The 60,948-nt window shown below is 36.2% G+C and overlaps 1 protein-coding gene and 2 long non-coding RNA genes across 4 annotated transcripts in view; 1 reads left to right on the top strand and 2 right to left on the bottom strand.

Moving 5' to 3' along the window:
• Positions 1-488: 488 nt before the first annotated feature.
• Positions 489-14,066, bottom strand: LOC113749075. The gene is made up of 5 exons (XR_003464493.1): positions 13,842-14,066; positions 12,938-13,022; positions 7,991-8,255; positions 4,439-4,749; positions 489-918 (listed from the first exon to the last, which is right to left on the bottom strand). It is a non-coding gene; the product is annotated as an uncharacterized LOC113749075 (long non-coding RNA).
• A 1,813-nt stretch (positions 14,067-15,879) lies between these two features.
• Positions 15,880-17,973, top strand: LOC113750902. The gene is made up of 3 exons (XR_003464682.1): positions 15,880-15,946; positions 16,026-16,054; positions 17,718-17,973. It is a non-coding gene; the product is annotated as an uncharacterized LOC113750902 (long non-coding RNA).
• Positions 17,974-60,936: 42,963 nt separating this feature from the next.
• The window catches only part of LOC113779528 (epithelial splicing regulatory protein 1-like), a 5,484-nt gene continuing 5,472 nt past the window's right edge, over positions 60,937-60,948 (bottom strand). For both annotated transcript variants that reach the window (XM_027325123.1, XM_027325131.1), the window contains exon 3: positions 60,937-60,948. This exon is cut by the window's right edge and continues 547 nt beyond it. The gene's annotated coding sequence lies outside the window, so the exon portion shown is untranslated.

The raw sequence follows: 60,948 nt of genomic DNA, 5'->3' as shown, positions 1-60,948 counted from the left end.
TATAAGTAATGAACATCCGCTCATTTCTAAATACAATTCTAAATACAATTCTTTTATGAGAGAATTATATGGTTTACAAAATACGAAAATATATTATATAGATTTCATAAAAATTTATTCTCGGATGAATTGTGTGCAGGGATATGATAGCAATTTTATTCAAAAGTGGTACAATTTTGGAGTAATCAATGCTATACACACGACTACTTCTAAGTTTTCTGAAATTTTCAAACTCCCTTAGTAGAATCAAGAAGCAATAAAGCATATTTATCAAAATAATCTTACATGTAGTCCCAAAGATATTTTGATGCTCAAGATTATTTCAGTTGGACTAGACTTTGAAGATTCAAATAAATATGATATCTTTCATCATATCACAATTATGAAATATAAAAAGTTGGACATAAAAGTTTACCCTCAACGAAAGGAATATGAATACTTTTCTGAAAACAAGATACATTATCAAAGAGCCCTTTGAATAAAAATTGTTCTGCAAAATTTTGAAAATACACCCAAACAAGATTTTCGTATATATGGAGGAAATGGAGCATTTTTTTTCAATAATGACTACTTATGCAGAAAAGACCCCGCAGGCAACAATGAATTATCTAAATTGAAAAATACGTTTATTTGAAAGCAGTCGAATAAAATCTAGCAATAAAACAATCAAAACTTTATGCAGGATGAGAAAACACAAAAATAACACGTGTTCGACTTGTACCAAGGAGAAAAAAAAAAAAGATAAGAACACCGCATCAAGCAGTCAAAGTATAGAATAAGACGTAAGCACTTACGTCACTCCTGGAATCCAAAATATTTTGTTCAAGTCCACGGAATTGAAGTAAGTTGAAGTCCGTGAAAGGAATCAATTCAAGTCCGGCATTAAAGTCCACCAACCTCTATAAATAGATAGATGGCCTGTACAAAAGGGCATTCATTGAGTCCACGAAGAAGCAACTTTACCTTATAAAATTTTCTCTCATGTTCATGTTTAGTGAATAAAGAGAGAGAGTGGTGTGCTAAATCTATCTTGTACTACAATTTCTTCATTAATAAAAGAAGAAGTTTTCTTCATAACTTTTCATCTTTTGCATCTGAGTACGCTTAGAGGTAAAAAACGAAACTATTGTGCTGCAAAACTCTGAAGCGTCCCTTAAATGAAGTCACCCTTGTGATTGGAGGTTAAAACGCCCAAGTAAGAAGTACTAGGAGAGGTAGCTGGAGTTTTGTCGATAAAAAATCAGAAATAAAGCTATGGAAGCATAATGGACCCTTTTCTTTCGTTAATAAGAAATTGCTAGTCTTGATACGGTATGCACTCTATTCTCTTGAAAAAATTTTATGGAAACTTCCACAAACTCATTTAATACCTTATCAATAATTATAATGCATCCTGAATATACTTTACAAATAAAAATATCCTTTATATCAAGAATCATAAATATAAATATCTTATTAGCCAACCCAAACTTAAATTTTGACTTAAATTTGGGAATCGTAATCTTGTTAGCCAACCAGAATAATCATCGTTATTGTTTAAGGGAATATAGATCATTTCTGGGCTCTGATACCATTTCGGTGCCCAAATTTAAGCTTCCTACCCCTTCAGTAAATTCAAACTAAAGATGCATCAGCATTTTCCATCCACTTCACGGCTTTCTCTATGATACTAAATTGACCAGCATCTTAATAGTTGGCAGATTCATTGCAATTCAAGACACACTTTCTTAACCTTCGTAAAAAATCATAGTAGGACCTAAGAATCAATTAGGAATAAATCGCAAAGTTTAAAGATCAATAGAACTGACTAAGTTTTTTGACCACTGGAATTGACTAAGACCCTATTTTATAACCCAATTCAACACTAAAACTTAATGGATTTAGATCTTAACACATTCAGACCGTTTGATAACGAAAAATTGAATATCCTAATTAATTAAGTGGCACTAAATTTCCTATTCAAAACTTGCTTCCAAAATTAAGTGATAAGCTATTCACTTATCACTGAATGTGATATGTACTCAAATGTATTAGATTTAATACTTAATAATTTAATAACTTAATAGATTCAGACATCAGATTTTAGATTTCAAACTTCGGTTTTCAGATTTCAGTTTTATCAAATGCACCCTAAGTTTTTTCTTTGAATATATAAAATAGAAACCAATATTAATAATAAACTAACTGAAAATTATCTAGCATGATTTACTTAATAAAGAAAGCTACGCTAATGGCATTGGAAGTTCAACAAGATAACAACCAAAATTTCAATGACTATCATGCGTGTGGGTGTGTGTATATACATTTATACACATTTTCCTTCCTTCAGACGGTCCTGCAACAACTTGAATTTCTAATTTGAGCAATCTTGGAAATTTACTCACTTTCTAGCAAAATGGATGTATAATTTAAAATACAGAACTAAATTTTACACTTAATTGGAGTATTATTATTAGCAAAGTCTTGATTAGAGACTGAAAATTTCTCATGGGTTTCCTCTCTACCTATTTGCTCTTCCAAGTTGTATTTTTCTCAAGGTTTTCTAATTTTTTTTTTTTTAGAGTTGTTGGTGGCATATTATTAGCTTTGAGTCACCTTCCGTCCGTCACTCCCGTTGTCGATGAATGCTTGTCTTTGGTTTTTATAATGTCTTTTTTTCATTCAGTTTATCGTAGATTTACTGTGCCATGGAAAATTGATGCCATAATAATTTTGTAAGGCACCAACTGCAATACCCGCAATTAGTATGAAATCTTTAATATCAATATTTTGTACAACTAGTTGTGAAACAACCAACATTCAATTCTGAATCGAGTGTATCCCGGAGAAAAAAAAAGTTTGAGATAAGGGTACCCGTAGACAATGAATAGTGAAATGACATTTTGGGGGTATTCCTACACTCCGTGTCAATATTAAGGCCGAAGTCATATTTAGGCAAGAAAAGTGCGGAGAGACTTAAAATGAAGCACAGATTGGTTAATGGTACTGTTTTTAATGGGAATAGCTGAAGGACTTAGCTGAAGAAAAACATAGCAACGGTATTCTAAGAGAAAAATGGAAGTGAAAATTTTCCATCATTCAGTGCAATTTGAGAGTGGCTGAAGGAGATGCTCAATCTAGAAGCTTGCAAACCAAACCCAAATATGCATTTTTGGCTTGCATGTAAGAACATGAGTACATGTATCCATGCAGTTTGGCATAAGAAAAATATGATCGATGGATTAGCCACTTCAAATTGAAACCAAAAAGGCTTGAATGACATGACACTGACATTCTTAAAATGAAGCTGTTAATCTATGCTTGCTAAGAATATCTTCAAGAACCAGCTTTGTTTTCACGTTCACTGAAAGTCAATGGCAGATGAGACACCCTAGCCCGAGCAAAAGTCATTAACAAAATCCAATATATTACATACGAACTCTAATAAAGCAGTAGTTGGAAATTCACAGGCCAAAAAGGTATACTCATGTTTTTGTCCATTTGAGATCAGAAAGAAACATTTTGGAAGTATCAGAAGTAGAGCATGATTAAACATGTACAGTGTCCTACAGAAAGTAATTTGGGACTTGGGCTAAAATTGATTTTGACTATAGACATCTCCCTAGTGTATGCTTATGTATACCAAAAACTTATTAGCTCTCTGCATATTAAGTTCAAAGCTCACCATACAAATGTGAAGGAATGTAACTTCTGGTTCATTTATTGTATTTATAGGGAATTTTTTTTCAGCAGTTATTTTTCTCAACTAAATCTGCTAGATAGCAAGATTTCCACATTAAACCTTATTGTTGGGTCCCCTAGCCAGTCTCTTTGAGATTCTTTGATATCTATACCTCTTTTTATCTCTCAGTTAACCAAACCACAATCCCAGTATTTGGGAAATTCCTGCAGCTATTCTGCATCATATCCTAGTGAAGTAAGAATAGAAACACCAGTTATAAGATCTATAGTACAGGAAAAATCCTTATGAGCTACCATATCAGCAATACTTCATCTTCCCACAAAAGAGTGCAACCAAAGCTCCATCAAAATCTTGAGAATTCTCAACATCTTTAACGTTGAAAACGTTTTGACTTTATGAGCACTTTTTCTTGAACTACTACTACAGTTCATGAAATATATTGACACACAACTTAACAGGCTAGATTGGCATAATCATGTAACATATCAGCATACAACTTAATGGGTGAGATTGGCATAATCATATAACACATCACAAGTATCACTAACTGTCCCATTCACTACAATCCCTCTCTAGTCATGCATTAGCTGAAGGGGATCCCTCAAAGTATAAATTGCAGGACAAAATCAAAATATGAACCGAACAGGGTGGCTCTTGATCTTATTTAACTGTCACAGGCTAATCACTTATTATATGCTAATAGTTAGAAACTGCTGTGCACCAATAAAAAAATAAAATAAAGTAAATAAAACTGACCGTCAACAAGAAAACAACCAGCAAATAGAGAGCTTCTCCAGTATGAGCAAGTATCATTGTCCTGCATATTCTAGCAATAAACCTAAAATCCCTGAGCCATTTGCTGAATCAAGAAGACCAGCAGTAATTTCTTGAAGGACCTGAAAGGAGAAGAATCTCTTAACAGCTTGAAGATAGGGTAAATACATAAAGCTCCTGATATCGGTATGATGTGAAGACTGGCAGGATAATGAATTTGATTTGCAGTCGTACGTGCCGATTTTAGGTGCAAATCCTGTGCTTTAATATCATAAAGCAATCCAGATGATCACCTGCACAGCAGATATTGGGATTCTAAGCCTAAAATTTGGGACAGTGAAAGCCCATGCTTGAATGGAATTGAAGTTCTCTATGGTTTTAAATACCGCAATTCTCTTTACAGAGAGAGATACCTCAGCAAATCCAAAGAAAAATATTTTAACATTAGCAAAGAATCAATCAAAAACAAACAACCAATCCAACAAAAAGAAAAACAAAGAAAAAGTTACCATCAAGAGGATTCAAAATATAGTTAACAAAAGTAGTTCCTGCCCAAATAGCAATTTACAGATCCAGCAGTTTATGTTACTTAAATATCATATTCATGTTTATCTCTCCTCAGATTCAGAACTACAGAAAGAAAGTCACAGCAGATTAGAACTCAAGGAAAAAATGGTAGAGAAAATGATGACAGAAAAGAAGAATTAAAAGATAGTCAAAAGGAACAGACTTCGAAATGAACAAGCACCTATCAACAACACACATTGGTTCAAGAGGGTCACCTATCATGACCAATTTCAAGAGTTTCCAGCAAAACAGGTAAACTACAAGGAAAATATGGTAGAGAAAATGATGCCAGAAAAGAAGAATTAAAAAATAGTCAAAAGGAACAGACTACGAAATGAACAAGCACCTATCAACAACACACATTGGTTCAAGAGGGTCACCTATCATGACCAATTTCAAGAGTTTCCAGCAAAACAGGTAAACTACAAGGAAAATATGGTAGAGAAAATGATGCCAGAAAAGAAGAATAAAAAATAGTCAAAAAAGAACCGACAACGAAATCAACGAGCACCTATCAACAACACACTTTGGTTCAAGAGGGTCACCTGTCATGACCAATTTCAAGAGTTTCCAGAAAAACATGTAAACTTCAATGATGTCAAAGAAAACTGGTATTTTCATACATGAAACTTCTATAGTTTACTCATCATAAAGAAATCTGCATGCAAAACAAACCAACAAAATCACTTGCTGTATAAAATGATTTTCTTGGATGAATGCTTGACTCAATAATCAAAAGTATTTCATCCTTCTAAGAAATATCAAAATGAGCTATACAGAATATGGCAAACTGTTATATCAAGCTCTGTACACAATTAGGCTTAGGGTTCTGTTTAGATAATGAAGATCTTGTCAAATTAACTGACCATAAAGAAACCAATCACATGGACTTTTGTGCTGGTTGTAACGTGGCTTTGCTACTGGACTGAGAAAAAAGAGAGATTAAGGCTCAAAGTACTCATTTTTCTGGTTAAGTTCATCTCATGATCACCTTACAACAGTTGTGCTACCAGATTCATTTAAACTGCTGAAGTGGTGAAAGAATAGTGTTCCTTCTCATAATTGTCACAAAAATTAGCCAACATTTGGACTTTTATCAGCTTGTAATGAGGCTTGGGACAAGTGTGAGCAAAGAAAAGGATAGTGAAGGCCCAAAAATAAAATATTCTGAATGGTTCCAAACCTGTGAATGCCTACCCCCACCAAAATCTGGGGCTCTTACATTCTGCCAAAATGTTGACTCTCTTTCTTCGAAAGGCTTCCTGATTTTTAGATCTAAGCCTCTTCCCAATCTGCCTTTTTTTTTTTGGGAGAAGTAAACATTGTCAGCCCTTGAGAATTGAGCTCTTCTCAATCTTTTTTTTTATTTTTCTTTTGAGCTCTTTTTTTTTTTTTTTTTGAGCTCTTCTAAGTCTCTTTTTTATTTTGGCTATTGAGATATAACCATTTCAAACTCTTGAAATTTGAAGCTGTAACAAGTTTAAGCCTTCTTGATTTCATCAATAAGCAGCAAGTTCTCTACTCAAGCTTCCATCTGATCTCCCTCAAAAATTAACCCCAGAGTGGGGTGCGATCAACAAGGGGTTGAATAATTCTCAACTCTGAAGGTAGCAAAAAGAATTGACAACGTTTCAATTGTGTATGGTAGCAATAAGAAGGCCAACATCACATTGGTCTTTTTATGTCAGGTCCTAAGAGAAGTAAATAACTGAGGCATGTCATGTTGCTGGTTTCATATTTTGATGGTTTAGATATGTACAACAAAGTCATACACCAAAAAGGTCTGAACATCAGAATGTACGTGGTTTAGAGATGTACAACATGAGCCAAAAAGTCATCAACACCAAAACGGTTTGAACATGAGACATGAGTGTCAAGAACTTGGCTTTCTTTTCTGATTTTGCTAACAATTTCTTGGGTTCAGTTTGCCATGTTCAACAAAAATCATCTTCTCATTTCTTCAAAAAGCTAGTTTAACTTTGACCTCAATCTGAGCCCAAAGATGAACTTATACTTTCAATTTTAGACCAAAGCATTCATCTAGGAATTTCAGATTGCACAATAATTGAAAAGAAACTTCCAAAATTTGTTTTGAAAGCCACTTTCAGAAACAAAACAAGAATTTTCAACAAAACAGAAACTCGTGGAATTGATTCTGTGTTGACCTTTGAATGCAGTAATGAAATTGATAGGCTTTTCATACCTTAAAAGCTAGAAGAAGAAAGAAAGCACATGAAAGCAAGAGAAGAAAGCAAAAGAAGAAGAAGAATAAGAAGACAAGAGAAGGAGATAAGCACTTAACATTTCAAAACAAAATTTCCATTTCAACAGTGACACCTAAATAACTAAAATGTTAAGCACCTTCCTGATAAATATAAGGAACTCAAAAACTCCACAATCACTAGAAAGCATGAAAAATGTCCAAAGTAACTGAAACCATGCAAGTTCAATGTTTATATTATTCCACACCAAGCCACAGGGAACAGATAAGTAAGTAACAATACTGATACCAGTTAGATAGTGTATTCATTTTCCCAATGATTAAGTTAAATGTTTTAATCTTGACAAAATTCTTCATTCAATTACCAGCATTGTTGCTACCAATGACATCATTAATTAATGGACAAGATGCCAACCTTCAAGGAATCTATTTATCATTCTAAGCCAAATTCGATATCTCATCAATGGACCATACATATAAATAAGGCACTAGGCACATTGCCCAACAGATAATAAGGAACTCAAAAAATTTACAATCACTAAAAAACACGAGACTTAACCTTGCAACTTTTCAGGTCAATCCTAAAACACTAAAATAAGACCATAACATTTCCCAAACAAAATAAATACAAGTAAATATAATTGGAGAGGCATTGAGATAGGACAAATGTGAATGGACCATGCAAACTTACTCAAAGAGGCATTGTATGGAGTTGAATAGAAAAGGAGAATGGTATAGTTCATTACCTGAGTAGGCCTACTTCAGAGACACATCAAGCTACAATTCCAATGATTCAAGTTCCTGCTGTTTAAAGGACCAAGGTCCTCACCCAAGAGATTCCAAGCATCAGAACAATGCAAAGGAAATTGATGCTACTGTCCTTCAAAATTTTTAATCCATATCCATAATCTAGCTACGAAGCTCATCCTCCAGCAGTGAAGTATCTTTGTCATCTTTGCCTCACTTCATAAGGTGCTTTAAGTTTCAAATACTCCAGTTGACTATGACCTCCTACAAGCAAAATCAGTATGTAGCTAAAAAAATTTGCATTTCGAGAAAGTAACATGTAAACAAAAGGGTCCTTAGAGAAAGAGAATAAGACATGACCAAAATGAATGAATCATGCAAATTTTCAGGTCTGTCCTAAATATCCTGTAAATAAGCCAAAAACATTGTTCTGGTTAAATAACCAAATACAAGCCAATCTGCAATTGAAAGATAAAAACTTGGATGGAAGTACATATCCATAGCTCCACTTCTAACACATAAAGTGAGAGAATTAGTAGCTGTAAGTTTTCTTGAAAAAAATATCCAAATACCAAGAATAACTCGGTGCATATCCGCATGATAACATACCTCATATTAAATAAAAGCATTGTCTAGCAAAATCAAATTTAATAACACTTAATATCAATATCCAAAATCATAATTCATCATACAAAATTTATCCAAGAAACAAAGTGGGAAAGATAAAATAATTGTGCATGTTCAATTTCCTTAGAAAACCCCAAAAACCCACAATTCTATTTTTCAAGAACAACAAATATACACTCATATTCATCACAAACCAACAAAAAACCAAAAAAAAAGTGGGGAAACCATAACATAAATGTAGAGAAAATCCCAAAAAACCAAGAATTCTTTCTTTCAAGACCCAAAAAGTTTTTATTCAATTTCATGAGCCCCAAAGTCTCAAACAAAGTGGGAAAGCCATAATAAAAATGCAAGTTCAATTTTCTCAGGAACCCCATAACCCACAATTCTTTTTGTCAATAACAACAAATAAACATTAAATTTCATCAGGAACCTACAAAAGCCCCAAAGTTCACATTTCCAAGAACAAGAAAATCTATATTCAATCTGAGCACAAACCCAAGCCAAAGTTCATTCTTACTAAAAAGACTTACTAAAAAGACTGTCTGTAGTAATTATATTAAAAAAAATCTACAGCAATCTCATCAAAAACCGACAAAAAACCATATAATTCCCTCTGTCCAAACAAAACAAAACACCAAATGATTTCATCAAAAATCACCAAAAACCCAAATTTCAGTTTTAGCAAAAAGGAGAGCAAGCTCATCAAACACCCACAAAAAACATTTAATTCCTCCCTTCAACGAAAATCAGAATCCATTTCCTGAGAATCTCAAAAAAAAAAACCCCAAAATTCTTTGTTCAGCAAAATTTTGAAACAGAGTGTGCAAATTTTCAGCACCGAAACAGAGATGTAAAGAGGAGAGTACCAGCGACTGATATTGGTTGTGGCCCAACATATGTCTTGATCCGAGGAGAATTCCAATTTTTAGAGGTTTAGAAGAAAGGAATGCTACCCCCCTCACTTCGCTCTCCATAGACCAAGTATTGTTCATTGATGATGATGATCTTGATTTTGAGTTTTTAGAATGATTCTTGATGATGAGGAGGAGAAAGAACTCCAATTTTTAGAGGCTTAAAGGAGAACTAGATATGGAGCCCCACGCACAGCATGGGGTGCCCAGATTTGTAAAGAAGAACAAATTTAGTAACATTTGTAAGTACCATCAAACCTAAATGCATAATGTATTAGCTACTTAAAACACGATGGAGCCCCACGACGTCCCAAATACAGTTTTAACATTAATAAAAATGTTGAAAAGAAATTTTTTTCAAAAAAATAATAATAATAAATAAATGGTCTTTATATCGAGTACAATCACTGAATAGCATGCACGTTGAATGTACATTCTAGAGGGAAAAAAGAGTTAATATTCATAGGTTCTATGCTCATCAAGTTTCAATACAAAAAATTGATTAACCTAGCAATCTTTGAGTTCCAACTTGGAAGAAGTCCACTATGATATCTGCTATCCAATGATTGTAGTGAAACACAGTGACATGCATTATATGATGCATTCGGAATACTGCCAAGTCTACAAAAAGCAATGTTGCTGCTAGTTTGACACGAACTGCAGCTGTGCCAACAAGTGTCGGCCTACTACTTTTAGAAATACTAGACAACTTATGAGTGTGGCTTAGTCAGTTGGATTATCCCACAAAATAAAATCCACAACAAACATCAAGGATCGCAACACTAGCCTTGTCTTTGAACTGTGACGCCCCGAAAACAAAATTATTTTTAAAATTTTCTACTTTGAATGAATTGTATTTCTTAGTGATTGGAAAATGATTTTTATATAATTTTATACCTTCTTGTTTCCGTTCAATAATTTTAAAAGCATTTGCAAGGGTTAATTGAACTAGTCAAGCTTATTTGGATGTGCAAACTATATTTGAGTGGAAATGAAGGGTTTATTGGCAAGATTTCAAAGATATTTTGAAAGGAAGGAATTACCAATTGACATTTGTCAAAATTCCATTCAAGGTTTGGCCAACCCATTTTCTTTATAAACCAAAGAAGCTACCAACTTGTTCCATCTTCTTCCATTTTTCCTTCTTGGTGGCCGGATGATAGAGAGAGAAGAGAGAGGAAAAGCTTCATTTTCCAGCCATGATTTCTTACTCAAACAAGAGAGGAAACATGTTTGCTCCATAAACTCTTGAATCAAGCTTGAAGAGGAGCCTTGGAGGAAGAATTTTCTTGAGCTTCTTGGTGGCTTTCCTCTTGAGTTTTGATGGAAAAATGAGGTAAAAGTATTACCAACCCACTAATCTTTGAAGATACTTGAGTTTATATGATTGTATGTTGGATTTGAGCCATGGAAGTTAAGTTTTGTTGAAGACATCTCTTGTTTCCCAATTATTTCTTTGCGGCCAGCATTATTCCAGATTTGCACTCACCACTTGAACTGCATATTCGTCCATGATAAACGCCAAATCAGTTCTTGCTCAAAACATGAAAGTTGTAGGAATTTGAGTTAGCTTTCTACCCAAAAAATTTCAGCTCAATCGGAGCACTGTAACTTGTAAAATGACTAAAATACCCCTAATTGCCCAAATGCCCTGTTTAACCGACAGCTTTTACTTTTTCTGAGATTTCAATTTTTTACCATGAAAATACATGATTTGGCTTTGTAGGTCTTCATAATAAATGTAGGCCTATGTCTTAGTTTCGAAACACCATAAGATTCATCTCAATCCGATAAGTGTAGGTTCAGTTGTGATTAAAATGCCAAAAGGTGAAAGGAACTTGATGATTTTAGAATTTCCTTTGATTGACATGATATTTGTGATCTAGGACTTGGACTTGAGCAGGGAAACTATCTATGATAGATGAGGATCATGAGCTGTGGTTGGTGAGTGATTCCAAAACTGTTTCCAAAGTTACTTTTCGAACTATTGCTTGCACTGTTTACTCGATTGCATATCATGTGTGCTTGCGTGTGTGTCATACAATGATTTGGCTCAAATGAGTGCTTGGAAGCCTTGTGCTTAACACTAACGTCTCCACCTTATTGACATTTGACTTGCCTTGAATGTTGGAGCACCGATGGCTCCCTTGTATTGCATAACTGGTACTTGATCTATTTGAGCATTGAATGTTTAAGTACAATGATTTCACTGGCTCACAAAAGCAATAAACTTACATTTGATCACTGATTCATGATATCATCTAAATGCACTATTGTGAAACTTATTTGATTATTGATTTTTACTGGACATTCGCTGAGCTTCTAGCTCACCCCAAAATATTTATTTCATCTCCACAGGACTCGAGGCAAAGGAAGCACTTGTATTAACTTATTAGTGTGACTGGATGGAATATCTCATGTATATTTTGAATTTCGATTCACTTTTGGTATGTAAATTCATGGAGTATTTGATATAGTATTTGAGATTTACATTGTAATTTATTTGAGGGCTGTAGTGAGTTCTGGCGAGAGCGGGGCAGGCGATCCGCTAAACCTTGGGATACGCCTTAGGGGGAAAGCGGGGTCATCACATGAACTAATAGCTTGTAGTCCACTTCCCTGAGTCCCTGTTCTACTCTTGTAACCCCTCCAAAGTTAGAGGAAGCAGTCTAGCAAGGGCCACCCATTGCTCCCCAATATGTGGCATCAAAGTCCCAATCACAAAAACTGAAAATGAAAGAGTTTAGGCCCCTAGTCTGAATCTTGCAGCCAATTTCTACAAAGTACTAACACAAAAAGATAATTAATCATGTGTCAAGGTTTCTTGTAACTCTTCTATACCTTGAAAATGCAAACGAAATGAGCACTAAAAACTCAATATTCACTTTCCAATTTACAAAAAATAATTTACATGAAATTTGAAGCAAAACTTGAACAGAATGCACTTAAATGAAGCAGATATAATTGAATTGATGCCTAAAATATGTGTGAGAGACTTTAATGGCTTCCAATTTGATAACTTCTACTTTTAAACACAATCCTCAAAATAGCCTTAGTGGCATAACTTAATTCGTGCTTGGGTTGCAAATATAATGGCTCGGATGGGGCATGTGCAGGCAAAAGGTATCACGCAATAACACTCCACTGCTCAATCTCTCAATATCTAAAATGTTTGGCGATCTTAGTTTAGAGCTTTAGTTCTTCTAAAGCACATAAGCGTGGCATAAACATTTTCACTTTGGTTGTATATTCAAAATGGATAGCCAAAACATTGCTAAATACAATGTCTTCAAGATAAGAAGGGCAACACTGTGCAAACACACCATTTTAAGACCAATCAACAAACTATTTTTAGCATTCTGAAAAGGAACAAGCTAAAATGCCATTGTGACCTGCAATCGTTACCTGATCAAAGGGTTCAATTCCTTGGTCTAAATGTCATACATCTTCTTCAGTGCATCTTTAATCTCCCCATTAGCACGCATGTCAACTATCAAAACCAATGTAGTGTTATCTTCAATCTTCTTCTTGGCAAATTCTGAAGTCAAAAGATATTAGAGAATCTGATAATGGTCCAATTTATTCCTTTGAGTAGCGCAAATGCATGGATACTCTGGGTTCTCATCCTTTTTCAATGTCTTAGGACCCTGGAAGGTCATTTGTGTATGAACCTTCTTGGCTTTCTTCCTGACAGTCCTCACATATTTGACAAACTTAGCCATCTTTAGTGCCTGAGCCTTTTATTTGGCCTTTTTTAGGGTGTTAAGTTTTAGATTAGAAAAAAACTATTAAACCACCAAGTCATTCAACAAAAAGCAGGAGCAATGAGCAGTCAAGCAATGAAAATTGTTAAGTAATGGAATCCGCTTAAACGAATTCAGTGGGTTGAAGGCTACTTCAGTGGGTGACATCTTATACAAGGCACTCCCCATCACCCAACCCAGTTCAATCTTTCTCTTAAGTGACCAATTCTGAAAAGCCTAATCCAGTGCATCTTAGGCAAGAAAGGGGGCATTCCCCTCCCTGATTTCCAAACTTACAAGAAAATCTCCAACTATTCAACCACATAATACTAACAAACGTTAAGTTCCATGGTAATTATTAAATTTACAGAAGCTAATTAACCACTTAATTTAAGCAAATGAGCACAAACGAAAAAATAGAAAATTGCAGGAAATTATTAGAGAGACAGAGAGAGAGAGAGAGAGAGAGAGAGAGAGCAATTGATTTTCAACATCGAAATTAAACGGCACAAGGGAAAAAAAGGATTCAGAAAGATGGTTAAAACCCAAAAAAGAAAAGAGAAAACCTAGAATATGAAGGTGTTGATGGTGGCGAGGTTTCTTTGTCTGAATCTCCCTTTACTTGCTGCATTTGCCAATTTTTGGCCTTCTTCTTGGTCTGTGGGAGAGGAGAAGGGATTGGCCCTTGTCGGGAAAGAGAGGAGCCGGGCAGGGGCAAGGAGGGCTAGGGGCATGGGTAACAGGGTAAGGAACAAAATGATCGCAGGCTGGGCAATTCAGAGAGAAGATTAGAACTCTGCATCGGTATCCAGCCTGTGGAGTCTAGACTGGGTACCGGCCCCAATCTAGAGGCCATAAACCCCAATTAGTCCTACAGCCAAATGGCCGAAACACCCCAAAACTTGCTAACAATCGCACTATAACCGGCCTAAAAACACTGTTCCTCAATTTTTTTTGGCTAATAAAAAATAGTAATTTTATCTACATTAATTATTATTATTATTATCAACCTATATAGTAAAAGCGCGAATGAATCTTTTAAAAATGGTGGTTGTTGTGCTGACGTGGCCAAGTTTTATTGGCTGGATAGTGGTCGTCCATCATGTGTTTCTCACGTGCCAAAAATTTTGTTTTAGGGCTTCCCTTGTTTTCTTTCCCCTCATTCATTTCCGTCGCTTCGTTGCTCTCCAGAGCTCCTCTCCTCTCCCCTTCCATTTTTCTTTTCTTTTCTTTGTTCCTTTGTTCCTTTTTGTTGTTTTTTATTTGGTCCTTTTTCCTCTGTTTTTCCTTCCCTTTTCCCCCCTCCCTCCTTTTCCCTTTCTTCTCTTTCCTTTTTTTTTTTTCAATTATATGATTCTAACTGATTTTTTTCCCTTGTTAGAGTTGGTTTGGATATGAAGCTCCTAAACGCATGAGACTCTGGCAGCTTCATCCGCGAAGCTACTTGTATAGGTGGAGAATCAGAGTCCGAGAGACGAGCATACCAGTACCGGTTTTTGGTGCCAAGCTCCGACAACAAGACCTGCTGCTGCCCGGAGTAGACCAGAAATTCGTTTTCTTGGATACCTGAACAAGCATGCCAACTTTGGTTATTCATCTTCACTTTCACTTTCCTTTCATCGGAAAACCATTCACCCCATTTCTTCTGTCCCTGCTCTGTCAGAGGTGATCTCCCTTTCGCTTGCTCAACTATTTGTCATCAACTTCCCGTTCTATTTATTGCCATCAACTATTTGTCAGGGTGTTTTGCTAACACCCTCTCCTAACGGATGTACTAATGCTTTTTCTTGATTCCTTATCAAATCCCCATTTAAAGTTTCTTTTAATAAAAAATTAAGGTCAACAACAACCACAAATGACCTTCAATTTTCTGGCTTTTGTTTCTGATCTTTTTAGATGAGATGAGCTACAAATAACCTGTAGATTTACTCAACTTTTCTCTGTTCTTCCAATGGTTTTTATTTGCTTAAAAATTAATAACGCTTGGTTTAATATCTCTGTTACTCAATTATTTTCTTAGCGATAAGAACTTTGATCTTCTAATCTTTATATCTTAAGATTGTTTATTTTATTTTATGTGTCTTATGTTTTATTATCTGATTTCCTAATTTTTATAGTATTATCTTTGCAGGAAAAAGATGACAAGTTTTATGGGATGCAAATGCAAGTACTTGTGGATATATTCCATCCTTTTTTGTCCTCCAAAGGTCTGTTCTACTTTATTTATCTATTGATTTATTTGTTTATTTATTTTTTGCCGATAAAAACTTTGTCCTTTTAATTTCGGTCTCTACTCTCAAATCACTTGAAGTTTTTATTTTGTCTTTTTATTTTATTGGATTATACTATTATTGTTATAGAAAGGAAGATGAATTTATTGGGTTTTAACTAAAAAATAGGCATGAACATTTCCTATTTTCCTCTGTAAACATTTTTTCTAGTGCTGTTTGACAGAAAGTACGAGTTATAGTGTTTTCTTAAAGCATTCTAGAAGCATTTAATCCCTAAAACACCTATGCATTGTAGAGCCCCTGTTATAGAAACACTGATTGCTTCTTTTCTTGGCGCACATTCATCTGTGATTTTTCCCATCTTTTTACTTCGTTTATACTCTCATATTACAATTTGCATTTTTACAGAGTGAGGAAGAAAAGGAAGAACAACCTCTGTGGTAAGAAACTTTTTAGCCCACAAGTTTTTTGCTTTGGTTTGTTTCCCTTTTCAATTTGTGACCTTTCCCTCTATGACAGAGGTTTGTGGAGGATGGCAAAAAATTGTGGTAAAGCTCTTGCTCCTATTTTTTTCACGGTACTTTGGGCCTTTTTTTTTTAGATTTTAATATTCTTCTTTTAAATACTAGCTTTGAGTGAATCCTTTTACCTATCAAAATGAAATCTGCCAAAATTATACCAAGTGCATTTGTTAAATCAGAAGTTAAATGATAAATAACATTAACTAATATGGAACAAAATGGTCGAGGTTAAGACTTTTCACTTTCACTTTTGCAGAGAAGTTTAAAGATTTTCCGAAGAAACCTCTAAGCTGGTTCAGGAATCATTTTTTGCAATGGTTAAAAGTTGAATCCTTTTGTTCTTTTCTTGTTTTTTCATTGATTATGGGACCTGGTCTTCATGCAATTTCTGTCTCTGCATCTTTTAGGACAAGTCAATATTTCTAAAGTAGTATATGTTTGAGAGTAAGACTAGAGAGATGATTGTCTACACAACCGAAGGTACTTTGCCATTGAAATTTCTCAGGGATAAATTTTTCCCCATCAGATTTTTATCTCTGGCCTTTTCTTTCTTCTTTCTTCTTTTTCTAGTATCCACTACAGGAAGAAGCAATCTTTATTTATGGTCCAGGAATAAACAAATGGTGAAGATAGCCTTTAAGTAGGTGTTTGTTCACCTTTTATTGTTGTTTTTCCTTTTTTGGGTTTTAATGATAGTATAAGTTCAAATTAATTGAGTTTCTATTTAATTGATAGGTGAGAATATCTTAAACTAGGTGAGTTGGTTGAGCAGATATTATGCACATCCATATTTGGAACTCCATAGCATGTCAGCTTCCTTATTTGGCAATCTAGATAGACTATTTTGTAGTGTGAAAATGTCATCTTCTTTTGGTGGGCTTTTGAATAACGAATCATTAGTTTCTTTTCATTGATGAATTTTATAGATTGATTACACTTTTGTTGTTAGAGTAAGTTTTACTTGGTAATAAATTTGTATATTTCATCTTTAACTTTTGGGTTCATTTCTTGAACTTCAATATTTATGGGTATAAACTTGTTGAAAAAAGGATGAGAGGCATTGGTAGTATGAGCAGGGACGTAAAAGAAAAGAAGAAAGGTGTGCAAAGAAGTGCAAGTTGAAATATTGATACTGAAATCATTATGGTCATTACTGTAATGATTAAAATGTTAAGAAAAAGCTAGAGATTGAGTTTCAAGAAAAGACCCTTGGGTTACTTGGCCCTAAGATAGGCATTGGTCATTTAAGTTTCCTATTCTTTGGGAAATTCACTATTATTTGACCATTTCAATATTCTTTTACCATACTAGAGCTACTGTGTTTGGTTGACTGTATCATTGATAGCTATTTAATGTAACTTGTCTTTACTCCTCACAGCTAAAATGGATTGATGAGGATTTCCTGAGCTATGACTTTGTGTTCAACATTTTGCTGACTTGCTAAATTTGTTAAGAGAATTTTCTTCACTTTCCTTGGAATATGTTTCTGCTGCTCTATGTGCAGGTTATTAGTCAAGATATGGAGATTAAAGGACCTCATTTAAAACATCTGACACTTCTTTAGGCTTTGTTGTTCTAGGCCCAATCAGATATCTTTATACTTACTGTTATTTGATTGTGTGGCTTGAGTTCAAATTAAGTAAATTATTTGAGAGAATGCTTAATGATTTGTTTGGCTTGTTTTGCTTAGCAATGAGTCAAAGCCCGAAGAGTGGAAGAACTCTTACCGTTTCCCTTGCATTATCATGATTGAAGTGTCATGCACCCCTAGAATCAAGATTGGAATTATTTCTATGTCTGCCCTGCATGGATCTACAGTGATTATTTATTAGCCTCATTTTTGGATACATATTATTGTAGACATTATGTACCTTTTACATTTTAAATAAGAGGTTTTGTTTGTAAAGATAGTGACCAACTTTTGTTTCAATGCATCATATTGTGTATATTGGACCTATTATGTACTTCCTAATTTTGTCCAATTACGGTGTGTTGTATTCTCAATGACACTGAATTGCAATTTTCACTTACCTCTTTAATTCAATAATTCTTTTTACTAATTATATGCCTCCTAATTGTATGGCCTCAAATAATTCAACATCTGTCATCACAACAATTTGCAAGTTAGATGGCTAGGATTGGGCAATTTGCATGCTTTCATCGTTTTCCTGCTACCTTTTTCCGCATAATCAGTAATTAATTTCATATAAATGGCCTGTTATGGCATGAAACTCAAGTGCGCCAAGAATTCCGCCTTTTTATTTGTCAACTGGTTATTTCATTCTCCCAACAATAAACTTCGGTTAGGGAACGTTTCTATTGACTGTGAAGATAGATTGTTGCACGGAGGATCCATTTTCAAAAATATGAACCCCCTTCATTCTCAGTGTACACCTACGTCATACCATGTGTCACACTTCCATTCTCCTGACTAGAGTTGTTGCGTTAGTTGTTCCGATTTTCATGTTACATGCAAAGAATTGGATAAACAATATAGAAACGATTGAACAACATCAATATTAATGCTCGTTGTAAATTTAAAAACACCACGGATAATCAATCCTCCACAGAATAATAGAAAAAATTAATAGTGTTTACTCATTGTTTAATATTTTTGAATCTCCCATTTACTTCTCCCAACACTTCATCCCATCTCTACATGAAGCAAAATCATACTATGAGCTTCAATTTTATTCGCCTCAATTATTTTCTTTTCGCTCTTTTTCTTGACACCATGTTAGATGCAAACCTTTATTTACTCACATTTTCTTACAACATTGCTTATTTAAAAGCTTAATCATTTTATAACCAAATAACTTAAATGCAATGCATACGATTTATGATATCTCCACTTGAAAATCTGGGCATTTTCTGGGCAGCATGAAATTAACACCGCGCATCGCGCAGTGATCCCCTCCTAGTAAGTAATAAAAGAGCCAAGCTCTGGTCGTTCTGCACGTGATTTCGTCGTCCTCACGTGACCTCATATTTCGTTCCTTTTTTTTTTTGGCGCATTGCATGGGTCAGACTCTTTCTTTCTTTCCTCTCTTCTCTTCCATTCCCGTTTTTCCCTCCTCTCCTCCCTATTCCGTGGCAAGCTTTTTCTCCTCTCTCCATTTCTCTGTCCTTTCCTCTAGGGTTACATACATCCTCATACTTTGTCTATTCGCTCCTCCTCCTCCTCCGCCAACAGACTGTCTCCCTCTCCTCTATCGGCTCCTTTTCTACCCAGCATCACAGGTCCGCTTTCTCCCACCAGCCCTGGGATTCCTCTTTCGCCTCCTTCTGCTTCAAGTTCAGCCTCGTTAGATCACCCTCCAACCCTTGCATCCTTCACTTTCCATTGCATTTGTCTTCCTCGCTGTTTCTTTTCTTTTCTCCATTTCTCCTCCACCGCCACACCTTCTTCCTCTCGTTTATCTCTCAGCCATTGGGAGGCCTTTCAATTCCGTAGCAAGATCCTCGCTATCATCAGCATCTCTCACTGCCTTTCCTCCCTAGATCTCCAAACCGTCCGGACCCAGACCCTCGCCCTTCATAGCCTCGACTCCTCTAGATCTCCGGACCATCCTTGCTTGGAGGAAACAGAGAAAGGGAATAATTAAAGCACTCTTCCTTTTCCCTTTTTTCTAACCCTAAGCTGACCCGCCTTTCATCCCCGCCACTCTTCCTCACACTTCCTCTCCCTTCTCTGCCCTTTCATTTCCCTATCCCATCTTCCTAGGTATAGTTCAATTCTTTATTCACCAACACCCAAATTCTAGTAAAATCCTCCTTTGCCGTCCAAGACAACCTACGGGAAGTTGGGTGAAGGTTTGCCCATTTTTTTTTCCTCAATGGGGTTTTCCTACTCTGTTGTCTTATCTTACGAAGTAATGGGTCTGGATTTGAAGCAGGTGCATCAATGATTGTAAGATTTTTCTTGGTGGGGTCTTGTCATCAGATGAGTAAACGGAGGGATGGGGTTTAGTAGCTGTTTCAGTGCATTTGGTTCTTGCAAGGAAACAAATAAAGCACATGTGCCACGAGGTAAGAACCAAGAATATTTCAATTTTTGGTTTAGGCTTGAATGGAGGTTCTTTCCAAATATTGCTGAATTTGAGCATGGTGATAATTTTGTTGATTGGATTTAACATTCTTGTTGAAAGTGAAATACTCTATAGGCCATTTCTGTTTTCTTCAGGGATTTTCGTGTTGTCCGCATGAAAAGGAGAGGTATTAATGAGTGAAAAGGGATTTGCCATGAAAATTTTCATTAGTTATCATCTTCTAAAGCAAATGTCTCCAAACTTGAACTACAAATTAGGCTGTTAATATCATGCTCAAAACTTTAACAATTTACGAATAAGCAATCGAACTTGAATTTATCTTTCCTGATTTCCAATTTTCAACTCTAGATATTCCCCAGGCAATCGTAACCTTCAAGCTTCTCATCATAACTATGCGTCTTTAGGAAACATCTGTTTTTTTTAACTTGATAAGTGGAGCCGATCCATGTATTCTTAAGATAGCTATGTTACCCAGTTTAGAGTTGTTTGGTTCAGAAAAAAGTTAGCATACATGGTAAGAAATAAAGCTCCAAAGTCAGGTTTCAGTTTGAGCTTAATCTAAGCGGGACATAAGTGCCTTTAGCTCCTCACAACTTAGATAACAGTTTCAGTTCAAAGATATAAGAACCTAAATTTGTTTTACGAGATTTATAACCTGCTGCATATTTTAGGATGGGCGTTTTGGTTTTATCTGAATAGTGCGTATACTGATCTACAACTCTTTTCCATGATTTTGTATTTGATCACTTCTGATTCTCTGGTTTTCTATCTGCTTCTGCATGGTTGGAGCTTGCTACCAGCAATGTCAGGCTATTCTCATACAACTCTTTGAGGTCAACAACAAGACACTTTCGCCCCTCAAAACAGAATAGGAGGCGGCGGTTTTGGAGTAGTATACAGGGTATTATCAATATTAGTTTGTGTGTCTGCATAAGTTTTCCTGTTATTGCAGCTTTGCTTAGGAGAGTAATAGAGAGGAGAGAAATGAGGAACTAAGCTATTCTGGTAGCTTACCAATATCGTCCTTATGTTCGGTCCTTCTCAATTTGTTAGCTCTTCATAGAGGTTCTTATCCAGTTTTTTGTACTGTAGACACCAAAATTTCAATTTTATTTAATTTAAATTTTAGCTTTATTTCTTATTATTTATTCTTGTTTTCATTCTATTTTTATTTTATTTTATTTTAATTAATTAAGTTTGCAAAATGATTGTTAGTGAATTTTTGCTTATTTTTATAAATTAGATTCATCATTTTTATTTTTAAGATATTTTTGCATTAAATTTCTGAAAAGGAAAAATTCTCACAAAAATTCAAAAAAATTTGTTTTAGATTCAATTTCTTTAAAATAAATGAAAATTTTGCAATGCATTTGCAATTAAGAATTAACATTTTTGTTTACCTAAATTGATTTTAAAAAAAATATATAATAAATAAATAAAAATAAGAAGATAGGTGGAGGGTATGCATGGTAGACAAGTGTGTTAGAGGAGCATTAGACAAGTGTGTTAGGGGAGCATGAGACAAGTGCCTCTTTCTTTTGACAACACATGCAAGAGGGGGGTAGGTGGCAAGACAAGTGTTGAGCCTAGGAAAATTTGAAGAAAAAAACAAACAAAAGAAAATGGAAAAAGGGGCTGGCGGTGAAAAAAAGAAAATAAGCAAGAAAAAAGCTACGGGCAACAAGGGGAAATCGGGGAAAGAAACAAAGGAGGGGAGGAAGAAAACTAAGGGAAAAGGTCATGGGCAAAAAAAAAAGGGAAAAGCAAGGGAAACAAGGAAGAGATTCTGGTGAGAGAGAAAAGAGAGAGGCTTCGGGCAGAGGAGGAAAAGAGGGTTTCGGGGAAGAAGAAAAGAGAAAAAGAGAGGAAGGAAAAAAGGAGGAAAAAAAGAAAGGAAAGAGAGAGGGGGAAAGTCTGGGGAAGATCAGAGGGAAAAACAAGAAGAAAAACAAAAGAAAAGAGGAAGAAATACAAAAGGAAAATCGCGGGAGAAGAGAGGAAAAGTGTAGAAAAATTTCTGCAAAATTGGTGAGCCAAGGCTGATTATTGAGCCCTATTTCTTGCTCATTTCTGGTCTCAATAGTGTTTTTTTTTGGGAAAATTTCTTTTCCTGGATAATCTACGGTGTCTGGGCTGATTATTGAGCCCTATTTCTTGCTTATTTCTGGTCTCAATAGTGCTTTTATTGGGAAAATTTCTTTTCCTGGATAATCTATGGTGTTTGGGTAGGAAGTTTCATGGTATAAATTTTCAGAGAAAGACATTGTAGCACCCTCAAATTGAGACCTCAACTTGCCTGCTTCACCAGACTAGAGGAACTGCGGACGAAATTTTCCGCTTCATATCCAACACTCCAGGCCCAAGCTCCTCATTTTCCTCACGTTAATTCAGTCTGTAACTGCTTGCAGGTAATGAATACCTTTTAAACTTGCTAATCTAACACTTTTTATGAGATTTTATTGAGCCAACGCATGAATTTTCTTAGGTTGTATATGGGTTTGCTAGTTATTCTTTTGTGAGCTCTGTTGTTAAAAAATTTTGGCCTGTGATGGTTCGAGCTTACCCACAGGGATTGGAAATGGTTTGATGTTTGGTGGTTTAGGTGACGTAGTTGGAAAGTTTTGACTCCTGATGGTTCCATCGTTGGTTCCATCAGAAGCTGATTTGTGTTTTCTTTTTTTTCCTTGCCAGTTTCCGTATGATTTTCTTTGTCCATCAATGGCTACGCGTTCATGGTAGGAATGTGATTGTGGGTTTTGATTGATGAGTTTTGCTGATTTCGTTTTTGGATATCTGAATTGGATAAGCCGCAAAGTTGCGGTAGAAAGTTGCAACAGAAAGAACCTAACAAAGAAGATGAAGCTTCAAAGGCTGCATGAAATATCTTCAAAAAATTACATTTTGACCCTCGAATTATTGCCTAATGCTACTATGGCCCAAAAAATTAGAAAAATCAATCAATATTGCCCTTTTAAAATGTTGTTTTTCCTTGGCAGACTTTAATTTGATCTTTGGACAGAATATTTCTGAATTTTAGAATGAAATTTGAAGGTTTAATAATTTTGATAGATTTATGGTTTTTTTATTTGGATTTTTGTAAAAATAGTTTAGATTTGGGTAATATTTTTTTATTGGGGTTTGGTGAGAGGGTTTTGATTTATTTTTGTGAATTTTAGCATTTAGTTTTGATAGGCTTCATCTTAAACCCTTAATTTTTATTTTAATTTTTGACCTCTAATGTTTGTAATAATAATTTGACCCCTCACACTTCTTTAATTGTTTCAATTAGGTCCTTGCTTGTTTTAATTTTTTGAATATGGGTTGTTTACTTTCATTTAAATGTTTAATTGTTCAATTTCATGTTTATTTTCATCTCTTATGATTATTTGTTATTTAAAGTGGTATCTTAATCATTTTGTTTTGTGTGTTGGAGGGTAGAAAGGAGAAATTTCATTTCATTAGGTCGCCAATTCAAGGGAGGTATGCTTTACTCTTTATTTTGATTTTACTTGAACTTATGTGCTCCTATGTGTGTAATTGCATGCTTTTTGAATGTTTTTATGCTATTTCATTTATTTATTTAGTCACCTTACTTGTTTTAATTTTGTATAATTATTTTAATTTTTAATTATTTGGAAGGTATTTAAATGCCAAATTGTAATAATTAGGGGGGTTCAAGATATGTATTTAAATAGAAAATGTAATAGTTAGGTATTTATTTTATTTATTTATTTTATTCCTTCCCCCTTTAGATTGTAGTTAGGGCCCCCAAATGTAATAGTTAGGGTTTTATTTGCTTTATTTGCTTTGTGTGTTTTGCATGCTTGTGTGTTTACGTGTTACTCGTTTTCTTAGGATTTTGCATCTAGATATCATGCTTATGTGTTATGCGTTTTATGTGATTTATGTATTTATTTTGCTTTATTATGTTTTATAAGTTTTATTTGATTGTAATAAATGTGTGACGCCACCACACTAGTCCAACGCTAATTGTGGGTTTTTTTTCGATTTCTCACTAGTCCAATGCTAGTGAGACCTTATAGACATAGGGTTAGTCCAATGTTAAACCCTTAGGAACCGTTCATACGTTAGATCATATTTGTATGTCAAATCATTACATTTCATGCATATTTTTTCATTTTTTAGGATCCTTATCACTTTTGCATAATATTTCCCTATATATCCCCTATCCTTATGTATAAAATATAACAGTTAGAGTTGCATCTCATTTAGAAAAATTAGAGATATGTTAGATCATTTGCTTGACCACAAATTAGGAGAATTAACCCTTTAAAAATGGGATATGGACGAATATGGTTTCTTAACCTTAGCACGCTCGTATTCCCTTTATAAAAAGGAAAATAGAGTCATGAATCTTAGTCCCCCGCACCCGTTATGATGCATTCCTTTAGATTATGTATATTTGTATAATTATTATCTTCTTCTTTTTTTCGAGTCTCATATTTTTATATATTCGTGACCTCTTCAAAGAGTCACTCTTGGGCATCACAATTAATGTGATTTGCACTAATTAAATTTTGAAAAGATATTTCGACCCTCCGATATCCTCCTAGATTTAGGTTTTGCATCCATATAATGACATCCAAATGTGATAAATTCTTAGGTTAAATTAAGAAAATTTTTTACTAAATCACGCAACTAGCCTTGGTTAGATTGAAAGGGTGCCTTGGATTTTATTCTTATCTTTCCTTTTTTCAAATGTAACTCCCGACCCCTTTTCTTTTGATTTTCGCAGATTTGGAGTCGTTTAAAAAGGGTTTTCTCTATTTTTTCTTTAAAAATTCATTTTAGATGACTTGGTACACCTTAACTCAATACCAAGTGGCGACTCCTATTTTTTCATTAAAATCCTTTCTTAAACTATTATTTTTGGGTTAAAATCGTCGCACTTTAAGTTCCATTTAGGCCCATTTCTTTATTTATTTTCTAAAAAAAATCAAAAACTCATTTTCACTCATTTTTAATCAAAAATTCATTTTGATAAACCTGCAATTTTATTATTTTTCATTAAAAATGGGGCGCGACTGCTTGGCTACTCTACTGGGGACTTAGAGAGTTCGAGTATTTGATTTAATCAAACATTTTTTTTCTTTTAACCTTTTTATATATTACATTTGGAGGATTTAGGTTGCATTTTTCCTATTTTAGGGTTTCTTGCATCTAACACACATAATCGTCTCGATATCCATTTATGTGATAATGTATGTGATTTTCTTTCATTCGTTTATGTTTATCGCGCTTGCATCTTGAGGGGGGGGGATAGCCACCCTAGAACTTCGTCCTCCTTATAATCCAAGATCTGTTCAACCAAACAACCAAGCTTATCCTCTAAATAGTAAAATTCGAAAACCACCATATCGAACCTTCACCAACTTGGGCCAATTCATCAATCAATTGTACGAACAACTCAAAACTGCCGGAAAAATTGGTGTAATCCCTCCCAAGATCTATACGAAGGATGTTCCCTCTAACTATGACTCTCAAGCCGTCTGCGCTTATCATTCTGGAGCTCCTAAGCATCCCATCAATAATTGCCGGGCGTTGAAACATAAAATTCAGGATATGATCGAAGCAGGAGATATAGTGTTAAGGAAAAGGGGAGAACAAGGACCGAGCATAAGTACGAATCTCTTTCCCGAACACAAGGGCACCTTTGAGGCATTTACCCCCAATGAGAAAATTTGAAAATCCCAAACTAGTGAGATCCCTCCCTCTTGAAGGGAGTTTCGATAACCTTGGGGAGTTTTCTTTGGTTAAAATTCATAAAAATCATTCATGCGTGTGTCTTTTGTTTAACTATGTTTTTGTAAATAGTTTTGAATCAAGTGGCTTTTGAAAACACGTCTTGTTTAACAAGTAACATGCTATTAAGTTTGGTCTTTATTTTGAAATTCAATAAACTGTACAGTTTTATATATACTGTGTTACTTACGCATTCTTTTCAGATGGCCAAGAATAAAATCCTCTGACCCCTTGGATATCACTGTTCCGAAATTTGATGGCAACAATCTCGATATCTCACGAATATGAATTTGGATTTTAAAATGAGAGTAACAGCAAAGAGACATCCGAAAATGTTTCAAAGAGACCCGAATGGTATAAAGAGAAACTCAAGTTGAACTGGGATCAAGATTAAGGAAATAAAAATCAGTGGTCACTTGATAAGAAGCAGATGTAGTCTGTCATGGTCAATATTATCAAAGGGATTGGTCAATGCTTACCATCAAAGGGTCAAATCATGACTATTCAGACGAGAAGACAAAGCGTTAAGGTAGTTTCTGTTGGTGCAAGATGAGGTCAAAAAAAAAAGTTTGTCCCAAATTGGCAAGGTTCTTTTGTTGTTAAGAAGGTATTGCCTGGTGGAGCACTTATTCTCGCAAAAATGGATGGACAAGTTTTTCCTCAACCGATCAAATCGGATAAGCGTAAGAAATTCATCATATGATAAATGAAAGTTTTCTTTCAGGGTTAATGCGAGGAATGGAATGAAAGTCAGGCCCTTTTCCTTTCCAATTAAACATTCTATCCCTAGTTATCCCTTTTGAACTTGCAGAATGGATCATTTCGCTTGTCAATCCCTGAGAATCGCAAATCCCACATTAGGGCAAATTTAGTTGTGAAAAAGAAAATAGAAAAACCTCACATTGGGGCAAATTTAATGTTTGAAGGAAGGCCGAAGGAAAAGGAAATGAACAAAAGAAAGTCTCAGTTAAAAATAAACTACGACAAATTTTGGAGAATTTCAAAAAATGAATGGAATGACAAAAGGCGAAAGGAAAAAAGAAAGAAAAGAGAACCTCAATTGAGAATAAACTGTGTGAGAACCCTCACTTTAAAATATAATTTCTCTAAACTACATGACTTGTCTTAAGATTTAAACCAATGATTATATGCCCGAGCATTGTATTTTACATGTGTTACAACAATTTCCTTGTATTGACCCTCACTTAAAAACACAATTTTTCCTTATTTACATGCCTTATTCTAAGACTTAGATCACTTATAATATGCTCTTACATTATATTCCCTATGTGTTATAATAATTTCCATGCATTACATTTCATTTCCTTTGATTTGAAGTAAAACGTTTTTTTCTTGAGTTAGTTTCATTTTTCTACCACTTACATTTTTCCAAGGGGTTTTTATTTATGGTAGGGACTTTATGTGAGAGGTTGGTGGGGTTAAATACGTATTGGTATATTTGGAAGGGTTGAAATATCACTACTCAAAGAATGAAGAGAAATTGTGGACAAGAAGAGGCCGTGTGGCAAAACCCTAGCCAAGTATCTTGTTGACTAAGAGTTGAGAGACAAATTTAAATTAGACTTGGCCTTTTTCTTCCTCCTTATGGCCGAAATTCTTGAGGCTTGGTAAGGGAGAGAGAGAACTCCGTAGTCTTGCCTTCCAACCCTAGTTGAGTAAGAGTAAACACCAAAGGAGAAAGATCTAGGACTGGTGAGAAATTTTACTCCAACATAGGTGCTTGATTCAAGCTTGAAGTCTTCATTTTGGTGGGTTGACTTGGTGGTTCAAGCATCTTACAAGAGAGGTAAGTACACTTTAAAAGATAATTTTATGGTGTTTTAACATGTGCCTTAAGCTTTTGGGCAAACTACAAGTTGATTTGGTTGAATTTGAGGTTGATCTCTTGGATCAGAACAAGTAGTAGATGAGTTGGGTTGGCATGTCTACCAAGTGTTTGATGAAATGTTTGCATGAGTTGGGTTAGCATGCCTACCAAGTGTTTGATGAAATGTTTGCACTTTGTTCATAGTTGTTTATGAGGTATTAACATGTTTTAAACCTCTTTTGAGTACAATTTAACACTTGGTATGTGGGTTAAGTTAAAATCATGCAAGGATGAAGGTTGAACAAACATGGAAAAGTATGGACTGTTTTCGGGTTCCTTTCATTATTGGATTGTTATGGTTCCCTTAATCATGTTTATGTGTTACACCTTGAACTCCTATGGTCCTAGGTGACTTGAATTCTTGAATATAAACATTTGAGGACTGATTTGGGTGAATTTGGATCAAAACCAATGAAGTTAGCACCTAGAACTAGAGTAGTTTGGAATAAGGTCAAGACTGATCCAGGGTTGGAAAAATAGCCAACTTGTCTGAGCTACTGTTTTTGATGGGGGACGAACCATGGTGTGAACTTGGTACCGTTGGAAAGCCCTTTGAGTCTAGTTTCCAATGCCACCGACGGCACCTAATTCTGACTTTTCTACAGTGAGTTATGACTGTTTTACTGAGACTGCTTGGGCAAGACTGTTCAACCCGTGAAGAACTCTTAAGCTCAAATGAAATTTCTCTTTTGGCCAACTTTCTTGTACTTGTTAAACTTGTTTCTCATGAACTTTTACTGTATTTTGGGCCAACTTTACATGATGAATTGTATGACTTTAACCACTCACTTGCTCTCTTAATGAGCCTACATTTGAGTGGAAATGAACCTTGAATGTTAACGATTTCACTCGTTGCCCTAGAATTGGGAAACGAAGGTGGTCGTAACCAGGCCACTTGACGTTTGATTACTACTTTGCTTGTCAGGTGAGTGTTCCACTACCTGCTACCACTTGTTATGTGATATACTTGAATACTTGAAATGCCTGATTTGTTACTGTTTAAACCAAACACTGTTTTGATAAAATGGGGACGTGTGTGTACTTTATCGCACTCGATCTCCCTTGTTTTCACTGGAGCTCTATATAATGTTATTATGAGATGTGATATCTCCATGAATGCCTATGATTGAGTTGTTTGGGCGATATCCCATCAACTACTGCTACTGTTTGGGTACCCAACCTCATAGATGAGTTGGTTGTATCGAGCCAGCAAGCGCTTGGTCGAGAAGGCCGATAAACCTTGAGGACTGTTTACTGTACACTGGAAATCGGTATACTCGAGTATTACCAAACTACTGTTTATGGAGTGTGGGCCCGGTAGGGCCGGTAGGGGGTTGATTGGTGGACGGAAATTGGTGAAAGTGGTGTTCTAAGGACCCTATATACTGTGCATACAAGTGTTGACGGAGTGTCAACAGGAGGCAATTATGATCAAGCTCAAGTGGATCTTTGGCTTTTGAAAGTCACCCGTATCCTTGAATTGAACTATGATTAAACTGTTATTCTACTATCCGGTGTTTATTTGGTTATTTTGTGACCTTATGTGGCTATGTGTTTATTTGCTTTATTTGGAACCTCACTGGGTTTTAGCTCACTCCACTCCCTTTGTTTTCCTTAACAGATCGGGAAGGAACTTGATCAAGAGCTTTCTTAGCTTTATTTTACTTGTACTTGTGTTTTGAGGTTGTAACTTTTGTTTATGCAGATTGGTAAGCTTGTATCCGTAAGTTCGACTTCTACTATGTAATTTTGAGTATGGAGTGGTAGTAGACAATTAGTTAACTAAATACTAAGCCTGAACGTTGGATTAGTGATTATGTTTCAATCAGGGTTTCATTCCCTTGCTTGGAAGATATCTCGTCTGTTTCATTTGTGTTATTAGTACTTTGAACGACTGAGTCCCGGCGAGAGCTGGGCAGACAATCCGCTGATACCCTAGGGTTCGCCCTAGGGAGAGGTGGGGCTGTCACAGTTCGTATCAGAGTTTAGGTTTCAGATCTTTGTAGTGTATCCTAAACTTAAATGTTTAGGATGCCGGACTGCGTGATTGGTTTGAAAGTTGAGTGACCGCTGGTAGGGATAAAAAAATTAGGGCCTAGATTGGAATTGGCCGGAGTGAATTAGAAATTTTTGATTTGAGGATTATATTTGACAATTTCCCCTTAAGAGTATTTAAGTTTCCTTTACACTTTGTGTAGGGTGGACGGATCTAGTGGCCTTAGCAATAGACCGGTTGGCGAGACCTCCTGTGGGGACTTACCGATGATTAAGTATCAAATCAGGCCAGGAGAAGTTAGAGCCTATTAAAGCCCATCTAACCGCTACAGGCGTTGCAAGTGCCGTCATACTTATATCTACCCTGATGAAGTAGTGTTGGCCGTGGTGAAGGGGCGGAAGGTTGCCATAAGGGACAACGCTTGGCTTGAAGCTGAAGTGAATCAACTGAAGGAAACTATTAAAATGCGAGTCGATCGAATTAAGGAGCACGAGTATGATATGGTTGAAGGCCATGAAAGGATTGATGATCTGTGTGCGTAGTTTGGAGAAACTCAGGAGCGTATGGTTAAGGGGGCAATGAAAGTGTGGAATAGAGTTGAATCGATTCTGAACATTTGTGATGACTTACTTGGAGATGTGAGCGATGAGGCTTCCCACATTGGAGGCGAGTTAGGAGCAGAACCTGCCCAGGCTGAGGGGTCAGCTAGTCTCGCGGCGGATTAAGCCTTCACTTCTAGGCTACTATTTTGGGTGATTTTGCCTACTATACATAGAAAGGATAGAGGATGTAGTGACTCGGTAGTTGTATTGCTTTCTTTTGACCACTTACACAAGGTTTTGCTTGATATGACTGTTGGGCTGTATCGGTATTTTTGAGGCTCGTACTTGATACTTTTGGTCTTGTTATTTTGTAAACAACTGCTATGAGCCTTTGAATGTATAATACTTTGACTGTGACAGTGACTATGACTTTGACGGTGACTGTGACTTTGACGGTGACTGTGACTTTGATTTTGACTTTGACTTTGACCTTGGCATGGACTTCGACTTTGGCTTTATTTCGTCATTGGCATTTAACTGCTTTGCATTTTCACTCACTTATCGTGACTCCGATTTCATTTTTATTTGACTTTTGAAAACGAATAAGTATCTGTCATGTACCAACACATACTTACCCGTTACTTATAATACTTGGGCCCTAGACCAGTGAGTAATAATGGAGACTAGACGAAAATGTGGTTGGGGCCATGGGTGTGGATCTAGGTAGGTCCAGGACTAAGAGGAGGAATAAGGGTTGTAGTCAATTAGAACCAAGGACCCGAATGTGGAGAAGGGGACTAGGTAGCTACAGCTATCAATCGTATGACTGATTTACTGGCCCGTTTGGTTGATCAGCAAGGTCAAGTACCAGGTAACCAGCAAAAGGACCCCGAAATAGATGAAGATAGGGCCCTGAAATAGATCCAAAAGTTCGCTCCTCTTAAATTTCTTAGAGGACCAGATCCCAAAGCTGTCGAGAATTGGTTTGAATGAATGGAAGATATTTTTGTTGTTTCGCGTGGTCTCTGCGCGGAGTGAGTTTGGGATCGAGTGATGTTTTTGGGCGTAAGCTATGAATCATGACTATTATAAGCATAAACCCTTTATCACGGTACTTGGGAGAAATAGATATGTACGTCGGGTAGGAATCTCTAATATGGGTGATTTACTCTTGGGACCGGCCGGCTCGAGTTGTGAATTACCTTATTGTGGATTCCTGTACTTGAGTACCAAAAAGTGGAGAGCCCTAGAATAAGGGTCTGTATCTTGATTGCACTTGAGATAAGTTTAAATGGCAAAAGTCAAGGCACGGAAGATTCTAACATTTGACCTAGTTATTGGATTGATTGAAGGAATGGATCTCGGAAGTTATCATGGATTAACCTAGAAATAGTCTGTTAAGGTTTCTATAAACGGTGGCTAGATTGTAGTGTACGTCGAGAAATTTGCACTGAAGACCTATTTCCTTCTGCTATGACTGTGAAGACTTGATAAGTGTTTATTTCGAATGTGAGGCGGTTTGATTGCAACTATATGGATATTTCAACCCCTCTTGTGATATTCTTTCCTATATTTCCTTGACACCTATCCACTAATGTCAAAGTCTGGACTTGGCTTGATTATTACAGTGTTGAGATCGAGATTTTTGAAATTATGTATGGGGATTGGAGAAAAGAATTGGGTTCTATACCTGTATGCAAAAACTTGAGATAGGGTGTGGAACTTTTGATAAATAAAGTATGCTTTAGGGTTTCACTATCTACACAAATGGCAATGGTACTTCTTGTGTTAAGATCCCATAATAGGAATAAGTGACATAGTATCTTGAAGTATTGCCCCACATGTGCTCTACTTTCGCGTCTATCTCATTTGAGAACAGCTAAGTTTAATTCCTCGTAATTGGACTGGAAGAGAATGAACTTAAAAGTTATATGACTAGAGTTTTCAATTGCAATTAGTTACATATTTTGCTCCTTTGATTTGCCTGGCAAACTATCATCGAGTTAAGTGAATCGACGAGACGATAAATGTGACTGATCTGTATAAGAAAATAGAGATTATTCGAAAGGAAGTAGAGTTCCAAAAGGGATTAAAGGAGCACTGGGAAGGACCAAGGGAACAAGAATACTTGGAGAAAATTGAACTACTGCATCAGAACATAGAATTGGAAAAGAAATATGAAGGGATTCCAGAAGGGGTACGCAGTAAGTTTGAATTAGTGCATTTGCCTAGTCGAATAGCATCTCAAGACATCCCTTGTCAAGTTAGCCATTGTGATAGCCCCACCTCCCCTTAAGGCGAACCCGAGGGTTCGGCGGGCCGCCTGCCCAACTCTCGCCGGGATTCAGTCGCTCACTACAGTCCTCAAACAAATATAAGATAAATCTCAATATAACTCAAATGAATTACAAGATAAATCTCAAATATTACATCAAATTCTCCAATAAATAATTACATATCAAAAGCGAAGCGTCCATGCTTCCACTGCGCCACTCTGATCCATGATCCAACTATTATACAAGAGGAAGTCCAAATTCAAAGTACACATGAGATAATTCATCCGATCACAGGAATAAGTACTACAAGCCTTTCTTCGCCTTGAGCCCTGTGGAGGGGAATAAAATATTTTTGGGGTGAGCTAGAAGCTCAGCGAGTAACCAGTAAAATCAGTAATCAAATCGGTTTAACAATAGTTCATTTCAATGATGTCATAAATCAATGATGTCATAATTCAAATGATAAGTCCAGAAACAATTACAACATTTACAAAACATTAAATATGGAGTATCAATAATTCAAGAAACATTTACAATGGAAAGCAATAGTAACATTCATTAAAAGGATACGGGCCCACATGGAGCCAAATATTCGCGCGCTCGCTCGTTCTCCTGTCATTTCCCTTTATTCCTCCAATTATTTGAAAATTTCATTTTGTGAATAAACCCTCGTTTGTTCGTTCATTTGTTCATTTCATTCACCCTTTCCTGGACATTGTCCAGGCTCCACCAACCTCCACCAACCTACAAAGGTAATACTCGAGTATACCAAAACGTTCACCCAGGTCACCATATCGCCCGACCGAGTCCGCTTCTGGCTCGAGTCGATCGGTGACAAGGGGCAGTGGCCAGTTCAGCCAAAAGGCTTACATTCATGCGCAACTAGCATTTAATCATTAATCATTGAAAATTTCACATTTATTTAGGTCGAGTGCGATAAAGTACATACTCGCCTAGAAAACTCGTTTTAACAATCATTGAAAGCACTTAACACATTATCAATCAATAATAACAAGCCAATAAGTCAAGGAAATATAACAAACCAGGAACACTTACATGCAAGCACGCATGATATGCAAGAAAACAGTTCAAAAGTAAATAATGCAGGAAAACAGTTCAAAAGTAACTTTGGAAACAGTTCAAAAGTAAATAATGCAGGAAACGGTTCATAAATAACTTTAGGAATAGTTTGAGGTCACTCACCTCCATGGCTCAGAAATCATCCATCATATAACATTGCCTTGCTCAAATCCAAGTCTTAGATCACAAACTCAATGCAAACAAATCCCTTCAAAGTTCGGACAGCACTTCCCCTGAATTTGCTAACTTTTCCAGCCATCATGGCTTCATTATTTCCTCAGCCAGTCCCAAAGTCACACGAAATATAAATTCTTCACAACGGCCGTTCAATAGGCTCCCAATAGTACAAGTACAATTCAAGCTCTAAAATATCCCATCAAGCACAATAAGACTCGATTACAAGTCATAAACCAATTCCAAATACCACCAAAATAGGGCTCCATAAGAATGTATAAGCACTAGAGTAAACCAGGAAAAATCCGGAAATGATTTAGCTTTAACCCTGAAAAAAATAGTTTTTGACGTCATTTTACGGTAATGGTACCAAAGGCGCTACGATTGTCGGATGAAGGTGCAAGATACACCGTTTCGAAGCTAAGAGATAGGGCTACAATATTGCAGAAGGTCACTCAACCCATTTTCGAGTGTAACCAGGTAAAAATTGCAAGATACTACACCAGAACCGCAAAAATAGATTCACAGAATGCATTCTAGCGGAAACATCATAAATCAGGCTACCTAAGTCCAAATCCAGAAATTCCAAAACCATCTGAAAGCTAATAAACAGGGATACATTTCATCAGAAGACCTCAACAACCAATTCGGAAGCAATTCCAGCCAAAACAACCAATTACAGGCGCAATTCTTACATTCGGGTAAAACCAGGACAGCAAGGGTAATTTCGAATTTTCTCATTTTACGCTACTCCGATTGACCTGAAATTTTGTAGGCACCTCTAAAATGTCATTCCCTACAACTTTCATGTTTTAATCCAAGGCCAATTCGGCTTCTGACTGGGAGCTATAAATTCGGGCAGAATGTATTCATCATAACCCTAACTTTCCAAAATTTCTTCCAAAACAGAAATTGGTTGCAATTAACCACTTTTCCCACCTCCTAGAGTCATTATATACCATTTCCAATCATCATAGATAGCCACACAAACATGTTCATATTAAAACAGAAAAATCCCCAAAAATTATAAAACTTCATCACTTCAACCACAAATCAAGAAATAATCCATAAACTTGCATCTCATACTACCACTAACCATGATTTAAGCATCAATTAAGGGAGGATGGTGATTCTTCACAACTCACCTTAGAAACAAGAGAGAGGGAGCAATAAGTCCTCTTAGCTTTTCAAATAACTCCACAAATCAACTCACAAACATTAAGTGAAGAGGTTTTATGGAGAGATTGCAAGATTAAATGGTTAGATTGTTGAACTTGAGCAACATTGAAGCCAAAAAATTGAAGAGTTTTCTTTCTTTTCTTGCCTTGAAGAAGTCGACCAAGAGGAAGACAAAAATGAGGAATTTTGGTGAATTTTTAGTTATTTAAGTCAATTGGTAAGATATGGAATAGTAGTCAAATGGTCCACCCAATAGCCAAGTGACACTTGTCACTTAATTTAATGCTTGCCTAACTTTTGTCTCTCTCATACCAATCCACTTAGCATCCTCTACCTATCTCTTAACACCCGATAAATTAATTCCAGTATCCAAAACTTAACCTAGTTGGCCGAATTTTTCCGAACTTTTCGCACTAGTGGGTCTCACGTCCGGTATATGCTCTTAATTTCTCAAAAACTATCCGATACTAGAAAAATCATCCAAAAACTATATTTACTCATAAAAATTATTTTCCCAAATTCTCACATCAATAAAATGTGGAAAAACATGCAATTATAAAAAAAAATAAAACCGAGTACTTTAAAACAAAATTACAGGCTCTCACACTTATACTTTTCGGGGCGTCACAATCTCCCCTCCTTAAAAGAATGTCGTCCTCGACATTCCCTCTTGTACCAATCAAGTCAAGACATCCCGCAAAAATCACTCAAGCATTCCAAGTAAACACTAAGAGTCAAATCAAATCCACAGTCCGGCATCCTAAACTTCAAGCCTAGGATACACTACAGAGATCTGAAGGCTAAGCTCTGATACCAACTGTGATAGCCCCACCTCCCCCTAAGGCGAACCCGAGGGTTCGGCGGGCCGCCTGCCCAACTCTAGCCGGGACTCAGTCGCTCACTACAGTCCTCAAACAAATATAAGATAAATCTCAATATAACTCAAATGAATTACAAGATAAATCTCAAATATTACATCAAATTCTCCAATAAATAATTACATATCAAAAGCGAAGCGTCCAAGCTTCCACTGCGCCACTCTGATCCATGATCCAACTATTATACAAGAGGAAATCCAAATTCAAAGTACACATGAGATAATTCATCCGATCACAGGAATAAGTATTACAAGCCTTTCTTCGCCTTGAGCCCTGTGGAGGGGAATAAAATATTTTTGGGGTGAGCTAGAAGCTCAGCGAGTAACCAGTAAAATCAGTAATCAAATCGGTTTAACAATAGTTCATTTCAATGATGTCATAATTCAAATGATAAGTCCAGAAACAATTACAACATTTACAAAACATTAAATATGGAGTATCAATAATTCAAGAAACATTTACAATGGAAAGCAATAGTAACATTCATTAAAAGGATACGGGCCCACATGGAGCCAAATATTCGCGCGCTCGCTCGTTCTCCTGTCATTTCCCCTTATTCCTCCAATTATTTGAAAATTTCATTTTGTGAATAAACCCTCGTTTGTTCGTTCATTTGTTCATTTCATTCACCCTTTCCTGGACATTGTCCAGGCATCACCAACCACCACCAACCTACAAAGGTAATACTCGAGTATACCAAAACGTTCACCCAGGTCACCATATCCCCCAACCGAGTCCGCTTCTGGCTCGAGTCGATCGGTGACAAGGGGCAGTGGCCAGTTCAACCAAAAGGCTTACATTCATGCGCAACTAGCATTTAATCATTAATCATTGAAAATTTCACTTTTATTTAGGTCGAGTGCGATAAAGTACACACTCGCCTAGAAAACTCGTTTTAACAATCATTGAAAGCACTTAACACATTATCAATCAATAATAACAAGCCAATAAGTCAAGGAAATATAACAAACCAGGAACACTCACATGCAAGCACGCATGATATGCAAGAAAACAGTTCAAAAGTAAATAATGCAGGAAAACAGTTCAAAAGTAACTTTGGAAACAGTTCAAAAGTAAATAATGCAGGAAACGGTTCATAAATAACTTTAGGAATAGTTTGAGGTCACTCACCTCCATGGTTCAGAAATCATCCATCATATAACATTGCCTTGCTCAAATCCAAGTCTTAGATCACAAACTCAATGCAAACAAATCCCTTCAAAGTTCGGACAGCACTTCCAAATAACTCCACAAATCAACTCACAAACACTAAGTGAAGAGGTTTTATGGAGAGATTGCAAGATTAAATGGTTAGATTGTTGAACTTGAGCAAGATTGAAGCCAAAAATTGAAGAGTTTTCTTTCTTTTCTTGCCTTGAAGAAGTCGGCCAAGAGGAAGACAAAAATGAGGAATTTTGGTGAATTTTTAGTTATTTAAGTCAATTGGTAAGACATGGAATAGTAGTCAAATGGTCCACCCAATAGCCAAGTGACACTTGTCACTTAATTTAATGCTTGCCTAACTTTTGTCTCTCTCATACCAATCCACTTAGCATCCTCTACCTATCTCTTAACACCCGATAAATTAATTCCAGTATCCAAAACTTAACCTAGTTGGCCGAATTTTTCCGAACTTTTCGCACTAGTGGGTCCCACGTCCGATATATGCTCTTAATTTCTCAAAAACTATCCGATACTAGAAAAATCATCCAAAAACTATATTTACTCATAAAAATTATTTTCCCAAATTCTCACATCAATAAAATGTGGAAAAACATGCAATTATAAAAAAAAATAAAATCGAGTACTTTAAAACAAAATTACAGGCTCTCACACTTATACTTTTCGGGGCGTCACAGCCATTAGTGAGATCTTGCCTAAAATGGTTGTCATTATTGGACTGTGCGTAGTGAAATTTTATGTAGTAAGCTGTATTCCCGTTAGGAACAGTGGACTTGGTACCTGCTGTTTTAATATGTGCTATTAAATATTGGTGGTTGGGCAGTATTGGATCCTTGTCCATGAGCCTATCCCTTTATTTTAGTCTTTAAGTTAAGTGAAAATTTTTCGTTTGTCATTCGAAAAGAAAAAATTATTCAATGTACAGTGTATGGGTTTAATAGCTAGTCATAATAGTAACCAAGTTTTAACTCTCCTTTTCATCGAGATTAAAGTTTGTGTCATTTCTCACCTTTGATATCTTCACTGATTTTATTTAGTATGGCGTTTTAGCCATTGCACTATTATGATTTTCTCTCTAGATAGATTTTGGTAGTGGCATGAGTGGAGAGATTTTGGAGGAAAAGCATTAAGCTTCCATCTTTCTTGAAAGTACAAGGTAACTTTGGCAATAAACTTTCCTCTACCCCAATATATGCAAACTAGTGGTTTAGGGTTTCAATTTCGGTAGTTTCATGAAAAGAATTTCATGGTTTGAAGTTGTGTTGTGAAATTTCAGTTTTATGGTAATTTTCTGCCCACGATGATACTTAAGTATTGGCCATGGTTTGGTAGCTTTGCTATGTGAAATATCTAGCTTTATATGCTAGTTTGACTTGCCTAAAGAAAATTCCAATTTGTGAGTAGGAATTTCAGCTCAGGGTTTCATTTTCTAACTTGAGTAGGTAACGGTCATATGCTTGATTTAGTGAATTATTGGCTTAGTATATATATACTTGAGTTGAAGCTGTTTTGTGGGAAGAATGAAGCCTTGAATTGGCTGAAAAAAAAAATTAGTAAACACAAGGGAAGTGCCGCTGAAAATTTGTCCGCAGGGAATCTTGGGTAGTTTTAGAAAACCTGTTGTATCTTGATGAAGAAAATCAGAATTGAGTTTTGTTTATTGTGTTTAAAACTAGATTCAGAGTACTATCAACTGTGAAAATTTCAACATTGTTCTCAATTCCCTTGAATATCTGTTATTTTCAAAATTGACTGAAATTGCATACCTGTTCTATCTTTTATTGGGTGAAACAACAAATTTAGGTTAGAATTTGACTGACTTGTGGATAGGATCTTACAATGGTACCTTCTAGAAAGTTGTAACAATTTGAATCTATTTTCTGATGGTATAAAATTTATAAATTTTGGACTTAAAAATTTAGAGATATGATTTTCAAATAGGATCACGTAAAACTGGAAAATTTCTATTTTTCTAGGGTCATTCCTACTTACATTCTCAACTTTAGGATTGGAGTTGGTAAACTATTTTAAGGTTGGTTTATGAATAGAATTGAGGCTTAAATGAAAGGAAAATGAGTTCTTCAAATCATTTTAGGTCAGACAATTTACAACTCTGTATTTTGAACGTCTTCTCTACTTTCTCCAAACGTTTGACTATAAGTGATAATCTTCTGCTCTAAATGACTTTTGCAACATTGATTGGTAAGTACATGAGGATTACTCCTCGATTGGAACAAGCAAGTATTATATTTTGATGGGTTATACAAGTATAAAACTTGTAAATTGATGCATGTTCTAAATAAAGTTTTGGAACCTCAATTTCTACATAATATGGCTTTGTATTGCTAGTCTTTTACTAAAGCATGTGATCACAGGACTCGAGAGAGTTAAAAAGGACTTTCACGCAAAATATCCTGAACTATTCAGTAATCAAAGTGAGAATTTCGAGGACAAAATTCTTTAAGGGGGAGAGAATATGAGAACCAACACTTTAAAATATAATTTCTCTAAACTACATGCCTTGCCTTAAGATTTAAACCACTGATTATATGCCCTAGCATTGTATTTTACATGTGTTACAACAATTCCCTTGTGTTGACCCTCACTTAAAAACACAATTTTTCCTTATTTACATGCCTTATTCTAAGACTTAGATCACTTATAATATGCTCTTACATTATATTCCCTATGTGTTATAATAATTTCCATGCATTACATTTCATTTCCTTTGATTTGAAGTAAAACGTTTTTTTCTTGAGTTAGTTTCATTTTTCTACCACTTACATTTTTCCAAGGGGTTTTTATTTATGGTAGGGACTTTATGTGAGAGGTTGGTGGGGTTAAATACGTATTGGTATATTTGGAAGGGTTGAAATATCACTACTCAAAGAATGAAGAGAAATTGTGGACAAGAAGAGGCCGTGTGGCAAAACCCTAGCCAAGTATCTTGTTGACTAAGAGTTGAGAGACAAATTTAAATTAGATTTGGCCTTTTTCTTCCTCCTTATGGCTGAAATTCTTGAGGCTTGGTAAGGGAGAGAGAGAACTCCATAGTCTTGCCTTCCAACCCTAGTTGAGTAAGAGTAAACACCAAAGGAGAAAGATCTAGGACTGGTGAGAAATTTTACTCCAACATAGGTGCTTGATTCAAGCTTGAAGTCTTCATTTTGGTGGGTTGACTTGGTGGTTCAAGCATCTTACAAGAGAGGTAAGTACACTTTAAAAGATAATTTTATGGTGTTTTAACATGTGCCTTAAGCTTTTGGGCAAACTACAAGTTGATTTGGTTGAATTTGAGGTTGATCTCTTGGATCAGAACAAGTAGTAGATGAGTTGGGTTGGCATGTCTACCAAGTGTTTGATGAAATGTTTGCATGAGTTGGGTTAGCATGCCTACCAAGTGTTTGATGAAATGTTTGCACTTTGTTCATAGTTGTTTATGAGGTATTAACATGTTTTAAACCTCTTTTGAGTACAATTTAACACTTGGTATGTGGGTTAAGTTAAAATCATGCAAGGATGAAGGTTGAACAAACATGGAAAAGTATGGACTGTTTTCGGGTTCCTTTCATTATTGGATTGTTATGGTTCCCTTAATCATGTTTATGTGTTACACCTTGAACTCCTATGGTCCTAGGTGACTTGACTTCTTGAATATAAACATTTGAGGACTGATTTGGGTGAATTTTGTAAGGCCCAAAGACAACCTAAGAGGGGAGGGTGAATTAGGTTGATTAAAAACTTAATTGAGTTTATACACTTTTTACTTAATAAAAATTTACCTTCTTTTCTAGTAGAGATCAATCAAGTAATTTTAAAGAATAGAACAATGTTGATCAGAAATAAGGATATATATAAGCAATGAGAATTTTATTAAACAAAAAGAATAAGATAGAGTATCAAACCGATTGTCTACCAAGCTTTCCTCAAACTTGAAGACCAATCACAAAGATGAGCACCTTCTCTTTGATGAACAATAATCAACTCAATGTACAATGGAGGGATCACTTCCTCCTTGCCCCAAGCCTCACTTAGTCAAGTTAGGAAGTTTTACTATCACTCAGATAACCCTCAACAAAGCTACACTATTGAAAATTTCAAACACAAGAGAAGAGCTTACAAGAACTTCACACAACTAGGAGAACAAATCTTGCTTGGGAGACTATTTTCTAGCTAAAATATCTCTTTAGATCTTGTAGTCAAAGTGTGCAAAAGTTGTTTTCTCCTTCAGAATCGTTTGTATTTGAAGGGGACCAAAAATGGGCTTCATTAATGCTTCCAACGGATAGAAGGCAGATGAAGAGTCAGCTAGCCGTTGGGGCTGTCGGACGTCCGACAGATTAATCATCGTCCGATCCCATCGTCCGAAACTCACCAAGTTGTCGTTCGGACGTCCGATGGGATTTTATCGTTCGAAAGCATCTGCGTCCGAATGTCGTCCAGAGAGTCATCAAACTTTGCGAAATTTTTCGGATGTCCAACGCGATCGATATGCGTCCGAAGAGTGCGTCCGATCCTCCCGGACGTCCGATGCTTCCTCACGAGCGTCCGAAGGAGTTTCCTTCTTGATGTTCTTCATCCTTTCGGACGTCCTACAGCTTCCTTTCGGACGTCCGACATGAGTACCCTGTTTTTGCTTCTTCTTTCGGTTGATTTTCTTTCCTTGACACCTTTGTACCTGATTCTCTAAAAAGCAAAACACTTATATTTGAAGAGAATTAGATAAACATTTCAAAGTGTTTTGTGATCATCAAAATCAAGAATAACAAATTTGGATCAAAACCAATGAAGTTAGCACCTAGAACTAGAGTAGTTTGGAATAAGGTCAAGACTGATCCAGGGTTGGAATAATAGCCAACTTGTCTGAGCTACTGTTTTTGATAGGGGACGAATCACAATGTGAGCTTGGTACTGTTGGAAAGCCCTTTGAGTCTAGTTTCCAACGCCACCGACGGCACCTAATTCCGACTTTTCTACAGTGAGTTATGACTGTTTTACTAAGACTGTTCAACTTGTGAAGAACTCTTAAGCTCAAATGAAACTTCTCTTTTGCCCAACTTTCTTGTACTTGTTAAACTTGTTTCGCATGAACTTTTACTGTATTTTGGGCCAACTTTACATGATGAATTGTATGACTTTAACCACTCACTTGGTCTCTTAATGAGCCTACATTTGAATGGAAATGAACCTTGAATGTTAACGATTTCACTCGTTGCCCTAGGATTGGGAAACGAAGGTGGTCGTAACCAGGCCACTTGACGTTTGATTACTACTTTGCTTGTCAGGTGAGTGTTCCACTACCTGCTACCACTTGTTATGTGATATACTTGGATACTTGAAATGCCTGATTTGTTACTGTTTAAACCAAACACTGTTTTGATAAAATGGGGGCGAGTGTGTACTTTATCGCACTCGATCTCCCTTATTTTCACTGGAGCTCTATATAATATTATTATGAGATGTGATATCTCCATGACTGCCTGTGATTGAGTTGTTTGGGCGATATCCCATCAACTACTGCTACTGTTTGGGTACCCAACCTCATAGATGAGTCGGTTGTATCGAGCCAACAAAGGCTTGGTCGAGAAGGCCGATAAACCTTGAGGACTGTTTACTGTACACTGGAAATCGGTATACTCGAGTATTACCAAACTACTGTTTATGGAGTGCGGACCCGGTAGGGGGTTGATTGGTGGACGGAGATTGGTGAAAGTGGTGTTCTACGGACCCTATATACTGTGCATACAAGTGTTGACGGAGTGTCAACAGGAGGCAATTATGATCAAACTCAAGTGGATCTTTGGCTTTTGAAAGCCACCCGTATCCTTGAATTGAACTGTGATTAAACTGTTATTCTACTGTATGGTGTTTATTTGGTTATTTTGTGACCTTATGTGGCTATGTGTTTATTTGCTTTATTTGGAACCTCACTGGGTTTTAACTCACCCCACTCCCTTTGTTTTCCTTAACAGATCGGGAAGGGACTTGATCAAGAGTTTTCTTAGCTTTATTTTGCTTGTACTTGTGTTTTGAGATTGTAACTTTTGTTTAAGCAGACTGGTAAGCTTGTATCCGTAAGTTCGACTTATGCTATGTAATGTTGAGTATGGAGTGGTAGTAGACAATTAGTTATCTAAATACTAAACTCGAACGTTGGATTAGTGATTATGTTTCAATCAGGGTTTCATTCCCTTGCTTGGAAGATATCTCGTCCGTTTCATTTGTGTTATTAGTACTTTGAACGACTGAGCCTCGGCGAGAGTTAGGCAGGTAGTCCGCTGATACCCTAGGGTTCGCCCTAGGGAGATGTGGGGCTGTCACAAAATGGGGCAAGTTTGATTTAACCCTAAAATAGGGTTGGCACAACATTGCGATCTCAGATCATTTAAACCACTTTTAAAATCCGCCTTCAAGCCTTAACTTTTCTAAACACCCTATCATGGAATAACAGTTCCCAATGTTGGAGTCCAAAATTTTGTTCTTGTCAAAATCGCACTCAGCTACAACTCCTTAGTTGGAGTCCAAATCTGCGATAAAATATCATTTAAGAGTTTACAATCCCTTAGGGTTCGAAACATAGGAGTTCCGTTTCAAGAAAATCAAGTAAATGAAACTTGTTTAAGTAATAGTCATATGGCTTATCAAACTCGAGAAAATTCATGCCCGCTCTTTTAGTTCCGATAAAGAAGCGATTTATACTTTGGAAGTCACACTTGGTATGAAAAATCGAGAAAATCGTATTTTTAAGGGTCACTATTTTCACTTTTTAAAGGGTACGAGTTTTGGCAAAATTTCAATTTATGTACCTTTTACTAAAGAAAACTCGAATACCATAAACAAGCGAAGTTCGCTTCAACCTCGAGTCATCGCTCAAGTCTCGAGTTCACTCGCCTAACTCTTGAGCGAAAATTTGGGCAGCATGCCCTTTGTATTTAGCTATTTTCCCATTCAAATACAACTTGGATTCACAAGCCAACGAACCTCCAATCCAATCACAAACGATAACCCACAACATACATCTATTCAAGGCCTCAAAACCTACCAAACAAACCAAATAATAAACGTTCCACCATGGATATCAAAGTTGGAAACCAGTTTAGAGAAGAAATTATAAGTGACAGATTTGTCATGCTTCGATGTTTTGATTATAACTACAGCTAGGTATATCAGATCGAGGTAAATTTTATGGCGTTTCGAAGCTAAGACATAGACCTACATTTCCTATGAAGACATTGACATCCAGTTCTCGCATTTTTAGGGTAAAAAATGGATGGTCAGAAACACATGAAAAACAGGTCAAGAAAATTTGTTTTTGCGTAGTCAGGAGTGTTCTGATCAAAACATAAGCTAAAATAATCCAATTGATCTGAAATTTTGCAGGTAGAAGGTTAACTCAAATCCCTATAACTTTCATGTTTTGTCCAAATCTGATTCAGTCTAAAACATGGAGAAATTCACAGCCCAAGTTGATTCCAAAAATAGGGCAGAACTGACCTTCACCACCAAATGCTGGAAATGCAACTTTCAACTATAAAAAGTAATAAACATGCCACGAATCACTTCACAAGTTCCATTTCCAAACTTAATAACAACATTTGCTAGCTAAACATCAATAATCAAAGCTAGAAAATACAAACCCTAGCTAAAAATTTCACTACCATCATCAAAACTAGAAAATCAACCATAGCAAGCCAAGATTAAAAACTTTTATACCAAACTTAGCAAGATTAAGCAAGAGAAAAGGAAGTTTTAGCCTTATACCTTCCAATACTTGTTGCTAAGTGAAGAACCAAGCACTTTCCCTCAAGATTTCCACCACTCCTAGCTTCTTAAGCACCACGAGGTAAGTTTAATCGGTTTGATTTGTGTGATTTCAACTCAACAAGAAAGAATCAAGTTTGGAGTTGAAGTTGTTTTTTTCTCTTTTTTTCCTCTCTTAGTTTCGGCCACATGAAGAAATGAGGAAGACAAGGAGCCAAAATGGAAGATAAGAAGAAAGAAGTTGTCTTAGTCAACCATCCCTAACTTTCCAACACTTGGCAACATAAGATGTTTTCTTATTTTTTTTCTTTCCTCCCCTTTAATTAGTCAAAAATTTCAGCTGCTTTATAGGATATTTTAGGGGTGATTAGTTGAAATAAAAGCAAGGAGATTAAGGTAATAAAGTAGTGTTCAAATGGTGTATTCAATCGGGGTAGCAAATGGTGCACGGCGGTTCAAGTCGATTTTCCTTAACTCGCGCATACTTGTGCTTTTACTTATGGTTCACTAGCTTATTATTAGCACTTCTAATCATACACTTCCTCTTATCTAAAACTCACTCTTAACCACCAAATTTAGTACACATTCCTCCACAATTGATCACACTACCAAAATTCGCGAAAACTCTAATTTACCCTAACTATAAAACTAAGGGCAAAACTCTTAATTCTATTATTTATTACAACTATTGAGGGAGTAAATGAGTAGTAAAGATCTTATAAAGTAATTTAATCAAAACAAGAGGAAATTTTTAAGAAAATATGAGCGAATTTTTCAGTCATCACACTCTCTCCCCCTTAAAAGAATTTCGACCTCGAAATTCATACATTTATTCATAAATAACTCAGAGTATTTTTCTTGCATGTCTGTTTCTAGCTCCCAAGTCTCACCATAGCCAAAATTTAGCCAAACAATGGAAAACACGAATCGTACCTTCTACCACTGTAGACGGGTTAAGCACTGGCTGACGGTTTAAGGTATATACTCTAGCAGGCACTCTGGGTTATTTCCTTCTACATTTGCTTGTTTAAGATTTAAGTGTGACCTGCGAGGGCAGGTTGCATGCTGGTACTCAACACTACCACACCATAAACATTTTCATGCCTTTCGCCAACAATTATCCTCAGTATGATTGGTCTTCTCACAACATCCACAAGATAAGTGAGGGGTTGGGGTTTGATCTACTTGTGAGGCACTTCTCGGAGTAACTTTCTTAGGTGTCCCCGAAATTCATACACCACCAGCTCCTCGACTCACCTTAGAGGATGGCATATCTAGATCACCATGTAACTGCCCCTGACCTCCAGCAGACGCACCCCTCCTTTTTGTATGAAAAGCCCTTACTTGTGCACTGGCAATTTCTATTCTCTGGACTTTTTCCAAAACCTCCGTAAACGTATTAATTTGTGTCACTGTCAAGGCCTCCTGTATTTCCACATTGAATCCCTATACAAATCTCCTTACCCTCCTTTGCTCCGTAACTATCAATTCAGGAGCAAACTTAGATAGTTTAGTGAACTGAGTCTCATACTCAGAGACATTGAGGGTTTCCTGACGGAGTTTAATAAAATCATCATCCCTCTTCTCCTGGACTATTGGTGGAAAATACTTCTCATTAAACTCCCGTACAAAATTCAATCATGTCCATGCTGTCCCTTCTCTCTCCCACTTAGCCCTAACTACGTCCCACCAGGCTCTAGTTAGTTCCTCAAATTGAAATACAGCAAAATTTACTTGCCTGTCCTCCGTATAGTTTAAGGCAGCGAAAATATTGATCATCGTCTCTAACCACCTCTCAGCTATCTCAGGGTCCGGTCCTCCAAGAAATGTAGGAGGAGTAAACTTTTGGAATCTCTCTAGGGCCCTATCTTGCCTCATTTCAAGGTCCCTAGATTGATTAACAAGGGTTTGACCTTGCTGCTCTACTAGTAGAGCAAGAATATTGGTCATTTGTTGAATTGCCATTGCCACCTGATCCCCCCTTTAGCTCGGGGTCCAGGTTGTGACTTAACCGTTTCACCTCTCTCCTTTCTCGGTTCCCGTAGTGGTTCTTGTGCCAGTCTAATCCCACGACCACGGCTAGTTTCACGCTCTTGACTTCTCCTACCTTCCATGCTTCTTTTGAACAACAAATTATATAGGTATAAGTAAACTATAGTAGCAAACTAAAGTAGCTAGAAAGCGCAATAAAAACATTTCTAAATCATAAGATAAAGGCAATAAAACACCTTTCCAATAAATATTTCCTTTATATACATAGCAAAATAAGTCACATAACAAGTTAGAAAGTACTGTACATGCTAACTTAACAAAGCCAAAAGTTTATAATAGCCAAGGTACATAGAACAAAAAGCAGGCACTATAGATATCAACCTTAACACGTCAATATCAAAAACAAAAGACGACGTGTCATCCCACTATGTCCCTAACTACCTCACAAAATCCCTCGAAATCCTAGGTCCTTAGTCTAGTCAGTCACCGACCCGACCGACTCTTCCTCCTCCGCCGGTGCAGCCGGTTCATCCTCGGGGTTCTCTTCAAGATCCTCCTCAGGATCACCGGGGACCGTGTTCCCTTGACCCTCCTCGGCCAAGTTCTGCACCACCTCCTCTACTAAGGTCCCACACTTCGTCAAAATATTATCGGTCCGGTCTCTCACGTCCCTGACTACCTGAACAAGGCGACCATTAGCCTCCTGAGTTACTCTCGGAAGGAATTGGTTCACTCCTACTCCTCAAGAACCGAAACCTCAAGCTCTTGGATCCTAGCACCCTGTACTCGTAGAACTGCCTGCAGACGCTCTATCTCCATTTGGCACCTACGATTGGCGCTACCCAATCGTCTCCTCTTGTCGGCAATCGCGAGTACTACCCTATCGGGGTAAGAGTAAGTCCTCAAATAGTCATAGTGTCGGATCTTACGTGCTGGAAACCACCGACATACAGGCCCATCTGGATACTCCTAGCAAGTAAATACGCGACATACAGGCCCCTCAATGTGCTCCTGGCAGGTAGGTACTGGCCGAGATGGCTCGACACTCCCACTCGCACCATTACCCTCCATAGCCTATATTACAAGTAACATCGCAAGATAAGCAATTTAGACAAACAAAGCTAGGCTAAGCACCCTATGCGCTAGGGTTTCACACTTAGGCAATTATAACCAAACTATATCAGGTATAAGTCGCTCAATCTACCCAGACCAATTTAAACTTAGGTTCTGATACCACCTGTGACGACCCTACATCCCCCTAGGGCATATCCCGGGGTTTAGCGGACCGCCTGCCCAACTCTCGCCAGGACTAGCTCACTTATTTCAAATAAAATAGTTCACAACTTCAAGCGTAAATGGAATAACAGTTCCCAAGTTTGGAACGTACATGTACATTCATCTCTATTCCAAACATTCGTACAGTCCTGAATATAACAAAAGATATGAAGTACAAATACATTCAACCCTAACCGAACACTAGCGCGAGTACAATCGTAAAAATTCAAAAACTAGACTATACTAGCCTGTACCAGTCTTACGCCCTCGCTCGTACCCCCTGTAAGGAAAACAAATTTAACGGAATAGAGTGAGTTAAAACTCAGTGAGATTCCAAAACTTCATGCAGACCCAAGTAGCAAGTTGGCCATATGTAAAACTTGAATGCTAAAACTTGAACTCTTAAAATGAGCAAGTGTAAAAGTTCATAAAAAGAAACAATAACACAACAAGTAACAATTATTTCAAAGTATAAGGATACGGATGACTCTCAAGAGCCAAATTTCCGTTGCTTCACCATAGCTTGATCAAGTAGTAGTTGACACTCCGTCAACTTTCTAGTACAATAACCAGTCTAGTAGAGCACCACTTAATTACAATCTCCGTCCACCATTCAAACCCCCTAACGGGGCCGAAATCCCAAAATAAACACTGATGGTAATACTCGAGCATACCGATTAGTCGAGAAGATAACACTCCACTCGACAAAATAAGAGACCCAGGGTTCGTTATCTAATCGACCAAACCCTTGCCGGCTCGACTCGAGTAACTAGCCACAGGATTTTTGAAATTCCAGAGAGTGCGCAAATCATACACAAGTATATCAAGTCAATTGTAACAAATAAACAAATATATATCACATTAGGGCAAGTGCCATAAAGTACACATTTGCCCGACCAAACTAAGCAAATCTTATCTGATCACGTTGGTAAAGAATTTAAATCAAGTATCAAGTTCAATTATGTATTTGAAAGCGCTCACCAAAGATTTAGTTCTTGTCAAAATCGCACTCCGGTACAACTCCTTGGTTGGAGTCCAAATCTACGATAAAATATCATTTAAGAGTTTAAAATCCACTAGGGTTCGAAACATAGGAGTTCCACTTCAAGAAAATCAAATGAATGAAACTTGTTTAAGTATTAGTCATATGGCATATCAAACTCGAGAAAATTCATGCTCGCTCTTTTAGTTTTGTTAAAAAAGTGATTTATACTTTGGAAGTCACACTTGGTATGAAAAATCGAGAAAATCGTATTTTTAAGGGTCGCTACTTTCACTTTTTAAAGGGTACGAGTTTCGGCAAAATTTAAACTTATGTACCTCTTACTAAAGAAAACTCGAATACCATAAACAAGCGAAGTTCGCTTCAACCTCGAGTCGTCGCTCAAGTCTCGAGTTCACTCGCCTAACTCTCGAGCGAAAATTTGGGCAGCATACCCTTTGTATTTAGCTATTTTCCCATCCAAATACAATTTGGATTCACAAGCCAACAAACCTCCAATCCAATCACAAGTGATAACCCACAACATACATCTATTCAAGGCCTCAAAACCTACCAAACAAACCAAATAATAAACGTTCCACCATGGATATCATAGCTAGAAACCAGTTTAGAGAAGAAATTATAAGTGATAGATTTGTCATACTTCGGTGTTTTGGTCATAACTATAGCTAGGTATATTGGATCGAGGTAAATTTTATGGCGTTTCGAAGCTAAAACATAGACCTACACTTCCTATGAAGACATCGACATCCAGTTCTCGCATTTTCAGGGTAAAAAATGGACTGTCAGAAACACATGAAAAACAGGTCAGGAAAATTAGTTTTTGCGTAGTCAGGAGTGTTCTAGCCAAAATATAAGCTAAAATGATCCAATTGATCTGAAATTTTACAGGTAGAAGGTTAACTCAAATCCCTATAACTTTCATGTTTTGTCCAAAAGCTGTTTCAATCAAAAACATAGAGAAATTTGCAGCCCAAGTTGATTCCAAAAAAAGGGCAGAACTGACCTTCACCACCAAATGCTGGAAATGCAACTTTCAACTATAAAAAGTAATAAACATGCCACTAATCACTTCACAAGTTCCGTTTCCAAGCTTAATAACAACATTTGCTAGCTAAACATCAATAATCAAAGCTAGAAAATACAAACCCTAGCTGAAAATTCCACTACCATCATCAAAACTAGAAAATCAACCATAGCAAGCCAAGATTAAAAACTTCTATACCAAACTTAGCAAGATTAAGCAAGAGAAAATGAAGTTTTAACCTTATACCTTTCAATACTTGTTGCTAAGTGAAGAACCAAGCACATTCCCTCAAGATTTCCACCACTCCTAGCTTCTTAAGCACCACGAGGTAAGTTTAATCGGTTTGATTTGTGTGATTTCAACTCAACAAGTAAGAATCAAGGTTGGAGTTGAAGTTGTTTTTCTCTCTTTTTTTTCCTCTCTTAGTTTCGGCCACAGGAAGAAATGAGGAAGACAAGGAGCCAAAATGGAAGATATGAAGAAAGAAGTTGTCTTGGTCAACCCTCCCTAACTTTCCAACACTTGGCACCATAAGATGTTTTCTTTTTTTTTTTTTTTCTTTTCTCCCCTTTAATTAGTCAAAAATTTCAGCTGCTTTATAGGATATTTTAGGGGTGATTAGTGGAAATAAAAGCAAGGAGATTAAGGTAATAAAGTAGTGTTCAAATGATGTATTCAATCAGTAGCAAACGGTGCACGGCGGTTCAAGCCGATTTTCTTTAACTCGCGCGTATTTGTGTTTTTACTTATGGTTCACTAGCTTATTATTAACACTTCTAATCACACACTTCTTCTTATCTAAAACTCACTCTTGACCACCAAATTTAGTACATACTCCTCCACAATTAATCACACTACCAAAATACACGAAAACCCTTATTTACCCTAATTATAAAACTAAGGGCAAAACTCTTAATTCTATTATTTATTACAACTATTGAGGGAGTAAATGAGTATAAGAGGAAATTTTTAAGAAAATATGAGCGAATTTTCCAGTCGTCATACTTGGTATTTGGGTTAAGGTGTACCAAGTCACCTAAAATGAATTTTTTAAATAAAAACTAGAGAAAAACCCTTTTTAAACGACTCCAAGTCTTTGAAAATCAAGAGAAAAGGGATTGGGAGTCACGGTTGAAGAAAGGGAAGGCAACGATAAAATCCAAGGCACCCTTTCAACCTAACCAAGGTTAGTTGCGTGATTTAGTCGAAAATTTTCTTAATTTAACCTATAAAACTTATCACATTTGGATGTTACTATATGGATACAAACCTAGACCTAATGACTATCGGAAGGGTCAAGATATCTCTTCAAGGCTCAATTGGTGCAAATCACATTATTTGTGATGCCCAAAAGTGACTCTTAGAAGAGATCATGAATGTGCAAATAGTGAGACTCGAAGAAAAGACAAATTATAATATATAAGTATATGTGACCTAAAAGGAGGAATGCAACATAACGGATACGGAGGTACTAAGATTCGTGACTCAATTTCTCTTTTATAGAGGAGATACGAGCGTGCTAAGGTTAAAAAATCATATTCGTCCATATCCCATATTCGAGGGTATTTTCCTAATTTAATCAAGCAAATGCACTAATCTACTCCTAATTTCCTTAAATGGAATGAAAGTCTAAATGTCATATTTCGCACATAGGTATAGGGGATAGACATATAGAGGAAATATCATGCAAAAATGGTAAGGATCCTAGAAAAGTAGAAAATATGTATGAAATGTAGTGATTGCCACGCAAGCATGATCTAACGCATGAACGGTCCCTAAGGGTCTAGCGTTAGACTAGCCCATTTCTATACATTCTCACTAGTAAGAAGTCGGGGAGAAATGCTACAATTAGTGTTGGACTAGTGTGGTGGTTTCATGCATTTATTATAACTATATAAAACATAATTAAAACAAATAATCATGTAACCACATAAAAGACATAACACATAAACATAATATCTAGATGCAAAATCCTAATGAAAGCAAGTAAACACGTAAGCATATAAGCATGCAAGCATACAAGCAAATAAAAACAAATAGAGACCTAACTATTACATTCGGGGGCCCTAACTACAATCTAAAGGGGTAAAGAATGAAATGAAATAAGATAATACCCTAACTATTATATTTATCTAACTAAATACATTTTTGGCAAAATTAAAATCTATCTATTACATAATCTATCTAAATACATCTCTTGAAACCCCTAACTATTATAATTTGACATTTAAATGCCTTCCAAATAATTATTAAATTAAATATATGAAACTTAAAACAAATAAAACGAATAACTAAAAGAAAAAAATCACTCAAAAACATGCAATTACACACATAAAAACACATAAGGGCACGTAGTGGGATTTAAAATAACACAAGAAGATACCTCCCTTTGAAGTAGTAGCTAATCGGGGTGTGGATTTGCCCTATTTAGTTCCAAATTTAACAAAAATTATCAAGACACCGATTTAATTAAAAAGCAATAACATGTAAAGAAATAGAAATAATCATGAATTTTATCAATTAGAGCATTTAAATGAAGCATAATTACTAATTAGGGAAGATAATCAACATATATTTAAGAAATTAAAACAAGCAAGGACCTAATTTAAAAAAATTATAAAAATTTTGGGGGTCAAATTATTATTACAAAACTTTAGGGGTCGAAATTAAAGGAAAATGAAATTAAGGGTTTTAAATAAAGCCTACCAAACCTAATGTTAAAATTCACAAAGATAAATCAAAATCTACTTGCTAAACCCAAACAAAAATATTACCCAAATCTTTAACTCTTTTTACAAAATCCAATAAACAAAGAAAAATCAACCAACAATATTTAACTCTAATTATCCTAAATTCCAGAATTAATCTACCCAATGAACCACTAAAACATGAAAAATAGAAATGAAATAAAAAAGGGCAAAACTGGTGCAATTGAAAAAGGTTTTGGGCCGTAATATAATTTGATAAAAATTAAGGGGTTAAAGCAAAATTTTTAGAACTTTAGCATGCAAAGCTTCGAGGAAGCTTTCTGCAACTGAAGTTTTCTGCAACCTTTGATGCTTTGAGACTTCAGCAACCGCACGCGGCAAATTTTAACAACAATCTCAAACCAGAATCCCATCTCAAGTTCCATTAGCTCATCATCCCAATGTCTTATTATACATACCAGAGAACGAAAAACTAGAATGGGGAAAGTTTGCAAATTCCAGGTTCGTTCAAAAGGATTTCCACCAGTTTCTGGGTTTTCCATGGAAGTTCACTTAACCGATTGACATTCATACGTATTTTGTATCATGAAAAGGAAGGCAGCAGTTAAAATCTTACTTCATGAAATAAACCAAACCCGAATCCTTTCAAAACAAAACTCTTAGCAACATCAACAAGGCTCCACAGAGAGACAAGAAAACAGTTTCTTGAGCAAACGAATGAGTAGAAAGGAAGGAAATGGAGACAACAAAAGACAACAAACATGCATAACTACGGAAGCTTAAATCTTGTCAAATTTCTCATGCATCATTCTTCCCCTTTTGATAATAGAAGCAAGTAAAGAAAACACAAGATTCACGGCTCATAGCTTTCCACCAGATTCACAAAGAAAGTACAGGGAGGTAGGAAAAACAGAATAACGCGACAACAGGCATGGCAGCAAAGATATTAATACTTCTGATGTAAATCCAATAATCTATGAACAGAAAAGATGGAAAGATTACCTTTAGCCTTTTAAAAGGCAAAACCAAGCATGAGATGATCGGAGAAGCAGATCCTTGCGAAAACCTTTTGCGGGTAAAGTCCAACTCTTGTGCTGCAAAATTCCCCTACAGGCTGATGACTTCATATGCTCGAGCCTGAATTTGAGAGGGTTGGAGCTGTTTTTGCTGGATGATTTCTTAATAAAATTTGTTCATGGGTACTCAGAGATGGTGGAAAAAGAAAGAAATCGATCAAAACCTAGAAAGCAAGGTCTGAAAGTGATTGGGAAGGAGGCTGGTTGCTCAGCCTGATCGGAGCTTTTTCCAGCCAGAAAAATTTCCTTTTGTTCCTGATTTTTCTCCCGTTTCTACCTCTCTTTTCCGGTTCTCCTTTCTTCAGCCGCCACCTTCCTTCCTGTCTTGCTCTCTCAGATTCTCTCCTCTCCTCCTCTCTTTTCCTTCTCCCTTTCTTTCTCCTTTTTTTCCCTGCCCGAAACCCTTATTTTCCTTTCTTTCTTTCTTGTTTTTCCTCTTCTGATCTCCTCCCCAGATTCCCCTTTTTTCTTGCTCTGTGCCGTCTCTCCCTCTGTTTCTTCCTCTCCCCGATCCTCTCTTGGTTTCTTCTTTTTCCCCCTTCTTTTTTTCTCTCTCGAGGCTACCTTCGTTTTTCTTTCTTGTGCCGCCAGCTCTCTCTCTTGTTTCTTCCTAATTTTTCCAGATTTTTCCTCCAAATTCCACCTGTCCTAGCCACCTAGTTTCTTGCATGTTGTGGGGTGCAAAAAGCCAAAACCACATGGCTTATTTGCATGTATTCCACCTATTTTTATTTTTTTTTCAAAACAAATTTAGGGTAAATAAAATGTTAAATTCCTAATTGAAATTGCCTTGCAAATTTTCATTTATTTTGAAGAAATTAAATTTGAAAAGATTAAAAACAATTTTTTGTGAGATTTTTCTTTTTTCGGAAATTTAATGCAAAAAACGTTTATTTTGTTGATTATTTTTAAAAGAAGATGAACCTAATTAAAAAAAAAAAGCTAACTATCATTTTGCGAACTTTGATTAACTAAAAATGAAATAAAATAAAAATAAAATTAAAATTTTGGTGTCTACATCATTATTAACAATTTCTCATCAATATTATAATACAACAAATTATATGTCTCTTAATTACATTTTCAAGCATAATATAATCTAGCATTCAATGATTTAAATACATAGAATATTACAACTTACAATAAAGCAGATATGAATAGTAAAAGTGTTGAATAAGTTGTGACAAAAATAAGTTTCAATCAATTAGTAGTATTAAAAAGTATAAAATAAACAAATTTTTTAGCTAATCTATTTAAATGTACAATTTATTATCTAAAGTTCACAATACAAGTAATATAAAATATTATTCTATTTATGATGTGTTTTCAAGGAATTTAAGAAGTGAGTGTGTGTTTATGTGTGAAAATATATTTATGTATGCGAAAATTTATTTATGTGTGTGTAAAAATCTTTTTATGTGTTAAAATATATGTGAGAAAGTTTACGTATCAAAATATATTAATTAATATGTTGGCTCATATTTGGGTCATGGGTTTGAGATGAGATCCATTTAAATGAAAACCCAATATCAATCCCCCCAAAACCCTCCTAACCTGCCCAATTGCCAAGTATACTAATTTATGTAGCCCACCAAAAAGGATTTGGATCATCCTCATTAGTTTCACTTTTCAGGCGTTCATTGTAACTCTCGTTGAATCTTTTCTACAACAAATCCAGCAAAGATAAATCTATGATATCCATGACATCAATATTTTCTTTTCCCGTTTATAACTTTCCTTTGGTGTGCACACACATTTGTGTTCCTCTCAACAATTCTAAATCTTTCAACAAGTCTAAATAGCAGATTAAATCCAACCCTGGACCCATTTTTCAAGAGGTACCACTCGGATTACCATTTTTAACAGGATACTTTAGACTAGTTTTATAAGGACGGTATCATGCTTAAAACTCAAGAAGTGAAATATTGAAGATTAAGTGTTGATAAAGAATAGAAAAGAGTTGAGGAGGCCTTGGTCTAATAGATAAAATTGAAGCTCCACAATTTAGAGATCCTAGGTTCAAATCCCCTTCTCTTCCAGCTTCTTAGATTCCAACCCTCCACTGTTAGCAAAAAATTTTATGAAAAAAACAAGAAGAAAGAGAAGAAGAATCAAAACACTAAGAAGCTAAAGGAGGCAATTGATAGAGATGAGAGAGAATTTGGAGAAAAAAAGAAAGTAAAACTGGATTGTTACTTAAAAAATGGAGCTAGCAAAGAAATCTAAAATCCAACAACCCACTCAACCCGTTCATTAATTTTAAAAAATGGGTTTAGTCATTTGGGTTATAGGTTTTGTTGGGTTGGATAAGAACAAGCCAATTTATTCATTTGACGGATTGAATTTTTTATTCGGGTATCAAATACCCAACACGTTTTAAAGTAATTCAAAATAATAAATATAAGATTCAATATACACATGCCCAACCACTTGCATTTGGACGTGTTAACAATCAATTTATTGACCAATTTGTATTCACAATTCTCATATATATATATATATATATATATATATATATATATGTTTTCAATCAATTTTTTAAATTATTATTTAAAAGGAAAAAGAAACTTGAAATAAAAATTGATGTTTATTTTACTTTTAAAACATTAGTTAAACTTGTTTAACTTCTATAATAATTTGTTATGCCTTTTTAAGAGTGTGTTGTTTTTCTCCCCTTTTTGTTTTTTGTTGTTGTTCTCAGGTTGCGACTTACTTCTATTTGTTAATATTTCGTGTACGTAGAATAGAGTTTTAAATTTGTTCTAATTGCATTCTTTTACTTTTCTCTAACTTGTTTTTATTTCATTATTAATAATTCTTCATCAATATTATAATACAACAAATTATATGTTTCTTAATTACATTTTCAAGCATAATATAATCTAGCATTCAATAATTTAAATACATAGAATATTACAACTTATACTGAAGCAGATATGAATAGTAAAAGTGTTAAATAAGTTGTGACAAAAATAAGTTTCAATCAATTAACAATATTAACAAGTATAAAGTAAACAAAACTTTTTAGCTAATCTATTTAAATGTACAATTTATTATCTAAAATTCACAATACAAGCAATATAAAATATTATTCTATTTATGATCTATTTCCAAGTAGATTAAGAAGTGAGTGTGTGTGTAAGTGTGTGAAAATATATTTATATATGTGAAAATGTGTTTATGTGTATGACAAAAATCTTTTTATGCATTAAAATGTATGTGAGAAAGCTTATGTATCAAAATGTATTAATTAATATGTTGAGTCATATTTAGGTCATGGATTTGAAATGATCTAATCCAAAATCGAACAAATCTAAAGTTGGACGGATTGAATATAACTCATTTAAGTAAAAATTCAATATCAACCCATCCAACCCGCCCAATTGTCATGTATATTCAAAAAATTGATTAAATCCAGCCGGACCTTATGCTTTTGTACATTGAAATGAAATGAAGAACTAACCAAGTCCCTTCGTGACTGATCAAAATGCACAAAACGGACATAAAAGAGAAACCTCCCACAATTGCAAACACATGCTGCTATTTACATTCATGACAAATGGTTTCAGACTGAGCTGCCTATCAAGCAAAGTTATGCCAGGTACTTGATTGCCTGCAGGATACGAGATTAATCAGGGTACTAGCTATATGAGCAAACTTAAGAACAAACAAATTCATTGACCCTCAAGCGATCCTTGTTGCCGCAACAGTAACCTATTCATTCACAACATAACAGGTTATCCGATACAAGCCCTTTTCCAAGATGGGACATGGACAAAAAATGAACAGGAACTCGGGGCTGAAGTTGAGGAGTATTATAAAAACTTGTTCACTAGTCCGGGAGTGCAGTGTTTGGAGGAAATACTTGATGGAATTCCACACTCTATCACTGACCAAATAAATAACAACCTAACCAAACCTGTAGAGGAAAAAGGAGTTAAGAAAGCATTGTTCTCAATGCACCCCAATAAAGCTCCAGGACGAGATGAAATGTCCCATTTTTTCTTCTAAAAATTCTGGTATCTCATTAAAGATGATATGGTAAAGGTGATTCAAAGCTTTTTCCATTCCAGCCTCATGCTTAAGGCTATAAACAACACTGTCATTTCTCTCATTCCTAAAGTTGATAACCCCACTGATTTGAAGCAATATAGACCCATCAGTCTTTGCAATGTGATCTACAAAATGATTTCTAAAATTCTTGCTAATAGACTGAAAAATGTTTTGGACCTTTGCATAAGTAAAAATCAAGCTGCCTTTGTATCAGGAAGACAAATACTAGACAATGTGATTCTATCACATGAATTTTTGCACCATCTGAAAAACAAAAGGCAAGGAAATGCAGGATACTTGGCTTTAAAGCTGGACATGTCTAAAGCATACGACAGGGTGGAATGGAGGTTCTTGGAGGCGGTAATGGGAAAATTTTTTGCAACAAATGGATCAACTGGATCATGAGCTGCATTACCACAGTTACATATTCCTTTAATATCAATGGGGATCACAAAGGCTTTGTTACCCCACAAAGAGGTATAAGACAAAGTGATCTTTTGTCACCTTATCTATTCCTCTTGTGCTCAGAAGGGCTGTCTAATCTGCTTAAAAAAGCTGAAGGGGAAAAGAAAATCACTGGCATGAAAATCAGCAGAAGAGGACCATCAATCACCCATTTGTTTTTTGCAGATGATTCTCTAATATTTTGTAAAGCTGAGTCCAATCAAGTCAAGGAGCTAATGCACCTGCTGGAGAGGTTTTGAGGAGAGTTCAGGTCAAATGATCAATATAGAGAAGTCCTCTGTCTTTTTTAGTAAAAATATGTCCAGTGTTAAGAAGGATGAGGTATGCAAGGAGCTTGGGAAAATACAAAAAGTCAGCCAAGGGAAGTACTTAGGACTACCAATGGTGATCACCAGAACTAAGGACCAGGTTTTTGGTTTTGTGAATGAGAACTGCCAAAAAAGGATTGACTCCTGGAAAAACAAATTTTTGAGTGCTGCAGGCAAGGAGGTGTTACTCAAGGCAGTGACAATGGCGATGCCTACTTATGCTATGTCATGCTTTAAATTGTCCTCCAAGCTGTGTATAGATATTAGCTCCATGATGTCTAGGTTCTGGTGGGGAGAGACAGAAGGTAAAAGTAAACTTCACTGGTGTTCTTGGAAGAAACTGACACAGGATAAGGAAAATGGAGGACTGGGGTTCAAGGATCTGCAGAGGTTCAACAAAGCACAATTGGGGAAACAGGTGTGGAGGTTCTTAACTAGACCAAACCTATTAGTGAGTAAGGTACTCAAAGCTAAGTACCACCCCAATGAGTCAATACTCAGATGCAAAGTACCTAAAACATCCTCATGGATCTGGCAAAGCATTATGGGGGCAAGAGAGGAGGTGAAAGAAGGCATTCGAAGGAAAATAGGAAATGGGAGGAGTACAAGGATATGGGACGACAAGTGGATACCTGATACTCAACAAGGGAAGCCAACAGCAGTGAAGCCACAAAATTGCAACCTCAGCACAGTGGATCAGTTAATATCCAATTTCAGATGGAACAGACCAGTGGTTTTCAGCAACTTCAACAGTGAAGATGCAGGAAAGATACTGAAGATTCCTATAAGTCTAACAGGGAGAGAGGATAGCAACTTCTGGATCCATAGTGGGAGTGGACAATACACCGTGAGATCTGCATACAAGGAACTGAACAGCAAGTAAACTCAGGACAATAGAGGCAGGAAAAGAGAGGATAATCCAAGCGGGAGTCAAGGGGGCAGGCAGGGGTGGAAGCATTTATGGAAATTGAATGTCAAACAAAAGCTAAAAGTCTTTATCTGGAAGAGGATAATCCAAGCGGCAGGGGTGGAAGCATTTATGGAAATTGAATGTCAAACAAAAGCTAAAAGTCTTTATCTGGAAATGCATGAACAATGCGCTACCAGTTAAAGAACTAATTTTCGACAGAACAAAGATGGGAGACCCTATTTGCACAGGTTGTGGAGAAGAAGAAGAAACGGTGGAACACTTACTCTTTCACAGCAGGAATGCAGAACAAGTGTGGAATATTTCACCTGTACAATGGGATGGGATAGCTGATCAAAGAGGCTGCTTCAGGAGATGGTGGAGTGCCTTGGTAGGAGCAAGATATAGACAGGAGGGGATGGAGCACATAGGCCGTACGGCTAATATCCTGTGGCAGTTGTGGAAAGCAAGAAATGAAAGAGTTTTCAAGGACGAGAATAGGCAACCTTTACAAGTGGTACACAAAGCTATGCAGGAATGGATGGAACACCTGGTGGCTATGGAAGGAAACAGGAAGAAGAGCATCTCAGAAACAACTGGTGCTTTGGACGAGCCAGGATTAAACATAAGTGAGGAGGAGTGTATCAATGTAGAAGTAGCTATAACTAACAAGAAGGAAGGGCAGGTGGTAGGGATTGGAGTGATGGCAACTGACATCAATGGCCAGGAAAAAGCTGTATGGGCCATGAGAGAAAGGAGTGCTGGACATTGGCTACTGGACTATGCAGAGGCATTGAAACTAGCAATGGCGAAAGTTAGAGCACAACAGTCGTCACATATAAAGGTTGGAATCATGAACCAACAGTTGCTAAGACAACTAAGGTCAGGAAGAGCCAAAGATATCAGATTGTTCGCTCCTTTTTATCTGATCCAGGACGAACAAATAGATAGTAGTAGACAGATTAGCTCATATGCTATATGCATTCCATTGGATGAGCAGCACTAGCTTCCTTAGTGTCTGTGTACACGATGTACAGTGTGATTGGGCCTTTGCCCATACTTTTGTAAAGTAACTATGACTATCAATATAATCTTCTAACGTTTCCGGAAAAAAAAAAGATACAAGCCCTTTTCAGCTCCCCCATATTTTAGGAAGCAAATACCAAGTTCTAATTCCAGGAGCAATATATATATATATTTACCACATCATGTCTAAGCTTCTCTTTGAAACATCAAACTTAAGAACCACAAACAAAATCTTTTGACTTGGGGCTGATGAAATATAACATCACATTATGCAAAAGGAACTTGCACTACAACTTCCATCACCAAAAGTAAA

This window comes from Coffea eugenioides, chromosome 1 (genome assembly GCF_003713205.1).
Source record: "Coffea eugenioides isolate CCC68of chromosome 1, Ceug_1.0, whole genome shotgun sequence".
Classification (NCBI taxonomy): Eukaryota; Viridiplantae; Streptophyta; class Magnoliopsida; order Gentianales; family Rubiaceae; genus Coffea; species Coffea eugenioides.
Note: the sequence above shows the minus strand (reverse complement) of the source record. Positions and strands in the feature narration are given on the sequence as shown.